Source organism: Sardina pilchardus, chromosome 9, assembly GCF_963854185.1.
Source record: "Sardina pilchardus chromosome 9, fSarPil1.1, whole genome shotgun sequence".
Classification (NCBI taxonomy): Eukaryota; Metazoa; Chordata; class Actinopteri; order Clupeiformes; family Clupeidae; genus Sardina; species Sardina pilchardus.
In genome coordinates this window covers 22300395-22370686 of record NC_085002.1, presented here as the reverse complement: position 1 = coordinate 22370686, position 70292 = coordinate 22300395, and the positions used below count along the sequence as shown (strand labels likewise).

The 70292-nt window shown below is 43.0% G+C and overlaps 6 protein-coding genes across 9 annotated transcripts in view; 4 read left to right on the top strand and 2 right to left on the bottom strand.

Annotated features, from left to right (window-relative positions):
* Positions 1–5685, top strand: part of wnt4 (wingless-type MMTV integration site family, member 4) — a 14621-nt gene extending 8936 nt beyond the window's left edge. For both annotated transcript variants that reach the window (XM_062546370.1, XM_062546371.1), the window contains exons 2-5: positions 1756–1991; positions 2460–2591; positions 2825–2967; positions 3477–5685. In XM_062546370.1, the coding sequence (XP_062402354.1) occupies positions 1756–1991; positions 2460–2591; positions 2825–2967; positions 3477–3947 (982 nt within the window). In that variant the 3' untranslated portion in view covers positions 3948–5685. The remainder of the gene's footprint in view (positions 1–1755; positions 1992–2459; positions 2592–2824; positions 2968–3476) is intronic.
* A 9172-nt stretch (positions 5686–14857) lies between these two features.
* Positions 14858–29983, bottom strand: cdc42 (cell division cycle 42). Of its 2 annotated transcripts, none has more exons than XM_062546372.1 (6): positions 29897–29983; positions 22722–22865; positions 22539–22611; positions 21322–21431; positions 20662–20859; positions 14858–16424 (listed from the first exon to the last, which is right to left on the bottom strand). In XM_062546372.1, exons 2-6 carry the CDS (start codon positions 22824–22826, stop codon positions 16335–16337), a joined length of 576 nt encoding a protein of 191 aa, XP_062402356.1. In that variant the 5' UTR covers positions 22827–22865; positions 29897–29983; the 3' UTR covers positions 14858–16334. The 2 variants fall into 2 exon arrangements, with proteins under 2 accessions (XP_062402356.1, XP_062402357.1); XM_062546373.1 differs by lacking the exon at positions 14858–16424 and adding an exon at positions 17267–18223.
* A 723-nt stretch (positions 29984–30706) lies between these two features.
* On the top strand, positions 30707–34388 carry ap5b1 (adaptor related protein complex 5 subunit beta 1). Its single transcript, XM_062546362.1, has 3 exons — positions 30707–30807; positions 30994–31136; positions 31560–34388. Exons 2-3 carry the CDS (start codon positions 30996–30998, stop codon positions 34191–34193), a joined length of 2775 nt encoding a protein of 924 aa, XP_062402346.1. The 5' UTR covers positions 30707–30807; positions 30994–30995; the 3' UTR covers positions 34194–34388.
* A 492-nt stretch (positions 34389–34880) lies between these two features.
* On the bottom strand, positions 34881–38034 carry c9h1orf50 (chromosome 9 C1orf50 homolog). The gene is made up of 5 exons (XM_062546361.1): positions 37852–38034; positions 37307–37422; positions 37135–37221; positions 36745–36876; positions 34881–35729 (listed from the first exon to the last, which is right to left on the bottom strand). Exons 1-5 carry the CDS (start codon positions 37898–37900, stop codon positions 35544–35546), a joined length of 570 nt encoding a protein of 189 aa, XP_062402345.1. The 5' UTR covers positions 37901–38034; the 3' UTR covers positions 34881–35543.
* A 1829-nt stretch (positions 38035–39863) lies between these two features.
* p3h1 (prolyl 3-hydroxylase 1) lies at positions 39864–49444 on the top strand. The gene is made up of 15 exons (XM_062546360.1): positions 39864–40398; positions 41216–41368; positions 41655–41844; positions 42470–42601; positions 42709–42848; positions 43073–43162; positions 43953–44005; positions 44269–44390; positions 44504–44667; positions 45725–45817; positions 45976–46126; positions 46983–47100; positions 47194–47269; positions 47949–48089; positions 48260–49444. Exons 1-15 carry the CDS (start codon positions 39934–39936, stop codon positions 48893–48895), a joined length of 2724 nt encoding a protein of 907 aa, XP_062402344.1. The 5' UTR covers positions 39864–39933; the 3' UTR covers positions 48896–49444.
* A 12804-nt stretch (positions 49445–62248) lies between these two features.
* cldn19 (claudin 19) overlaps positions 62249–70292 on the top strand; it is a 9210-nt gene continuing 1166 nt past the window's right edge. Inside the window, exons 1-5 of one of the 2 annotated variants that reach the window (XM_062546359.1) lie at positions 62249–63045; positions 66529–66693; positions 67165–67249; positions 67362–67508; positions 69866–70292. The exon at positions 69866–70292 is cut by the window's right edge and continues 1166 nt beyond it. In XM_062546359.1, coding sequence (XP_062402343.1) covers positions 62823–63045; positions 66529–66693; positions 67165–67249; positions 67362–67508; positions 69866–69902 — 657 coding nt within the window. In that variant the 5' untranslated portion in view covers positions 62249–62822 and the 3' untranslated portion in view covers positions 69903–70292. The remainder of the gene's footprint in view (positions 63046–66528; positions 66694–67164; positions 67250–67361; positions 67509–69865) is intronic. The other variant, XM_062546358.1, reaches the window with a different exon arrangement.

Sequence of the window (70292 nt, the reverse complement as noted above, 5' to 3'; positions counted from 1 at the left end):
AAAAACAGAGGTGCATGAACTGTTGCCTCATGATACCGCAGACTAACTGACTCGTCACTTTTGTATTGAAACTGTCATAATTAATATGTTTTGTACGGCAACAGTATAAAAATAAGTGACCCAAAACGCAAGTATTTGCTTTTGTCTCTGTTTTGTAGACTGTGTAGACATGATTTTGTAGACTTATTTTGCCATGTCTTGGCCAGTCTTGAAGATTTTTCAGGACTTTCAATTTCTCGGGAACTTGGAACAGAGTGTGTACTCGCTCCTTGTTTAGATGTTTGCCTGCAGTCCAAATAGGAGCTCTCCATTTATCTCCGAGTGGGCGTCTATGTTTACTAACTTCCTCCACAACAAATTTCCTAGAAAAGAAAGATCAATACTAATTTCATTTGATGCTCCACACTGTCTTTGAAAGCAAGGGAGGGGGACAAATAAAAACTCTGTCCAAAACCAGAACCAAGGAGTCTGTGCCAGTTTAGTAAACAACTCTCACACTGGACCTAGATGATTCATGCCGTGCTTAAAATGATGAAGACGCAGCACAAACATTAGTCCTCTGAATGATGCCCTTCTTAAAGCCGAGGCACACACAGACAGGGACAGTCAGAGGAAGTCAGAGATGTCCAGCGGCGAGCATGAGAATCCTCCAGGCTCATGGTGGGGAGGTGAGCGTGATGAGCTTGTGAAAAGCCCAATTTTAGAGAGGTGTGGCAAAGAGTGGAGGGGCAGAGGTCTGGGGTAGAGTAGTAGTGGTATATATGTGTGTGTGTGTGTGTGTGTGTGTGTGTGTGTGTGTGTGTGTGTGTGTGTGTGTGTGGAGGGGGAGCGGGTGTGAGGGGGGTGTTTGTGCCCTCTCTGCCCTGGAGGTGAGTGAGCAGATAACTCTGTCCTGCGATCCTCTCGACGAGTGGAACCTACCCAAAGCCCCATGGGAAGATGACGGCAGGTCCTCCCTTGGTCTGTCCTCTGTGAGCTTAATCCGGTCAGAGCCTATCTCTGACACTCACAAGAGGGTGATAAATGTGCTCTCGAGGGAATATCTTACTTAATGCCGTGCCTTTTGATTAGAGCTTGGCATCATATTGGCTGTTTAGCTCTGTTTGTTTTATGGTGTTGGCGCCACACGGAGCAATTGAACAACAACAGCCATAAAGCAAAGAACTGTTGTTTATGTGTGCTGTTAAGAGGGGTTGCCTGCTTTAGTGTTGCATTGCATTGGTGATGTGTGCTTTTTACAGCACGAGTGCATCAATGTAGTTTAACTGTTTATAGGTGTTGTGTTTGTATGTGTGTGTGCCTGTGTATGTCTGTCTGTTTTATATATGCTTTTTTTTTCTTTCACTGCTCGAGGCATTCATTAAGGTGTGTGCCAATACATACACTACTCACACAAAGTTGCGGATATCTGGCTTTCGGGTGAAATTAAGCGTTTCTGTACAGAAAGTACTGAAACAACTGTTGGACATGCACATTCAAAAGTTTCTATAAGGTCAACCTGTAAAGGTTATTGTGGATTTTACGTTAATCCTGAAATTTCACCCGGAAGCCACCAGACTTTTTGTGAGTGGTGTACTACATTACATGGGTCAGTATTGCAGATACAAGGCAAAGTCTGTCTACATGAGTGTGTCATGATGAGTCTGTTTCTGCACTGCCACATACTGTATATATGTGAATGTGAGTGTAAGACTGTAAGGTCTGTGTGTGAGTGTATGATTCTGACTGACCTCACCTGTGCCCTCCGTGCCACAGTTACCTGGCCAAGCTGTCGTCGGTGGGCAGCATCTCGGACGAGAAGACGTGCGAGAAGCTGCGCGGGCTCATCCAGCGGCAGGTGCAGATCTGCAAGCGCAACCTGGAGGTGATGGACGCCGTGCGGCGCGGCGCGCAGATCGCCATCGACGAGTGCCAGTTCCAGTTCCGCAACCGCCGCTGGAACTGCTCCACGCTGGAGACGGTGCCCGTGTTCGGCAAGGTTGTCACCCAGGGTGAGTGGCGCTCGTGGTTCCCCTTGCAGCCACCTCTTCACAAACCCCTCGAGTCAACCCTTATCAAAGTCCTGTAGGATTTCAATCAGTTTTTGGAACCAAAATCATATTGGATTCCTAATAGGATTGTCCACAAAAAAAATCCCAAAACTAATTGGAATCCTATAGGATTGTCAATCCTACAGTATATGATCCCAATCCTATAGGATCCTATTGGTTCCAATTGAAACCTGATTGGAAGCCTATAGCAATTTTTGATAAGGGAAGCCCCTCTCTTTCATGACTTTTGTCTCCACTGCACCACAGCAACCTTTTGGAATGTCATTGTTGTCACTCTGAATTGCCTGAAATGTATTCTGAAATGCCTGAAGTTAGCCACATTTATTAAAACAAGTGAAATTTCGACCTGTGCAATCAAAAGATCACTTGTTGAAATATGTTCTTGTTGGTGGTGATGTTTTGCGACAGGCACGAGAGAGGCTGCGTTCGTGTACGCCATCTCGGCAGCAAGCGTAGCGTTTGCGGTGACGCGGGCCTGCAGCAGCGGGGAGCTGGATAAGTGTGGCTGTGACCGTAATGTTCATGGCTTCAGTCCCGAGGGTGAGTTGTGTTCTCTCTCCAAAGCACCATCCTCGCCACATACACACACATCTGGAATGCAAATCTCTCTGGCTACATTGCCATAAAGCTGTTGTTGTCAAATTTGGCATATCACTTCTGATATGATGGTGAGATGTGCGCACACAGGCCTGCGGTTTCAGATGTTACCAAAGGACTCCCTATTGAGGTACATCTCCTCTTATGGTGTCTTTTTTTGTTTTCGGTTTGTTTAGGGTTCCAGTGGTCTGGCTGCTCTGATAACATAGCCTATGGCGTGGCCTTCTCCCAGTCGTTTGTGGACGTCAGGGAGAGAGGGAAGGGCCAATCATCCAACCGGGCACTCATGAACCTTCACAACAATGAAGCGGGCAGGAAGGTATAGCTCTCCATTCTATTTTACTCTCACTGCCTGGTCTACTATAGCCTATGAATGCCGTTAGCCTAGCATGTTTCCCTCCGCCTCCATCTGCTACCCTTATAAACCTTGCCCATTTGAAAACACCTTGGTGCAATAAACACTTTCAAAACAGAGTGTGAAACTCCCCCCCGAAACAATTCCCCCGTTGTTGGTAAACACATTATGGTCCTTGAAGTATAAACTTTTTCCCAAAAACATTCTTTTAGTGTGTGCTCCATTTGATTGATTAATTTTATTACACCTTGCTGTGCCAGAGCTGTTAGCCCCCTGGCCTCTTGGCGCTCCCCTACACTATAAATGGATAATTTCAAACAGAGACCGAAAAGCGAGTCCAAGGGTATGATGGAGTTGAAATAGTGCTGTGCAGCAGTGCGAGTGTTTGGCTCCATTACAAAGGCAGTCTGTTAAGGGAGCAGCGGGGTACCGTTAAGTGCAGTAACTCAGGCCGTGCCGTCTTGTGTTCTCAGGCCATCCTGAACAACATGCGCGTGGAGTGCAAGTGCCACGGGGTGTCGGGCTCCTGCGAGCTCAAGACCTGCTGGAAGGCCATGCCGCCCTTCCGGAAGGTGGGCAACGTCATCAAGGAGAAGTTCGACGGCGCGACGGAGGTGGAGCAACGCAAGATCGGCACCACCAAAGTGCTGGTGCCGCGCAACTCGCAGTTCAAGCCGCACACGGACGAGGACCTGGTCTACCTGGACCCCAGCCCGGACTTCTGCGACCACGACCCGCGCACGCCGGGCATGCTGGGAACGGCCGGCCGCCACTGCAACAAGACGTCCAAGGCCATCGACGGCTGCGAGCTGATGTGCTGCGGCCGGGGCTTCCACACGGAGGAGGTGGAGGTGGTGGACCGCTGCAGCTGTAAATTCCACTGGTGCTGCTACGTCAAGTGCAAACAGTGCCGCAAAATGGTGGAGATGCACACCTGCCGGTGATTCCGCCCCCCCCCCCCCGGGCACCCTGGCAGATCCTTTTTTTTTCTCCGGAGGGGACGCTCCCTAATCCCCCCCACAACTACCCAACCCACCCCCCACACCCGACGTCCCATCTTACTCGTCCAAGGAGACACAGACAGACAAGAGGGGACAAAAATCCCCCTGGGGAAAGTGGGATGCTCTTCCTAACATTTTAACATGTGCTAGAGGAACTTGGCGTTCAATACACGGGACACATTACAAGCAAGATTTTTGGAATTGCTTAAGTCCCAGTGAGAGTTCTATTTTTGTCTATCTCTCTCCTTTCACACTTTAAAAAAAAAAAATGTGGTCGCTCTCTTATTTTTGTATTTTTTTTAACTTATTTAAGTGTATTAGAGAGTAAAACCTGATGTGACATTATTCCCAGGGCTGTGGCTTTGGGGCTGGGGTGCCATTGGATGGACATTGACAAACATTTTGGGGGATGGGGGGTTGTTCAGAGGGCACATAGCCAATGTATGTGTGTGTGTGTGTGTGTATGTGTGAGTGAGTGAGTGAGTGTATGTGTGTGTGTGTGTGTGTGTGTGTGTGTGTGTGTGTGTGTGTGTGTGTGTGCGTATGCGTGTGTGTATGCGTGTGTATGTGTGTGTGTGTGTTTGTTTATGTGTGTGTGTGTGTGTGTGTGTGTGTGTGTGTGTGTGTGTGTGTATGTGTATGTGTGTGTGTGTGTGTGTGTATCTGTGTGTGGTTGTCTATCGGAGGGGTTTGGAGTAACCATATGGGAGGGAGGTTTGGTGGGGTTTTATTGTTGATGCTGCTTTAGGAACTCATCTGGAGAGATGGAAACCAAGGGAATACCCAAGCGGACTCAATAAGGGATAGCACACACAAAATGAAAGCAAACAAAAAGAAGAAACCTATACTTCGAGACGCAGTCCAAGTGTACATTAATCTTCCGCTCATTAAGGCATCAGTAGCGTGTTTAGATGCATGTGGCCAATAGCTCACACAGTGGACACCACATTGCTGCTATGCATTTGGAAATCAAATGTAGATAAACCACAGTAGTGGCTTGCCATTCTCTGAGAGTGCTATGGAGTTAACCTGTTCTCTGCCACAGACACTAGGGTTAACTGTAAGCGTGACAGGATGGGCAAAGGCATTTGTTTTTGTTGCAAAGTGTCAGAGTGGAAAAACCCAGTGGCCCATGAGTGGTATCACAAATGCCTTCAGAAGAGAAGTGTTAGTCTGTTGGCAGAGGACAGCGAGCATTTTATTTCCACATTTAGAGAATGCCAATTAAACTGTATCGAGCAAGCAGCACCTGCCTTTTCAAGCGTCAGTCATGCAAGCAGAAGCTTTTCACTGGTAGGTTGGTTGATTAAGGGTGGTTGGACTATGGGCCATAACTTTAGCACTTTCCCTCTCCGGACGCACATACCACAGAATAAAACAAATCCCAAGCATTCCCTATTCCCAGTGCGGGGTGGATTGACTGACTGAATTATTCATGGCAAATATGTACAACTACCATAATTCCAGCTTTTCTATAGTAACAATGTTATACAGTATGCTTTTTAAAGAAACATAGATCTGTTTAAGACTTATACACTGAAGAAGACTATATTGCATATGAATGTATGTAAAATTGAAATATATGCTGTGTCAAAGAAAATAGTTTTTTTGTGATATTTCTTCCTAATCTGGATGTAATAATGTTATCACTGTTAAAGTGGAAAATCAGGAAGAATGGAAAATTGGAAGTGAAGTGTATGTGTGTGTGTGTGTGTGTGTGTGTGTGTGTGTGTATGTTCTTAGTCCTTTATGTCTACTCAGATGTCTGCAGTTTTAGTTGTAATGTCGGTGCAAGTGATGTCTTCTGATATTGTAAAGAATGTCTTAGACACAACAAAAAAAGGGTCACCTCCCTTTAGCTGTCCGAAGAATTTGTAAGATAAAAGGCTGTTTGGGATGAACCAACAAAACAAAAACAAAACAAAGAACATTAATGAGAAACTGCTGCCACTAAACAAAAGGTCTCACATTAATGATGATAATCTCCAGAGGGTCAGTTGCTTGTGGCTGACATGACCTCAGACTCACTTTGATCTCACTTCTGTCTCCTGAAGTTAATGTCTGAAAGTGTTGGAGTTCAGCTGTTCAAAACACTTTTTCCAGGGAGTTCATTTGTTAATTTTGCTGAGTAGGATACTAGTTAATAATACCTCCAGGGATCCAGGATGACACATTCAGATGCGGAGGAGGGACAACCAGCCAATGCCTCCCTTTCACACACACACACACACGCAAACAAACATGTGTGCGCGCACACACACGCACACACGCACAGGCACACGCATGCACGCACACACGCACACACACACACACACACACACACACACACACACAAACAGACACACGCGCACACAGAGTTCCCGAGTGCAGCTGCCTGGTGACAGTCTAGACTGCGCCTGGAGAGCCATGCCATCAGGCCAAGAACAATAAATATTTATAGAAAGTATGTGTGGAATAATGGCAGGAATGAGAGATGCTGGCCACACGTACATGTGGTTTGGTGCTGCAACTCAGCAGCTCCTGAATGCCCCTGGATCATGTGCCCTTTCACAGCGGCTCACTCTCCCTTACTCAACCACTCTTATTCCCCTCACCCGGACTGTGTGTGGGTGAGAGAGAGAGAGGGAGAGAGGGGGAGAGAGAGAGAGGGAGAGGGGGAGAGAGATAAAGACAGACAGAAAGGTAGAGAGAGAGAGAGACAGAGAGAGAGAGAGAGAGATGGAGAGTATTCCCCACAGCCATTAGCAGCTACGTTTATGCTTAAAAACGTATTTAATCGTGACCTCAAAATTACATGAAATAGATCCCCGGTGAACCAAAGGCACACTGAAATTGCAAATATGCATCGCTAAAGAGTTCATCCCTGCTGCTGACAAGCTAAGTAGAGGTTTTTGTTAACAAGGTATCATTTCCCTCATATTTCAAGACTCGAGCTCTTTTTATAGCTCTTAATAGGACCCTAGAGGGAATATCTGTCTTTACTGAAAACATAAAGTTCACATTTTCACTGATAAGGGATCTTTTGCGAAGGCCCCTGTAACACAGTGAGCATCTCGGCCTGGCTTTAGGATACCGTATCTATTGCAGGATAATGGCACCTGGTCTCCCTGGTTCCCACCATCTCGGCCTTGTTGAATAAACTAATCGCCGAGCAGTCTCAGGAGGAACAGGTACATTACACCTTCGGGCTTCTCTCCAGCCAAGCCGCCAGTTTTTTCCGCATAATTTATGTGCTATGTATACCCTCCTACTGTATATCCTCTAGTAAAGAAGCTTGTGTTACGTGGTATTCAATTCTGTCAAAATCATATCTTGAAAACACACCCATGGTGGTGGATGCATGCGTTGGATTATAATCAAATGAGGACCATATGTCCTGCGTTGTTTTGTTTCTTTTCTTCTCTTCCTCCTTTTTGAGTCTTCCCGATGTTTGGTTATGCGCAAGTCTGTCTCCAATAAGCCCAGTAGATGCGTGAGATTACAGTGGGGGAGGGGTGGTCTGAGAGGAAGGCAGAAGCCCGTTATTGCACACTGCGAAATTAAAACGGGGGGCATTTTTGAGCGTCCGGGCAGGAGAAACCATGGTGAAATCCTTATAATACCAGCACTTCCTGTGTTTGTGGTAGCGGAGAGACACTGTGGCCTACAAGACCATGTCTGCGCTCACTGGCTATCATTGTGAGTGGGAAATCAAACAAGTTATTCAGAGAAAAAGTTATAATTTTTCACTATCTAAAATTTTAAATCATATATTGCTTGTCTGGAAATAAATAGTAAAACTCTTATCAATGAGCACATTAATACTAAAATAAATAAGGGGATGAGGTAGAATTTCCGGACAAAAAAAAAACAATCCTGACAATAATAATCTTCTCACTAAAAAAAAAAATGGTGTGTGTGTCAATGGTCTCAAGAAATTGCCCTGAGGGAAAATCTCCCCATAAGAAATGCAATACTGTCAAGAGAATGGCCTTTTCACCGCCTCTTTGATGGAAATACCTCAAAGTAATTTAATATTTAGAGAGACCTTTCCTGGGACATAATATAATTATCAACCTACGATTCAATAAGGGGGCTCAAAGATCAGATGGATTTCACCTTTCAGCTACTTTTAATATGACTTTAGTCTGTGCCGAGAAACATTTGTTTGATTAAGTCTGTAAAAGGGGGCGGGGGGGCTTGTGATAAGGGAGATTCTCATAACTGTCCCAGGCCTGGCTAAACAAGGCAGAAGCAAATGACTCATTGAGTTAACAGGAGGAAAACACTTCAAACTTAGCCAAGCTAATAAATGCCTCCTATCTGTAATTTACTCGATAGGGGGGCTTAGGTTCAAAGGAATAAAGTCGATCTTTGTGTGATATATTTGGACTGATTTGTGATGAAACACTCCGATGGAGGAATCTGTGTAGTCAGATGGTAACCTGCCTGAATGGCTGCACCGGTTTTTATATTGAGGATCGGCACAGGAAGGGCAGATGAGTGAGACAAGCTGCTGGTGTTTGGGGCGGCCGGGACTCATGGGCTTACGCACCTGGGCAGGCAAAGACATGGAGGAAGGGTGCTGGGGAAGGGTTAACCCCTGTGCAGGTCTGGTAGATAATTCCACGACTGAAACCCAAAAGCAAAAAGGATAAGCAGTCCCAAAGTGCTCCGCGCACTCCCCTCCCAAGCCTGCTTCAAAACTCACAGATCTCCACCAACATACTTCTTATATTAAAAGAAAACAAGTTACACAAATGAGACAGATGTTTCTTGTTTGTGATGACAGTTTCAATACTTTTTTCCCCCTCCATCCCCTTGCCCTCCCTTCTTTTTTCTTCTCCCTTCTCGAAGCGCCAAGTTGTGCAATACACACGAGAGCCCCTGACAGACACTGCCCAAAACCCCAAAGGCCCAAAGAACCCAGGGTGAATAATGAAATAACAATGCATGGCAACAGCATGCGCGCTACTGCTGTGGACACTGCCGCAGAAGGTTTCTAGAGATCCTGCTCACGGCAAGCAAGACGACCGAGTGCAGTTCCCACAAAGAGCCTGCAGCTGCACGGGATCTGTGTTTGCCAAAGGGGTGGGAGGTACAGTAGGAGGGGACATCCATAGGTGTCCAATGCTGACATGATTACTGACTAGGATACCACCTCAATCTCAGAGATGTCCAAGGAGACTAACTGGGGTTGCAATGACAAATTATGAAGTGTTGATGTTCATACTTAGCACCTCCAAAGATCAAGTGCTGACCTACTACCACAGTTTCAGTGGGTGATCAAGTGTATGCCTAAAGTCGCTCAGAATTTTGCTATGGCTCAGGTTCATGGCACTGGTAAGTTCAGACAACACACAACATGACTTATTGAAGTTGGAAACAGTCCATGGATGTCTCAGCTAACTTGAATCAGTTGACTCAACTGACATGGATGTCTCAACAGGTAGCTTAAGAAATGTCTCAATGTTTGGGTTCAGTGTGGCCTTGGTAAAACTGTAGCCATACAGTCTTCGGTGGAAACTGCCAGTCTGTACTGTAAAATGCCGATGTTGTGATGTCAGAGAGGCTTGGTGTATGATTATAATTTCCAGGCAGGGCGAGCCCCCAGATATTGTCAGGGCAGTGCCGCAGTGTTAAGTATTGTCTCGGCAGAGTCTGTCGGAAAGTCAATGCATTGACTCACCAACAGTGTGAAAGCAAATGCCTTCACACAAGACGCACGTCTGCTTACTGTTAATACTAACATACATTGTGCTATTGGCAGTTTGCCTAACGGTTTCTTAGATCAGCCATTTCCTGGGAGAGGACACTTTGTGAAGATCAATCTGAGAAACTCCACCTCTCAGGACCCTGCTAAGGAAAGCCAATAAGCAACATGGACATGCAGGTGCTGTTGCTGTCAGCCCAGTGATCTGTTTTCTTTTGGTTGAGATGATATTAGCGATGGGAAAGGCAGGCTAACTCCCACCTGTGCCCTGCACTGATGCGTGTGTTTGTTTGGACACAACTAATTCCCCTAGTCTGGGTGATAGTACCTGCTGCGAAAGCAGAACCATGAGACAAGGGGGGCTAAGGGCTGTATCGGCCCACCTGCCAATTGCTTTCGGGCAGAGCCGGCTGCACCTGCGCTCCAGACAGCAGGCTACATGTTTCCATTAGCAGCGACGGAGTTAGCATATCATAACAGACACCACGCTGACAGTAAACCCAGCTATTTGTTAGCGGTTGAGGGGTTAGCATATCACAACATGGGGCACATTGGGGTGCAGCTGCCAGCCCAGCAACCATGGCTACTCGGTGCTGCTATTGTGGAGAGAAGGGCTCGTCTGCGGAATCCTCTCCTCTGCTCCTCTGTTCCGTCTCCTCTCAGGGCCTCAAGGCCGCGGGGCCTGGCTCAGAGCCACTGATGGAGAGAGTGGAGTGGCATACGCATCAAGGGCAGGCCTGTCCGTGTCTGTCGAGGTTTTATGACTGCGCTGCCTGGGAGGATGACTTATGATGTGAGGCCCTGCCTCACTTTAACCGTGCATGAGAGTGCAATGGTAAATCACCGCAACTCAGACAGTGCCGAGACACGCTGGCATGCCGGGCTCTGCTCGAAACGCTGCTCCTGCCGCCCCTATATGGCCTCAGAGATGTACATTAGGATGAGTTGGAAGTCAGCGTCTGAAAAATCTGTAGGTTAATATTTGTTTTCACTTGATGCATTCGGGGTATGGCCTGCAATATAAACTCCCTTAGACCGCACGGGATAGTCTGAATCCTCTCACATGATGATTTGTTAATTTTGTATCCATTAGCAGTCGTCAAGACCTTAATAATATGACCTCAGATTTGGCCCTAGTAATGGAAACTTTATGCCCTTTCAAATTCCTATCATCATTCCACAACAAACATAGAGGCCCTCCAACATATTCATTTTAAACTTGTCAACAAGAGCAACAAAAATGTGTCAGATATTAACAATTGAGTGCATGACAGGCTTAGAGTACACCACTGCTAATATCAATCAGAAGTTTTGCTCACAATTACTGTTTGAATTAAGTATTGAGGCGAGTCCAAGTATGCGTTTTAGGCTCGTAGGTTCGTGAGAAAGTGCTGTATATACTGTACGCTGGTGAACCGCATATTCCTGCGGTAGAGCCAAGGCACACATGAGAGATGGTGTTTAAGCTCAACCCTAGTTGTCATGGTGCAGATGTCAATGGGGACGATGTCAGATAGAAGAGCTGGAGCAGAGGATGAGGGGCTTTTGATAAATGAGGCCCCAATATTTCATCACACTCAGTTTCAGTCCACAGGTTGGCCTTTCAACACATCATTGAGCATGTTTATAGTTTTGACTGGCATATTGGTATCTTAAGTAATCTCCTTCTCATCCTCAACCACTCCCTTTGTTCCTCTCTCAAGCGATGAATCACTGACATTTGTCTGGTGGATTATTGGCCCATTAACACCGTAACATTTTCCTTTGTTGATTTTAGCATTTTGGACGAGTGCGCCACAGCTCCGCATTTAGCCTTTGGTCAGATTTGGGAACCCCCTTTAAAGGGCTGGCCCAAGCGGACGGGGGTCCGTCCGCACACAGATGGGATATGGAATGCCATCCTAAGGGAGGCTTGTCTTTTCCGCCGTGATTAGTGGGGGTTGAGCGCGGAGGTGGACACGAGCTGTAGTGTTTGTTTTGGATAAGAGTCGCCCTCCAATTAGTGTTAGAGAGACGAGGGGAGTAGACACAGTAGACCTTTGCCATTCATCAATTCCAACCCCTGACAACCGAACATTATTTCATAGGACGTCTGAGACACGGAGAGCATGAGCACGTATGAATGCAGAAATGCAACTTCATAGTTCACTCTGCTAAAAAGCTGCCAAAAGAAGTTTACTAGAGGTGTTTGGTTTCAAAGTAGCTAAACTAACAAGCCAGACAAGTGGACATCACTTGTGAGCTCATCTTAAGGACACTTTTGGAATGAACAGTAAGTGAAAGGTCAGTTCAACTTTACCTTGAACTGACTTTGCAATAGCCTGTTCAAGCCAACAAAAGGGTGACACCATTTCCCAAATTCTGTGTGGACAGGTATGTTACCCTTCATATGTGCAGTGGATGATGTTATCAGGGTAGTGAGTGGATGTTGGCAGGCTGAGGTAAGCAGACCCTGTCAGGCCGTGAGGGTCCGTATCGCAGTGGCCCTGACTTTTCCAAGGCAACGCTCGCAGGTGGGCACCCTCAACACTCCGACGCAGGAATGTCAGCCATCCCACACGTGTGATGATGAACTGCTTGGGTTGCCTCTTTAGTGTAAGTGCTCGTTGACGGCGAGCACTCCAGAGACGCATGGAATGCTTTTTTTTCTCTCTCTCTCTCTCTCTCTGTCTCTCTCTTTTTAAAATGATGAAACTGAGAAACTTGCCACAGGGGCAATCTGCAGAAGTACTCTCTTAAGTAGAACACTTTCCACGCTTACTGGGTTCTGTACACAACTCTCAATGTTGAAACCTCACAAGAGATATTGAGGATATTTTGGCCTAATTCTTCAATTTGTTAAAGGAACATCCTGAAGAACATGAAGTATTTGTAAAGGAATGTTTAACATACTAGTTAATGATTGTTGAGGAACACATGAAGTTTTTTTAAAAAAATTCTTGGAGGAAAAGTATAAACCCATCTATCAACATGTGCCATCCATCAATAGCCTTGTAGATGACAATATATTAAGAGAAGGGACATCCAAGTGTCCACTTTCATTAGCAACTGGCCTGGAGTCAAGCAAGAACATCTTGGATGTCTCCTCGTTTTTTGCTGTGCCATTTCACAGTGTAAGCTGTCTAAAGTATTTTTTTTTTTTACTTACCAGCAATCTCAACTAACTAAAAAGTTGATGACTTACCGCTAGGACTATTTTTAGAACAACGTGATTTGATCTGCCCCCTCAGGTAGCATTTCCCCAAAATGTCTTGGTCACTTGTAACTATACAGCACCCCCTACTGGTCATCATCAGTTGGGGCAACTTATTAATCAGGATGTAGTGTTAAAACTGTGCTTCAACCATCCAAAAAATCCCTCATTTTTTGATATAGCTATATACAGGTACAAAGAAAATGATCAATTCCCCTGGCAAATATTTATTGTTGAATTTATCTTACTGACTGAATAAAGACGGTAGAAAAATAATGTGGTAGAAACATTTTCATGAAAAATGGCATGTCCAAAATGATTCATACCTTTTATAAATAATCAGTAGAAACATCTTTATTTGTATTCACAGCTTCCAAAATGGTTGTTATACCTACAGAGCCTCTCCAGAGATTCTAGACAGCATCTTTTTAGCAGCAATCCAGGTTTTGAGGCAGGAATATTTATTTGCAATCACTCTGGATAGAGGTCTAGACTCTGGGCCACTCTAAGATGTTGATATTGTTCTGTCAATTATTTCTTGCCTTATTTAGCTCTGTTTTGGATCATTGTGTCATTTAATAGTCCTGCCTCAATAGGCAGCATTGAACCATTAAATCACACAATGATCCAAAACATGGTGAATGTGAATGTGAATAAAGAGGTTTCCACTGCTTATTTAAAAATGGCATGAATAATTCTGTACCTGCCATTTTGCATAATAAAATGTGAATAAATGTTTCTGATTCCATGTTTCTCCTAGTCTGGCTATCACCATACTCAGCTCAATCTTTTAAGACTGAACATTAGTATGGGGAGTCTGTGCTTTGTTTCTACTGCACAAGAGGCGTGATCAATGAGCATCGCTCAAATGACTCCGTACGCTTGGATAGTAGTACTTCAACCAATCAGACCAATGATCCGGTGTCTTTTGGATAAGCTGTTTCTGATTGGAGCCAAAGGTTCTGGCAGGGAACAGAGGCGATAGATTACAGATTTCCAGCCTGAGCTGCCGGGCGAAATCCAAATTCGCCCGAGGTTCAGGCAGGGTTCACCCAGCCTAAGTTTCTCCCACATTGTCTTACAACCTTTCGGCATGTAGCAGTGGCATCTTCTAGCCTGGATGCCAGACCGAAGTTTAGCCCCGCCCTCTGACAAGAATTGAGTATGACGTCGTCAGGCTAGGCATCTTCAACCAGAATAAACATGTGTAACAAACATTTTTAACCATAAAAGTTGTGCAACTTATACTATTCTATAATGGTGTATTACCAGAAGAGTCCATTCTAATGAGTCCAAGCACGCATTCTTTGCCCATAATATGAATCACCCTTTTCAAGAGTGCTGTACCAATTCATCCAGTATTGGTAATATAAATCCTTCAGCCTCTTTTGGTTGAGGTTTACTTGAAAAAAATAGGTCCATGGAGACGTGAAAGTAATGAAAAAATGAAATCAGTCATCAAACAGTTGGCAAAAGATCCCAACAAGCACCCTTGATCCCACAGAGGGCAAGGTAAAGTTCAACACGAGTTGCTCAGAAGCCCTGGTCCCGACACACTGTTAACTAGCACGACTGACTAGCAGCCCACTGAACTGTTCACTACAGGCAAAGATCCTTCAGTACTCTCCGCTCCACTTTAACCCTCTCTGCCAAAGAGAAGAAAGTGAGTGAGGAAGAACTTCTGGAGACAAACGCACACAAGAAATAATGGTAGTGTAGGCCTTGAAAATCCACAGTTGTCAAGGCTAAGCTAAATAAATCCAGTATTCTGTTCTAAAAGTGGTTTACTACTACTATTACTACTACTACTACTAACTACTATTGAAACGGTCGATAGAAATTTCATTTTTTTGGTTTTTATTTATTCATATTTTCAACTTGTAGTATCTTGTATAGAATTACAGCCAAAACTCAGACAGAGACACCGTATCTCGAGCATCTCAGAGAATACCTGGGAAATCTGGTAAAGGCAATTAAGGTATAAGTTTAATATCTTTGAAAAGAATGCATATACAAGACAGACTTCATACATAGAATTTGGTTTTCCACCAAAACAAAACAGAACAGAACAAAAACAAAACAAAACAAAAAAAAGTTTGCATGACATAGACTGCTAGAGTCCCACAGACTCTGATCCACCTGCGGAGCAACATTTGGCTCTGGAGGGAGGACTTCGCTTTTAGTATTCTTCATTCTTGTAATTATTTGAAATGAGTAATGACAGACAGGTGGATCAGAGTTTGGTAGGAGTCCGGCTCCTAACAAATTGAAAAGAAATAAATTCATAAGATTATAAACAGCACAAAGACGGAAAAAACAAAATACGAACAAAAAAAAAGAAGACAAAAAGAAAGAAAACAAAATAATAATAAAAAAAAAAGTGGAACCTATGACTTGTCAGCTTACATTATTATTTGTTAATGTTAATCTACAGCACAGGAACATCACTCATGGCTCACTGTTTTATCGCCTCCATGGTCCCTGGCAATGCAATAGATCACACCTCCTGTACTAACACTGTTAGAAAGTTCTTCCTGCTTGAGAAGACATTTTTTTCTCTGACACTTAACACCAATTCCCAAATAAAGCGTTTCATTTGTTTAGTCACTCAGCTGACTACTCAAGACATCTTTCCTCCTTCAAACAGAGGTGTTGGCAAATTAAAAAAAAAAAATTGTAATAATAATAATACAGGAACAAAGCTTTGCAAGCACTTCAGGTGAGGCTCTAGCTGAAACCCAGGGTGTGTGTAGATTGAGGTGGGGGGTGGGGGGGCCATAGAGACTAGGGTTCACACTGTAAGTCAGACCTACCAGCTGCATTTCATAGGGGCAGATAGGGGTGGGACGACTGTACTTTGACCGAGGAGTTGACAGTCTAACGCCCGGATGAAATGAGTGGCTTCAGAACCCTCTGCTAATGGCTCTGGAAGAATCTGCTGAGCTCTCGACCGACACTGGCCCGACACTGGCCCAGTCCCCTGACCGTAAGACTCAAGGCAAGGACTCAAAAAGGTTCACCATGAAGCGCAGAGCTAAGATAAAATCTCAGTCATTATTAAACGTTTTTTTTTTGTGTGGATTAAAAATAAACAAAAAAAGGTAATTTAAAAAAAAACAACAAACAAAAAAACAGAAAGTGTCTATTTTGTCCACTATGGCATACACAGGGCCATCGTTTGAAACTTCATTGCAAAGCAAAACACAACCATAAACACTTGTAACTAGGAATAAATTGCTTTAGGGTGGCAAAGCTGATGGGCAGCCTTAGCAGAGAAAGGGAAGGAGGGAGGGTTGGGGGGTGAGGGGAAACAAAGTGTTAGGGTGTGTGTGAATATACATGTACGTATGGGTCTGACTGTAAGTGTGTGTGTGTGTGTGTATGTGTACATATGTGTATGTGTGTGTGGATGCAAGTGTGTGTGTGTGTGTGTGTGAGTGGGTTCTCATAGCAAAACACATTTGCGCTTCTTCTTGGGCTCAGGGGGCTCCAGGGCTGCCAAAATCGCCTCGTCAAAAACATTCTTTAGTCCTTTCTGTGAACACAAAGCAAGGGGAGAGACATGGAGGCTCAATGAGGGAGGAAATCATAATTACAGACACAGAGAGAGAGAGAGAGAGAGAGACTGACAGAGTGTGTGTGTGTGTGTGTGTGCACACATGTGTGTATGTGTGTGGGTGTGTGTGTGAGTGAGAGAGAGAGAGAAAGCAAGAGACAGACTGACAGAGTGTGTGTAAGTGTATGAGAGAGAGAGAGAGAGAGAGAGAGAGAGAGAGAGAGAGAGAGAGAGAGAGAGAGAGAGAGAGAGAGAGAGAGAGAGAACGGAGTGTTCTGGTGAACAGTGACAGGGCACCCTTTGACTTGGGGTACTGGGCGGATGGGAGGAACAGGGTGGTAACCAGACCACCGTGTTAACACAAGACAATGAACACTTGATGAAACAGACACACACAGAAAACAAGACAACAACTTCCAATGGGTGGACTGTCTGTTGGCAAAGGAATAAAATCACTACAAAAGGATTTGAAAGAGAAAGGGAGAATGTGATGGTGTGCAGATTTGAATCGCAGAGTTCTAAGTCCGATTTGTTTTGAGATGTGCAGAAACCAAGCAGCCGTTTGGGGGTAGACCAAAATCAACAAAACAAGAAAGTGGACATCCAAGAGAGCACAGGCTCAGACACACACAAAAATATATCCCACAACACCCACATACAAAAGGAAATACTTGGATAGGAATTTGAGGAACACCAGGTTTCAATGGATAGGGTATAGCGTATATAGTGCCTAATGAGGAATTTCTCATCACAAACGCGACTTCAAAATCACTGTCGTGAACGTGCACATATTGCAAGAAAGAGATAAACACCAGTTCATGTTAATGTTTATGTTGACCTTTATTAATGTCACAAATCATTTCACAAGATTTTTTTTCTTTTTTAAATATTACTGAGCTTTAATACTTTTATTTCCCCCACACGATCTCTGGATGGGAACCAAATCCTGATAGCAAAGTCTAGCCATACATAATTCTGATATCATAGTCTATGATACATGGCCGTAGTAGTAAATAATACATCGACGTAAAGGAATGAGTTTTTAAAAACTGGCTTTAAGAGCGGAAAAGTGGCGGCGCTGTAGCCTGCCATTGTGTTAACACTGGAGTGCTCCCCTTTAATTCTGGTGCGCTCTCTCCAAATCATACTCAAACCCGAGAAACACAAGGCAAAACAGGTTGTTAACGGAAATGTACATCCTCATTGGTTCCTCCGGACAGTTCATACACACAAACACACACACACACACACTCACACTCACTCTCTTAACCCTAGGCACCGCAGATGGGTCATTCCCACTGGGCGTACAGGCTCTCGGCCCTGGCGTTCAGAGGAGGCGGTGGGGTGGAGAGCCCTGAAATGCTTTCAGACAGGAAGAGGAGCAAGAAAACCAAACGCAGAAAAAAAGACAAGGCAAGGCCAAAACCACAGCAAGAAAACACAACACCCCCCCCACCCCAAAAAAAAAAAAAGTTTTTGAATAAATATAAAAAAAAAAGTTTTGGTAATGAACGTGGTTCACATTTCAGCACAGTTTTGTTATGGGGGCAGGGGGGTGGGGAGTGTGTCAGGGAGACTCAGGAGCTGAACTCATTCTGAACAGGAGGTAAACCAAAGGAAGCAGCAGACATTTGGGAGGAGGGAGGAGGGAAGAGGATGGGGTGGAGAAGGGGATTTAGAAAGCGGGCTTAGAATATACAGCACTTCCTTTTTCTCTGTGTTTCTGGTGGCTCAAGGGCAGCTAGGATAGCTTCATCAAATACATTCTTCAGACCTCTCTACAAAGACAGAGGGGAGAGGAAAAAGAAGAAAGCACCAAGGTTAGCACTACAGCCTACAGAACAGGTTAGAAGCAGACAGAGAGAACGGTAATAGTGGAGTTCCAGATTGTACATCTGTGTTTCCCACAAGTCTTAAAATGCAAATCGAGTGGCGTAGAATTGCAGTCTGAGAAAATAATGCTTCCAGGAATGCGTTTGGTTGCAGTTAATACACCATGGTGTCCCACCAAAGCAAAGGTTATGTGTGGGACACAATGAGCAGAGAGAGAGAGAGAGAGAGAGAGAGAGAGAGAGAGAGAGAGAGAGAGAGAGAGAGAGAGAGAGAGAGAGAGAGAGAGAGCTAAATGAAGCTGCTTAACAGTGTACACCTCATTAGACAGAGGTAGAGGGGGGGAGGCAGAGAGAGAAGCTACAAAGCATTTTAGGTACATTCAGTTGAGGCAAAAAATCACTACAGGCAGAAATCAGGTTTGTGCTAAAGATCACCCTCAAGATGCTGACAGAGGAGGCACACTAGGGATCTAGTCGGTGACTGAAGCAGTGGATGTTTGTGTGAAGGAGAGAAGTGAGAAAATATACCGAGCCAACAAGACACCCAACAGTCAGATTTGTCTGCCCCCAACCCCCTAGAAATGCTCTTAATCCTCTTCAAAGAGGGATGTGTCAGTTAAGCATGTGCAAGACCCTTCCTCTGTTGAGGTTCCAGTGATGGAGCTTGCTGTTGCTCATCCAGCTATATCTGCTTTGTAATATGACTTCAGTTCCTTCAGCGTGCATCAAAACAGTAACATGCAAGCATGCATGTCCAGTTGTAGTGTGCATAAGCCCCTTTCAAACAGACGTGTATTTACGCAATGTTCACAGACATTCTACGGTAGTTTTTTTTTCGTTGTGCTGTCTGAATGCATATGTCCGCTATCGGAACCTTTCATGCTGCCGACCTAGTCATGTTTCCGTTACGTTGCCGCCACAGCTGCTATTTGAACAACAATCGCGGAAAAAATCTGCACTTGTCAATGATGATCAAGGGAAGTATTATGTGTATTTAAAGTGCCCGATATCACTTAACAGTTAGCCTACATCTCTCTAAACACGCTGCAGATCAGTTTCGACCTCACTCTGACCGTCACTACAGTCTAAAAAGAGATGGTCATCCCTCGGTCTCACAGATCCATAGTTACCTTCGTAACCTACAGTAATGCAGCAAGGCTACTCCCCGTGTGAAAACTACACTCGCATGCACAGCTGTCAGTGCGGCCGCATTTATTAGGCGTCATTATCTGCCCAGCGAACTAAAGCCCAATTGACGGAAATTCTACATTAGATGTGAACAACAGGTGGCCGTATACTGTACATTGCGCATATATGCTTAATGTCTGAATGTCCGCTACCGTCAGATATGCGGTAAGCAATTATCGCAAAATGTGCGCAAAACCTGTCTGAAAAGGGCTAGTATGTGAGACTGCATACATCAACCTCTTCAAGGGATAGTAATTACAGCTAATTTGAAGATGAGCACTCAAAATCTGACAGCTTGGACCATTAGATTAACCTAGTTTGATACTGATCATAATTCATTCAAATAAAATCACGGATTTTCCATGTTATGCTGATCACTGTTCATTCAACCACAACCCTATGCATTTAAAAAATGGTCCAAGAATTCCTGATTTTGTGCTCTCTTCTTTTCTAGAAGGATATACAGTATTCGGCTCAGGAGGAGCGCAATGAAACTGCTCAGTGAATACCTACGTCATCATCAACCATGAAACAGACTGCTTCTTCTGCCTCGAGCTGGGTCATCTAACTGTGCCAAGGAAATCACGCTGGGCTCAGTCGGCAATCATTCTGCGACAAAGTCCAGGCAAGCGGAAATGCCAGTATAAAGGCTCACTCACCGTGCTCAGAGAAAAAATTGGCTGAACAGTGGAAAGGCACCTCCAGACAATATTCCCAAGCATTACACCCCAAACACCAGTGTCTGAGCATTACATCAACATGCTTTCTTGTCTCCACTTTCTTGTTTTTTTATTGTTGTTGTGGTTCGGACCGTGTCTCTTTCAAGAGTGAGAAAGAAATGAAGTGAAGTGATAGAAGAAAAAAGACTTACCTGTATTTCTTTTGTACTAATAAGATGGAACAGGCTGATGCACACTTACACTATGGCATGTGTGCAATGCAGATAGTGTAGAAGTTGCTAGCAAAAGACGCGTCCCGCTACGGGGTTTAGTCTTTTTGCTAGCACACCCACCTCCCAATCCGTGCAGTCTACACAACTGAGGTTACACTACTACTACCTAGTTTGGATTAGTGCTGGCTGTGACTGGTGCTGAAACCAGTGACCAGAGACAATATCTCAGCAACACTCTGTCTGTTGCCTCATTCCGTGTGTGTGTGTGTGTGTGTGTGTGTGTGTGTGTTGGGGACAAACGCACCTGTGTGAGGGCGGAGCACTCCACGTATTTGACTGCTTTGAGGTCTCGGGCCAGCTTCTCGGCCGTCTCCGGGGTGATGGGCTTCTGCTTGTTCTTGGCCAGCTTCTCGATGGTGGAGGGGTCGTCCCGCAGATCAATTTGCGTGCCCACCAGCAAGAAAGGGGTCTTTGGACAGTGGTGAGTGATCTCTGGGACCCACTGAAGACAGGGACAGCAAAACACAACTCATGAGCTAAAGAATCCTGTGGTCTTAAGAACAACTTTTTAATCAAGATTTTAATACATCTGGACCTGTGCCTGTAAAAAACAGCAACTTTGTATTTCTTGAACACTATCTCTTGACCAGTTCCACATATGGCATAGTGTAAGCACTGTCACTTGAACCGCTTTGATGGAACGCCTCTTTCAGGTTTTATAAACCCATACACTTATGAAGGGAAAATGTGAAGTAAGAAATACTGGCAGAATAAATGCAAGCATGTCCAGAGAGAACAGATTAAGACAACATTTTAACAAGTCAAAGTGACATATAATGGTGAACAGTGCAATCTGCTGGGTGTATCCAGACTGTAAGGCCTTTCTGACCGTCGTCAGCAACACTAAAATGGACCAACAGTTTGAGCTTATGCTGTTCTCACGGCGTACTGCAGACACACAAACCTTTTCTTTGACGTTTTCAAATGAGGAGGGCGAGACGACGGAAAAGCAGACTAAGAACACATCCGTCTGAGGATAACTCAGGGGTCGTAACCTATCGTAATCCTCCTGACCTGTGGAGAGATGAGAAAAGAGGCGTCAGGACAAAGATAATACTGCAATACTACCGTGTGATATCCCCCTGAACCTCCTCCAATACTACTGAACCTCCTCCAATACTACTGAACCTCCTCTAATACTGCAATACTACCGTGTGATCTCCCCCTGAACCTCCTCTAATACTACTGAACCTCCTCCAATACTACTGAACCTCCTCTAATACTGCAATACTACCGTGTGATCTCCCCCTGAACCTCCTCTAATACTGCAATACTACCGTGTGATATCCCCCTGAACCTCCTCTAATACTACTGAACCTCCCCATATACTACAGTACTACCGTGTGATATCCCCCTGAACCTTCTCTGGTCTTCATTACCAACAAATTACCTATTCACACACATGGTCAATCCAAATCTACTTGGGAGAGGCAATTCTAAACATGGTAACAAACCAGTGGGGAATAAATAAGTAGTCTAGTACAGTTAACTCTGCCAAAAAAAAAAAAAAAACGCTGTGTGTGCCATGCATTGTTTATCTGTCCACAGTTGAACTTCTGGCATCTCAATTTCAATTTAATTTCACTTAGAGAGCGCCAAAACATTACACATGTCTCATGGCACTTTACAGAGTGTTAAACATTCAAAGAGAGCCCATGAGTAACAGGGGCAAGGAAAAACTCCTAGAATTGGAGATACATATAGGAAAAAACCTCGGACAGATCCACGACTCATCTGTGTCCAATGAGTGATTAACTATGTACCTGAGGATTCTATTGAGCTATGCTGCTCAGGCTATTGGTTTCTCAAGGTTGCCTACCGTCCTAGTCAAGATGAGTAAATTTCTGACCTAAACTTGGAAGATGGCCATTACTGGAGATTTGGCTTTGACAATTACAGTCTAACAATAAGGGGTAATGTACTGTCCGTTAGGCATTATTGGAAAATGAGTCCCAACAGAGCAAACAGGACTCCAATGCAAAGCAGAGGTTGTATAATAATCAAATATCAATTGATCACCCAGTTCAGCCTGGTCCAGTTAGCTGAGAGGGCATTATGTGCACGAAGGCGCACTGCAAAACGTCCATGTGAGGCATATAGGATAAATGCATAGATGTATACCTGCAGTGTCAAAAAGCCCTAGAGTGTAGGGCTCCCCGCCGATCATAACCGTTACTGCATAGTTGTCAAACACCTGAGGACAAAAGTAACACACAAAGGGACACAGTGGTTAGATAAGGGTAAAGAACAATGGTTCACAAGAACAACAAGACAAGCTGCAGAGGTCTGGGGCCACAAGCTTACCGTTGGGACATACTCCGAGGGGAACTTGTTGGTGGTGTAGGAGATGAGCAGGCAGGTTTTACCCACGGCACCATCACCGACCACAACGCACTTAATCGTCTGCATAGCTGTGCTCTTTCAGGGTCGACTGCTCTCATTCAAGATCTGCCCAGGGGAAAGAGGAGGACAGAAGAGGGAGCTTTAACAACAATTCAAACACCACAATATCCCTTCTGACTGAATATGACTGTGGTATTCTGTAGCCAGTACATGAGACACACATAACACACATAACTCTTAGGTAACGGATATAGCCTACTTCTGCAATACTGCCTAATGATGACACAACCATTTGGCTGAATTTCACAGTCAATGAGTGGTGAGCGATCCTATGTTGACATGCAATATTACACAAAGGCTTCCTCTTCCCTTATCAACTTCACACTTAGCGGCACATAGTGAGTGGTGCCTAAATAGAAGGGCAGACGGATGTTTAAGCTGCAGGATTCTTTCGGCTCTGCTGCTCCTCTGCTGCAAGGGATTTGCAAAAGCCTCGCGACAAAGTGAACCGCATTCCCACTTGTCAACCGGATAGTTTTTTGCGCAGTAAATGGGAATCTTTTCATGGCACCATATCAATATGTGAAGAGTGTATAAATATGTAATTAGTGTATGCCGAATTGGTCAATATTTAATAACATGTTACAGTATTTTCGGCAACATTCAGGCCATCGAATTTCCATGAACCAGAGCAGGGAGTGTTTGTTTGAGTGAGCGGTTTCTCCACCTATGTGATATGGGAACTTAAATAGCAATAGATTGTATTATCCTGGCAGCTTCCAAATAGGTCAGAATTTTCTACAATGACAGATATCACGTTATATAGATGTTGGGCACATTCATATTAAATTGCATTGATTTCTCCCGCCTCTGCCATAAACAACTGACGCACAAGGAGAAGGATTTCACTTCAAAGCTTCCTGTTTATGACTACAAAAGAGCACAACTCTCTGACAAAGGAGTACGCACAGACTAAAGAGGATGCCGGAAGCACAAATGGGAGCAGTGCCATCTATTACAGGCCTAACGCGTGGACATGCACATATGCTGAAGCAAATGGGGGCTTCACGGCCTGTGCGTGCAACTGTGCATCAGCAATGCATTAACAGTGTGCAAACGTGTGCTCTGTATACGTGTGTATGAGCACAAATGTCATCTGTCCTACCATGTGGACAGGGTGTGTGTGTGTGTGTGTGTGTATGCATGTTTAAATCTGTCATACTCAAGGGAATTTGTATGCGTACGATGCAGGCATAGCAAGGTGACAATTATGCCAGTTATGGCAAGAGGAAAATGCAGAGAGAGCAACCGACCCCTTTGCAATAGTCCTGAGGCAGAGGAGCTGGGACGCACCTGGCTCGCTCCATGCCTGATCTGTTTTCTTTTGTTTTGTTTCTTATATCGCAGACCGATACAACAGCAAAACTCAGGTCTGTGATGGCATCCATCATTCAAAACCACAGAATGCAGTGATCAAGAGAGAGGAGAAACCACCGCTGTTCCCCACTGGGGAAAATCCAGAGGAAACAACTGACCTCTGGAGCACCACCAGCACCACCACCACCACCACTCCCCTCAGTCTGGCCCTTCTTCGGGCTGGATAGTAGGTCACTGCCAAACAGGAGCTGACGCAGACTGACGGCAAGCACGCAAACACGGGCTGCCACAAGCACACTGCCGACAGAGGGTGCAGTCAAGACTCTGGCCTGCACAGCAGCACAGCAGCACAATAAACAAAACTCAGCCTCGGGACAGAGGATGAGTCTGTGAAACTAGGCTCTGGACACGAACCACCATCGCCTGGTAGGCTAAGGCTCTGACGGCCATTACGGGGCTGATGTTGGTGGGAGAGAGACACGGACAATGGCGCATCCACAGAGGACAACAACAATGCTGTGTTGGTGGCCTGAGACGTGCACCTCCCATTCTGTTCACCGTGTGAGCGTGTTCAACTCCTTTAAGTAGCATTTGCTTTCAGAGCATGCATGCAACATCGCAAATTGACCAATCGTTAAGCTCAGGTTCAAGATAAGCACATAATCACAGTAGTTTCTTTCTTGCAGCATTTGCACAGGTTTTCATTTTAAAAATGCATCAAAAAAAGAACACATCCATGTTAGTTTGTTTATGCACTAGCACATTAGCTTCAGCTTGAAGCAAAGTACAGTATGTATTAATCAGGGCAACAGATGCAAGATGATGAGTGACAGAGAGGGATTTATAACATGTGCAGGGCTCAATGCACTTACAAATTACTAAGAAGCCACTGCTGTGTGACTACATTCATACATCCACCCCGACAACAACAAAACACAAAAAAAACTGCACATCACACAGATGGGAAGAGATACCAACAATACCAACAAATGCTTAAGTTAATTAACCGTCAAAAGGCTGTGTCTGCCTTTAAAACAAGGAGGATGGGAACCTTTTTTGGGTCAAAATACTTTCACTGGCCCCGGCAGTGGCGCAACTGGCTGGGGCACCTGCACCGTACGCCGGCGACCCGGGTTCGATTCCCGCCCCGTGGTCCTTTCCGGATCCCACCCCGACTCTCTCTCCCACTCACTTCCTGTCATTCTCTCTACTGTCCTGTCCAATTAAAGGCATAAAAAGCCCAAAAAAATAATCTTTAAAAAAAACAAAATACTTTCACTATGGTTGGAGATTTGTTTTTCCCTACCAGGTAAATACCCTGCAGGTATTTGTTGGCCAGTAGGTACTTTGCATCCATCCTTAGACACAGAGGCTGCCTCTCATGTGGTCTTTTATACACCCTCCCTTCCTTCCTCGATCCTCGTCCTCACTGATCTAGATAAAGAATGATGGGGCGGCAACTAGGGTTGCAAAATTCCGGGAATTTTCAAAGTTGGAAACTTTCCATGGGAATTAACGGGAATATACGGGAATTAACGGGAATAAATGGGAATTAATGGGAATAAACTGGAAATGTTGTATCTGGCAAGACAAAGACCTTAATGTACTTGGAAAAAACCCATCTTTCAGCATAATGTTAGTTACAACAACCTGATGTAGTGCAAATTCAGTTGAATTTCTACCCTGCACACAGGTCGATTACATGCACACAACAATCAACATAGGCTACTAGACATATAGGAAACCTAATTTTCCCGGTGAAAATGTCATTGCAAACATTATCTCATGTGGGAATAACTGGTGGGAAACTGGGGGAAGTTTGCGAAAAGAGTCGCCCAGTTCTTGGCGTGTCATCACTGTTGTCCTCATGCAAATGGAAGAACGTAATTTTGCATCTCTAATGGGATGGTTAATAATCATATGGTCATAGGCTACTGGTCTGATTTAGCTTGGCACTTTTAAAATAATCACAATCTGTGAGGTTTGGGGTCATACATGAATGTAATGTCGGTATTTTTTGGACAACCGAGGATTAAAATAAATTCATTAAACATTTTTGTAACAAGTTGAGTTCAGCCAGTGTTCACGGCAGTCTTGGCTAGCTAATGTAAGCTGCTAGTAAAAAACAAAATTCCCGTAAATTCCCATTAATTCCCTAATTTCCTGTAATTCCATTAAAGTTTCCCATTTTGAATATTTCCAAAATTCCCCAGCTTAACTTCCCATGGGAAATTTCCAGAAATTTTCCGGAAATTTACCGGAAATTTTCCGCCCCTTTGCAACCCTAGCGGCAACAATGGAATAGTCTATCCAGTGTTAGTTATATAGATCAGTGGGAACGCCCCTCGAGGACAGAGCATCGAGGATCGAGGAGAGTGTTTGAGAGCCACCCAGAGAGGGTTTGGCACGGTAGCCACTGGAGAGGAGGAGAGCAGGCAGATGGATCAGGCAAGACCAGGGGGGAGTAGAGCAAGCCTGGACTACTTCCACCACGTCCCTGGAGCCCCACCCACATTCACAGAGCATGCATACGCCATGTCCTAAGACCTCCACTAAGGGTGCCTCTCAACATCTCTCCTCGATGCTCAATCTTCGAGGGGCGTTCCCACTGATCTATAACTAACTCTGGATAGACTATCCCATTGTTGCCGCCACATCATTCTTTATCTAGATCAGTGAGGACGAGGATCGAGGAAGGAAGGGAGGGTGCATAAAACCCCATATGAGAGACACCCCATGTCCTAAGACCTCCACTTAGCCCTCTAGCCAAGCCCATCAACAACAGCAGCACACCACCATAATCTGACTAATAACCAGACAGTGACACTGACGTGTAGCATCCTTGTGTGCGTTTGTAAATGCTTGCGTCTTCTACGTGTGTTTTTACACGTGAAGGTTTAGGCTACTTGCTGTGATGTGAAGGATTACTCAAACCCTTTTTGAAATACCGAGGCTGGCCTGGCCTGCGGTGGCCAACTGGAATTTCATTATTAAAACTGAAAAGTAGCTCAGCTCAGAGTTCCGTTTCCCTGACCATAGTGGAGCGGTAGGGAGCTGAGGCACAGTGGCAGGAAATCTGACCACTGCAGAGTGTGAGCATGCTCACTACAACAATGGCCACAGCTTGATGGTCCATTCATCAGCCTTCCTGCTATTGCCTGCCACTTCGCAAGCAAATCCCCCCCCATTCCCCCCACCACCACCACCACCACCACCACTACTCTACACACACACACACACACACACACACACACAGACACACACAGACACACACACAGAGACACACACAGAGACACACACAGAGACACACACACACACACACACAGCAGTGCTAGAGTTGGCTTCAACAACACAATAATGTCAGGTAGGGCTGTGCTTCACTCTGGGGTCATGAACATGGGGGCTCACGGACATGCCCCCTAAGTGTAGTGTTATAACTGCCTCAATGTTTTCAAGTATTTTTTTCCTCTATAATTTATATACTCGATAATGTGTTGGCGCCGGTGGTAGTGTCATGGATAAAGAGCTGGGCTAACACGCAATAGCCTGACAGTTCAATTCCTGGCTTTCACCGTTGTGCCCTTGAACAAGGCAATTAACCCCAAATTGCTCCGGGGAGAATATAATCCCTTGTATTATAGTTGCCATATGTAAGTCACTTTGAACAACGGTGTCTCCAAAATGAATAAATGTAAACAATGGCCATTTACATATTGTTGAAACAACAATTACGATAATATCTTAGATGAAATACATCACACATCCCTAATGTTAGGTCACAAAAAAAATCACTTAAGCCAAGACACCACTTAAACCTAATATATATTATAATATATATATATATATATATATATATATATATATATATATATTTATTTATTTATTTACCTTTCCTCCCCGCAACTCTAGATAACCACAGTTCATACAGCAAAAGTCTCAGTCTATTGCTTCAGAATACCCACAACCAAAGATCCTTAAATTACAACCGTCTCTGCCACAACTCATCGTCACTTCTATTCTGTCCTCAGGGCCTTTCCTGTGATGGCACAGAACACAGGCCTAACAGGAAGTTGTATTTCCTAACTGATTTTACATACACAGGAGGTCCTACACATTTAACATCTCTGGGCAAGCAGTTTACAGTGAATGCTATTGAGGTGTTTTGACACAGACCTATGGACTAATGGAACACCCTGCTATATTCTGGCAAATCTAGATCATACAATGTGGTCAGCACTGACAGTAATTCTAATAGTTTATCAATACTGCTAGTAACAGCTTCAGCTAAGTTAACTGTGTTTTAAAACTCCATAACTTGTTATCCCAAGGAGCCATCATTATGCAATATTACGTCGAGAAAGTCAACAATGATTCCAAAGATAACAAACCATAAAGATACCCAAAACTGAAACCTGCGCAACAAGCCAAAAACAATAAGATAGGGCACATTCAAAATCCGACCTAAGGAGCACAGCCTGCAAATAATCAAACCAGCTATGTCTTTCTTCATAGAATATCAATATTTTCATGCGTCAAATTCAACTATGAATCGAGGGCATAATCAAAGCCTTTAGTCGTAACGTCGGATTTATAACTGGAATACTACACTTTCTGAAGTATTATTCCCAAAGCGACGGGTAAATTGAAGTTAGATTGATAAGCAAGTTGACATGATAAAACGTACTAAATTACACTAAGCTCAGACAAGTAGCTTTCTATTAAAAATCCACATTCAGACAGTAGATCAGTAATGATACACAGTTGCACCACTGTGATAATATTAACGTTAATTGTTTCATCACAGTTGGGAGCGGATAGGCCAAAGAACTAGCTACTCCTCTTTAGCCCCTCTTTACCGAACTAGCTGGCTCGATAGGCCTGTGTTTCTTCCGGTGTGGCTAATGCCCAGTCGATACATTGACCAAAATCTGTCTGTTGCTATCATAGCGTTTCTTGGTATTTTCGTGCGTTTCGGTTTGGACATCGTCATCGTTTTTTTAAAACACGTATTAAAATAAACAAGTTGACCAAATAACCATGTTCCTCTGAAAACCATACCGATAGCGTTACCAAGTCACCGAAAAAAACAGTCGCCTTGATTAGGATGCATTAACCCTGGGTTAACGTTGACGTTAGTTAATGTTACTCCCCAGATACCTTTCTAGTTCATCTGGTTAAGACTGACTAACTTTGCGAACGTCATTTACTAGACAGTACATACTCGTCCCTGGTTTAAATGCAATGTTGGCTACAATCCGAGAGCGGCCTCGAACATTTTTGGCTTAGTTGATGTTAGCTATTTAACGTTAAGTAGCTCGATCAAATGCCGCATTCGCTGTCGACTTAACGTTAGCGGGGATGCATCAATTCATGTATTTTGGGACCTAGGGAATGACGTTAAGTTAAATGACTCTGAATATATTTGGTTAACACTATGTATCGTCAAACCACAGCGATTGGGGTTAAAACTGACGAGTTTTCAGAGACGGCTTCATAGCATCTCCCTGGTCAAACTATCGGGCTTCCTTTGCCGTCTGTTAGCAAGCTAGCGATAATATTAACGCTGGTTTGTTAGCATATTGGCTAGCTAGCAAGCTAACATTAGCGGCTGTCATTTGGCATAAATAATATAGAGCTAAAACCATCTTATACATTGACATTTTGTAACTGATGACGCACTAAGATATACTCAGACCACGTCGTCTATTTTCGCTGATAAATACTGACAATATATTCCAATATAACATTTTTCATCTTACCGTATCCTTTCTGTTTGTTTCTCTGTGCCGGGCGTTGGCAGGTCCGCACTAGGGGTTTCCCTGACCACTGTACAGGGGCACGTCGCGTTTTGCGCAACGTCAAGTATTCTTTAATTAGCATAACCAGATCGGTGTGAGACAATATTCAAGATCTGAGATAGGTCTGATGTGCAAATGTAGATGGTTTAGCCAGTATGATATTCAGTGTATATTTATCTAATTCGGTATATAGTATTACATTATACTGCATAGTGCATTTATATGTAGGCTATCACACACACACACACACACACACACACACACACGCACACACGCACACACGGTAGCCTACACGGTAGTATACCATTTCTTCTAACACAGTGAATTATGTTTTGCAGATGGTGGAGGACAGTTCATGTCTACAAGATTGCACCTTTTAACCAATAAAGCTTAGGGTGCTAAAGAATGTCGGTCATATTGCAGTCGTATTTTACAATCCCAGAACCTCATTTTAATCCCGAGAGATTTTTTGACCCAGTTCTTTCTGCAGACTGCAATACGACAGACTGCCACACGATGACCGCATTGAGTTGCAGTTGCATTGGTTAGAAACAAGGTCAGCCCAGTCTTTCAAAATAAATGGACATACCACCTTGAGCTGTTCCAATTTCAAGTAGTTTCCGTCCAGAAATAAATAATATAGGCTATATATATACATATGTAATGCACAATGGCCTATTTCAGGTCTTGGATTGGGAAAGTTGTCCGATTGTATTTTTAAATGAAATAAGTGGGGACCTTTACATGACCACACTCACAGTATCACATGACATTCGTCACATGATTCTCAGGCAGAATTGGTAGCCTAAACGCTAACGCTGTGCACTTGGATATGGATTTTTAAGCAATTATCCGCTATTTAAAGGTTATTAGTAAGTATGTTTTTGTTTGTTTTAGACAAAATTCATATGTCAGTGATTGTAACTATTGGTCCAGTAGGCTTAAACTAAAAAAAGTATGACACTTGCAGAAACTACGAAACTCAAATAATAGGCAGGCTACCTGTTTAATAACTAGCATTCTAAAAACTACTCACTAATTGTAATTTATTTATCCAGCAATGTCGTCCCTGAGCTGGAGTCAGAGAATATCTGCATTTTCACTGAGTCCTTCTCAGTTCCTCTCCTGCATAACATCAGATAGCTTCCTGGCGGAACTCCTGCGCGAACTGAGAGATGACAAAGCCAGTGACAACACAAAGGTACACAACTGATTGATTGATTAATTAAACCTCGTTCTAATGTGATACCAAAGTGGAGTGGTGCAGTGAAATTGGGGGGGGGGGGGGAGAACCCTGTAAAGCTGACATTTACATTAACAGTGAAGTGCCTACAGTTGAGCAGGTTATCAGCATTCAGATAAAAGGTGTAACTGGTAATATCAGGCCTGCTAGTTGATCTTGTATTCATATGAATATATGCTGCAAAGCTGACATTTACATTAACAGTGAAGTGCCTACAGTTGAGCAGGTTATCAGCATTCAGATAAAAGGTGTAACTGGTAATATCAGGCCTACTAGTTGATCTTGTATTCATATGAATATATGCTACAGTGACACAGGAAAGCAAGCTAAACCAGCATCTATATGGTTGTGATAAGTATCCCTCTCTATCTATTTCTGGAGGTCCTCCTGCTGTCTCCATTCCTGGAGCATCCCACAATCCTCTGCCCCACGGTCTCAGTTGGAGAGGAGACAGCACTGGAATTGATGTCCGTTCTGGCCCAGACACCACCAAAAGCTGTCAGTCTCAAATGCAACCTGATGGTAGCCATATCTACGGTCCTCATTTGCACAACCTGCATGGAGACACAGCCCAAGGTGGCAGAGGATTACCTGGACCAGCTGTTTCAGACCATTGAGGACACCAATGACCACAGGGGAGGCCTGTCCCTCCAGCCCATCCGAGCCACATCCTGCGAATGCCTGCGGGAAATGGAAATAAGTTTCCCAGGACTGTTGTCACAGAGACTAGAAACCCTTTATCAGTTAAAGCAACTGGAGACCACTGTGCTTCATCAAGCCTATAGTGCTCTTTACTCCCTGACACTCAAGAATGCTGTCTTTCTTCTCTGTCAAAAGGTAGAAGTCGCTAATGCCGATTTAAAGACATTGCTATGTGCAAATGACGGATTTGGATGGAAAGCTATCCATAAACCTCTGCCACCTGCAATTGTTTGTCAAATGGAAGAGATCCCACAGCTCAGGACAGGTGTGGACTGTAAAGAATTGAAATCAATTGTGTCTTCATTATTGGAAGAGTCCTACCTTTTAACCCCCGTTTCCCAGGCCGCTTTGCTCAGAGAGCTCATTGATATTGTTTCCATGGTACCAGCCTTGTCGCCTGCTTTGTTCAAGTCCCAGCTGTTGCGGCTGTTTGGGACAGCCGAGGTGGAGCTGGTGCACGCCACGCTAATGATGAAAGGTGCATTCACTGATAGTCTTTTTAGTCCTGACGATGAGAACTTCTTCCTGAAACGTCTCGTGTGCATGGCTCAGCATCCACTGCTCAACGTCCCAGAGAAACTCTTCTACATAGACTGTATACGTCACTTCCCTGAGAACAGACCCATCTCCAGCCAGGATGATGAAAGCCTACCTGTGCTGGTCACACCTCGCCTTACAGTATCTCTCCTGCCGACTGTATTCAATGATAGTGGCACCATGCTTTGCCGTCTGAAATTCATGTGCATGGTGTACCTGGAGGCTGACGAGGGAGAGGACAGCAAGGGGGTGGCCTATTTATTTGATCATTTGATGGCACTCCTCAAAATAGTTGATAACCATGGTCGCAGGGAAATGGTGGTGACAGCCTTTAGAGCTGTTTTTATTTTTCTTACCTACTTTTCTCAAATGGAAAACCTGACAGAAGTGCTTATTCAGAAGTTATCAGATCTGTATTCGAGGCACTGTCGTCTTGCCCCAAATTTAATCAACTTGTGTGATAGAATTCAGGGCAGCATGGAGGATTCTGTGTGGCCTGAGAAATTGCTGAAAACCTTGCAGAGACTGGTCGTGGACATGCCCCCATCTCAGCTGACTCTGCAGAACTTCAGCTGGCATCTCAAAATCCTGAAAAGAGCAGCAGCGGAGAAACAGATACCTCAGGGAAGCTGCCTTTACTTCCTACTCAATGTCCTGTACCACTCTAGCCTCTGTGAGAGGGGAGGTTGGAGAGTAGGTAATGCCATTCTTGCGGTGTGTCGCAATCTGCTCCTCCATCCCTGTGTGAATCAGGCTTCTGTGTCAGTTGAGTTGGCTGATTTGCTTCACCACATGGGTGGTCACTATGATGACACAGACATCCGAGATCATGCCAGGTTTTACTACACCTTGCTAACAAATTTGTCATTGGAGAAGCTGTCAGGAGTGTTGGTACAGAGTCAGGAAGGAGGTCAGACTAAAGTGAGGTCTTTGTCTGCCATCATGGCTGAAACAGAAGGGCTCTCCAGTCACCTTACCATACACCCAACATCGAGGCCAGTATTGCAGTTTGTTAGGCTACGGCATGTCGGTTCTCCTCCAGCGACATGCTCCACAGAGGACACCACTGCAGTGGAAAACGTGCTGAACCATTATAGGAGTCAGTTTAGTGATGCAGACTTTGCCTCAGAAGTTACCCTAAAGTACACACTTGCATACATAGGTGAGACAGAACCTTTGTTTGACAAACTTTTCTCAATCTGTTTGAGCTTTGATCTGAAAGACTCAAATTATGAAGACATGTGTGACATCCACGTCCCATGCCTGTTCAGAGACAGGAAGCCCCCTGAGGTAATGCTCAAGCTAAAGCCTAAGCAGCCCTACCCGACATGCTTTAAAGCTAGTGCTGTGTTCAGCACTGAAGACGAGCTCACTTGGCAAACTCAGCTTCCTGATGTCAAAGTGTCCTTCCCAGATATCTTTTTGCCAATGCCTGTACCTGTAGGTTCATCCTCCTCCTACAAGGAAGATGTTTTTGACCGCCTTTGGGAAGACATCTGTGCCACAGAGGCCAATAGGTCAGCAATAAGCTTATTCTGTTTTGAAGGTAAGGACAGTTCTCTTCAAGAAATTAAGAAAAAGAATTTCCAAAACTTCCTGATCTCCGAGCCATCTGACATAGGCGAATGCAAGGTCCTGTTTTTCCTTCCACCTCGGTTTCATATACTGTTTAGGATAAATCTGACTGAAGATGCTGTCAAAATTGACATAGGAACTGACAACTGGGAACTGTTACCTCATATCAACTCTTACTTATTGAAGATAACAAAGAGATGAAAATGTGCCTCATTGATTAGATGCCAGTGTGGTATGTGACCGTAATATTTTCTTTGTAAATATTTTTTTAATCCTCTTTGTAGTTATTAATATGTAACTTTATTTGAGTGGTTTCAGTGGCACAGAAGTCACTGAAATCTTCATTTCTGTGTTGATTATGTCTGTAAAGTAATAAATGTCAACTTATATACTGTCTTTTAACTGTTGTATTTTAATTTGGGAGAAACCTTAGAAGTCTGCAGAGTGAAGGTGGAAATGTTCTGAAACGCATTCCAACAAAAGGGCTTAAATATGCTGACCTCGGTTTTGATGAAAAGTTAAATCCAGTAGACATCCTACCGTACTCCTGAGGCAATGTTGGGAGTACCAGCAATCATTATTTTTGAGCCACCATATGAAATTTTCAAGAGTGCACAGTAGTTGGACAGCTAGATCAACATAGAAAGAATTTAGCTGAATTGTGAAAAGTGTGTTGGATTTTCTAGCTTTAGCATATCAGCCTGGCCCAGCTCCCATTCAAACAGACTTTGTTGAAAATTGTGTGGTCAATCACAACAGTCTATGGGGCGAGCTGTATACAGTGACAAACAAAAAAACGCTACTGAAGCATTAGTGTCATCAACCAATCGCTGCCAGTAGTTGCATCAGTATTGAATGACCTGGACAGTATATTTTTTTTAAAAGAACAGAATGCACGTAAAGCCTTCATTGACAAGAAAGAGGTTTTACTTCAGACAGAATTCAGTAAGAGTTTAATGATCCAATTTACTGAGAGCCCCATGGAAATAAATAAAAAATAATTTGGTCTGTGGTTAACCAGGCTACATGGTCTACCTTTCATGTAGTAAAAAACCATATGCATGACAAACACTTTGGGCACAGAGAAGAGTAAATTTCTCTAGTTATGTGTATATAAACATTTGTTTACTCATTCATGGTTCAGGCAAGATGAGATAGAATTATAGAATGCCTAGGAACATAGATTACACTTTTGTATGTGCCTTAAAATAATAAAACAGCATTAAAACAGTATCAACAAGAAACACTGTGTCTATAAAATACAAGTTGATAAGATTGTTATGGTACTTTTTGCATTAAGTAATGCTTTACTTTTAACCTCTGTAATATGCATTTTGTCTGAAACTGAAAGTGATTGTACTGTTCAAGTGAAATGTGTTCTTGCTGAAAGCGTCAAGTCAAGCGAAATCTGTCAGGTTTCATGGTGAGAATGCAAAATCCCATTTCTGCAAGCCACAAGTTAAAGCAGAGGTTATGTCTGTTATTCAACATACAACCATCACTTTTAGGTCCATTGTTTTAAGACTATTGGGGGCATAAAGTCTTCAAAACTCATTTGGAAATGCCTTCAAAGTTGGGCTCTGTGCAGGGAGGTAGTGCAGCCTGTTGGTTCAGTAGTTTATCAAAGATGGCCGTCTCTGCATCCTTCTTTTCCACATCATCTATTGGAGTCCAGGACATATCATACCCTAGTTTGTAGGCGCCAAGGAACTTATGTGGACAACTGGATCCCCACTCCTGAAGAATTATAAAAATGAGCACAGCTTAACATCATGGTACAATAAACTGTGTGTGGTGTTAGCTCATATTTATACTCTCATGTCAAAACAATTGATTATAAAGCTAAAGCCTACAGAGTGTAGACCATATGCTTGTTAGTCCCATCCATTTGAAACTGATTCTCAATTACTTAGCCAGAAAAGTGTGACATCTCTTCAAAATGAGTGTAATGGCTTGAAGCAGATGTTTCTTTAAACACTCTGTGACGACAGTGTATGATAGCATCACTGGTTGATACCACTTTAAACCGGCTTTGTTATTTTCCCAAAGGCACGTGTAGACTTCGAACTAGAGAACATGCTGCCTTAACATACGACCATATTGCATAACAACACTTGCCCAAATTATATCACCAGTGTTATTTGGTTTGTTTATGTATACAGTGCAAAGTGGACAATGTTGTCAGATATGCATTAAGTTCTGTAATCACAATAATCAATGTGTGTCAAAGTGACACTGCACAAAAACAGCCACATTTGAGGTATATCTTGTAGGGAAATCGTTTTCATATAGTCTTCAAATTATTTTTGAATGTGTATGGGTCATGTAACAAATACACTTGTGCTACTACCAGTTATCAGTTGTGGAATATCAAACAAAGGGATAGGGGGCAAGCTTCATTCAGGCTCTCTTCAGTTACGGTACTTAGAGTTCTGGAACAAACTCGTAACTAAAGCCTATACCTTACACTGACTGACTCTGACAAGATTTGGGAAAGATTCTTGAAAGATTGTTTGTATTACTTTAACTAAAGCCCCTCATTAAAGCTTTACTCAAAAGACTACAATCTTTCAAGAATATTTCCCAAATGTTGTCATAGTCTGTCAGTGTAAGGTAAAATGTCACACTTGCATAAGTTAATGTTTTGTTTTGTCCTATTGTGTTCACTGTATTTAGTAAAACGAACTGATGTGTGTACCCCCCCCCCCCCACACACACACACATGGAATATTAAAACACTTTTGATGACTACCTGAGGAGATACTATGGAGAAGTAACGCTGTCCAGATTCACGCAGGTAAAGGTAGTACATGCTCCCAGGTTTCTTCACCACATTACAGGCAGCATGGTGGAGATCAGCATGTTTCTTGGCATCCTCTAAAACCTGCTCAAAAAAGAGGTGTCTATAACAACTGCACAGTGTCATGTACAGTAGTCTAAAGGATATAGCCTATGTTAATTTTTTTGATGGCTTATTAGATCTAATGTAGGCAATATCACGCAGATGGCATAACAGGCTTGATCTGATGACTGTTCTCTCTACTATCTTTACAGAAAGTAAAGCGTCCACTCATTAATTAAACTGTTAGACAAAACCATATATGATCAATGAATAGTTGGCTTGACATGTGACTTGGTTTACCTTACGAGCTTGCTCCTGTAGGTACCGGATTTGGTCTGCAATGACGGTCAACTTGTTACAGGCATTGGCTCGTACGAATTCGTCTGACTAGAAACCCAAATAACCGGAGAGTTAATTAAAGGTTTAATACAATAACAGACCAACAATAGAAAAGTCACTAGTTTAGGCCTACCTTTTGTACTTGCATTGCCAGGGACACTAAATCCATGGGATCACCGATCCTGTTCGTCTGGTAGGAGCTGACCAGTTCCAGCCCACTCGGTTTGCTACTTGACTCCACCAGCGTTACTGAGAAAAGAAAGTAGGCTAGTGAGTAACTTTTGACATAGTCGTTTTCTGATTTGGGCCATCTACTACGCAGTCATAGACTACTTTTTTGAGGTTTTGTATGAGAGAAGGCTACTTATGGGTTTAACTTCCAGCAATTAGACATGGATAGCCTGCAACCTGCTGGCTTCTGATAAACGTCTCATGCACCATTTTAACTAGTGTAACTTACACCAGAGACACTTAAACCTGCTATGACCGGTTGTCACGTTTCAAGTCAAATAGGCCTAATCGACGAGTTATCTTAAACTTGGGAGTCAAGCATTAGTCAAGTTAAGTAGTGGCTTGGGCCTACAATGAGCTGACAACACGTGCATTTGTACAAATAAATCTTCAATACCCTATGGTAATAACATAACATGTGTTCTAAACGTAGGCTATCTATCTTACCCACTGTCCTCTTGTCCGGTTGACCTGGAAGGCTGACTGTTCTATCCATGTTAATTCAATTAAACTCTTGCCCGTGCCGAATGAGTGAATTTGTTGACCACTCCCGACTGACAATATTGCTGATATCTGCTACAAGTGGAGAAGACGCAACTTTGTCGCTCCCGGTTGATCCTAGGATTTTGTAACACTGCAAGTAACCAGTCACATTGTGGGCGTTTCGGGGTCCTGACGACTCTCTTTAATTGGTATGCCACATTATTGCCTGCACAAAATGTTTCCATGAATGAGCATATATTTTTTTAACGACTAGAATGCTTGATATTTTACAAATATATAATTGATTATTGCGCTTAGATAATAATCTTTCTAAAAAAAATGATGAATACATTTGCCTAGTGCCAACATACAGTTAACCATTACAACAGGCTTTCACATGGTACCTCTAAATAGCTTGCATAAGGAATTTGAGTATAAATACTCATAACATGTTATGAAATTGTTGAACGTTGTGAAATGCTATTTTTTTTCACATGTTATAGTCTGTAGCATATGTGGGCTAAACATAAGGAACGCCATGGACTTTTCAGACTGAGGAAAGTATTTAGAAAATATAGGCTTTGAGGAAGGTAGTGGAGCTATGCAGGCCTAGGCCTGACCAAAGAGTAATAAAACAAAGTTGTTTTGATACCTCTGCAGATACCACTTCTTTTCAACATTCAGGAGGTGAAACCCAGACAATTCATCAGAGAAACACAATTGTAGAGCCTATATACACTATCCTTGTGTACGCCTGTGTGTGTGTGTGTGTGTGTGTGTGTGTGTGTGTGTCATAGGTTACATCATACTTTACAAGGCCTCAGGCATACTGTACAGATATTTCACTGAACGGGGCAGTTCCCCTACAAACATGCACAACTTCATATGTCATTATGTCAAAAATGCATCTTGCAGAGTATCAAAACCTCAGTTTAGGAGGAATTATTTGCCGTTCATAGGGAATTCACTTAAAGGACAAGAAACTGCATTGCAGAGAGGATTGCATGTTTCATCTCTTTCCACAGATGTTAGGATTATTAATAGTATAATAATACTGTATATTATATAATAGGCTCATAGGCCACTGAATAGTCCACTGTTTGTTCCTCAACCATTATCGGGTGGTTTAAGCTGTGTGTTTTGGATCATTATCCTGTTGGAGGACCCTTGGCTAACTGAAACTGAGCTTTGTTACACTTTACACTGTAAACCTTACACAGACTGGGGCTGTATGTTTAGCCACTTTAGGGTGTCTTTTTGTATAGGATTTATTGTGCCCTGCACATATTCAAGCCACCATGGGCCAGACACAGCAATGTAGCTCCAAAACACAACACAGCCTCCACACATTTCAAAATATACCGTTATTTTCTTGAGCACATTTTCCTCTCTTTTCCATCTTTAAACACTTGCCAAAAAGCTTAAGTTTTGTCTCACCAGTCCATAAGAATGTGTGACTTGACCAAATGTATTTGAGCAAAAAACTAGCCTCTTTTACTCTGGTCTTCGTATCCAGTCCTCACTCTGGGAGACATAACTCAGACCAAACCCTGAACCAGCCAGTCAACACACATTGGGTCAGAAGAACTGTAAGGAAAGGATATCATTTGATTGGCTGTTGAGCAAACATTAACAACTCAGCCTAACTGGGGAGCTCCAATCACTGGAAGGTCAATGAAGATTACCGTTGTTCACACACATACATAATGTCAAAACCCAACATATTATAATGCAAAGAAAGTATAAAAATGAATCTTCTTTTTTTAACAATATAACCTACTGTAGGTTTTACAGCCTACAATATGGCTTAGCCTAGGCTCTTTCACAGGATTGGAATGTAATGCAAATAAGAAACAATAGTCATTATTATCTATTTTAACAGTGTCTACTTCCATTTTCATAGGCCAAGGAGTCAAGACTTGGGACCACTTTGCGGTCCTTTCCTAGCTCCACCCTCACCAAAGCTGTGTGAAAAGTTCCTCTACGCTCCGACTCCCTCTCGTGTTGGACGTCAGCTCTGGCGCTGCAGAGGCCCAGTGATTCAAGATGTCTTTCAGGATTGTATCTGTGCTCCTCACAATATTATCTCTAAACAATAGTTTGTCAGATGCACAAACCAATGGCAGCACCATCCCGGAGCCCTACGACCTTCTGTTTGATACCGCAGTGGAAGCGTACTACAAAGGGGACTGGATGACAGTCATCCTGAACATGGAGCGAGCTTTGAAGAATAAGGCTATAGTCAGGAAAATCAAGGCTCAGTGCAGACTTGCATGCGCTAACCGGACAGCCTTTCTGGAAGGTATTCCAGGCATAGGGCCTGCCATACCTGGAGCTGGGTCCATTGAAGACCTTGGCTTCTTTCAGTCAATATTAAAAAGGGCCGACTGCATAAGTTCCTGTGAAAATGAGAAGTTGGGACCGTACACTCTTCACGATGTTAGCGCTGAAACGGAGCTTGAATTTCGGAAGAGGACCCCTTACAATTACCTACAAGTCGCTTATTTCAAGGTAAAGAAACGAAATGATTTAGAGCTAAATGAGACGAGTTGACATGGTGTTTCCTGGATTGAATAATGTGGGTCAAATGCATATTTTATGACATGGATGTGTTTTAGGCTACTTTGAGCCCCAGAACTGGCATTCGTGTGTTGTGAGTTTAGTGTAGGCCTATCATTTAATCTGACTAAGTTTTGTTAACTGATTTTTGTCCATGCTTTTGCTCAAACCTGTACAAATGTTCTGCCCAGAGGCTATACAAATCTTATTCAGTAGGCTAAATTGCCCCAAGGCTCATCCATTTGTTGTTAGTTCCCAACCCCCAGAAGCTGTTCCAGTGCCACGTCTTTAAGGTGGAGTCTGCTTAAGCGCAGGCATAGAGCGCGCAGGCATAGAGCGCGTAGCCTACCGATTTTTCGAGAGTTTAGGCTACTGTGGAGAGAATGAATGGATTGGCTCCTCCATTGTGAAAAGCATTCTATTGAGAAGACTCGTCTTTGGTTGTCATATGTTTTTCCAGGATATTATGGCTTATTGAATGAGCTTTCTCCACAGCACTGTTATTAGAAGAGACATGGTTTTAGCCATTTTATCTTCAAAAAAGCACACCAATCTGTCAATCACCTCAGGAGGCGTAGCTCATTTATTATACAAATTATTTTTGTTATTCTAAATTAATATCCCTGATGAGGCCCAATCTGTTCCTTTTGTAGCTCATGGAAATATAGCCTACCTAGGAATGTTGAAAACATATCGGGGGAAAAGTAACAACAGAAGTTCTCAACCTTGGAACAGCAGTTATGTTCATCAATGAATTGTTACTCTGCAGATCAAAAAGCTTGACCGAGCAGTGTCAGCAGCCCACACATTCTTTCTGGCCAACCCTGACCATATGGAGATGAAGCAGAACCTGGATTACTACAAGTTGATGGCAGGAGTTCAGCAGAGTGACTTCAAAGATCTGGAGGCTCCACCACACATGGTTAGTTAGTGAAAGTGTCTGTTTGATAAAAAAAAAAAAATGAAATGTTACCTTCCCTTAAGTGTGACTATATGATTAAATGTAACTTATAACATCATAACTTGTGCAATGTGATTGTTTCATCAGTTTAGCAACTATAAATGATATAAAGGATGCTCACACAAAGGAGATAATTACAATTAATGATAAATTACTCGATTGAAATGGACCTGTGCATTCAACATTCAAAATTCATCAGTGTCTACATTATAAACATTGTCACGCTTGGTTGCTTGTTTACCATTAGGCTGCCTTCCTCGAAGGGAAGAGGCTGTACAGTTCAGACAACTTTGAGGGAGCCGTTTCACACTTGGAAAAGGCTGTGGAGGAGTTCTTCCCTGCCTATGAGGAGTGTCGTGCTCTCTGTGAGGGATCGTATGACTATGATGGCTACAACTATATGGAGTACAAAGCAGACCTTTTCCAAGCGATGACAGGCAAGTTCATGGAATTCCTTCTGATGGGATCCCCATCCTTTATTATAGCATCCACTTTTTGTTAATGTTATAAGGATGGACATATACCTCAATCCAGCATCCTATTAAAAGGACTAATTAAAAATGGCAAATTTTCTCCTTCAAGTACATTTAAAGCGTTTCCAGATGGTAAATTACTAAGCACTTGCTCTGTTTGACCTAAGCTAATTCCTACTGGCTACATTTGCCAGTACGTTTGGTTTTGGGTGTTTGTTTACTACATAAATATGAACTATTTGTGTTGTTAATTTCATAGTTTACTCTTGCACCGGTAATCACTTTGCACTGTTTACATTTTGCACTACCTCCATGGACACATACTATTACCATATTACCATAACATCTCATTGCATTTCCTACACTTGTGCATCAGAGTTTCAGTCCCCTGCTTGGAATTTGAATCTGGTTGATAGACACAAGTGTGTTGTCATCCTCATAGTGTTGTGAGTGAATTTGTTGTTCTGTTTGCGTCATATGAGCTATATGCCTTAATTTCCCCTGGGATAAAAAGTATCTATCTATTAATTTATCCATCCATCCATCCATCCAGTTTTACTAATGGACTGTTTTATCTGTCCATCTTCAGATCACTTCCTGCAAGTTCTGAACTGCAAACAGAACTGTGTACTGGAGCAGGCTACCATTTCTGGAAAAGACAAGCCGTTTGATGACTTCCTGCCATCACTCTTTAACTACCTTCAGTTCACCTACTTCAACAGTATGTCTGAGTTTGTTATGGATTCTTCTCCGTTTTTTTCACAGTATTACCAAACCTCTGAACAAATATGACATAGTGGTTCACTGCCTCTGTTGACTGTATTCCAGGTGAAAAATATGAGAAGGCTGTTGAGTGTGCTAAAACCTACCTCCTATTTCATCCTGAGGATGATGTTATGAAGCAGAATCTGGCATATTATACTGTGATTGTCGGAGAGGAAAATGCTACGGTTATACATGAACGAGAGGTACTACTTCTGCACTGTTGGACAGTTCCACTAACTGCTCTGTGCTGGATTTGTATGATGATTTGACAACATATTTGCATATTGTTTCACAATCAAGTGCTTTTGTTTTACCACGAGAGAATTCATACCTTCAGTTCAAGAGTTGTGTTCATATTAGGACTAAAACATTGAAACAAACTGGCAGAACATTTCACGGGGCTAACTTCATGTCATTAATCTTTCAGGTGATCAAACAGTACATCAAGAAGACTTTGCTGGAAAAGGAGCTGCTGTACTTTGGCTATGAAATATTTGGAGTGACTTTTGTGGACCCAGTGAGTGAAGCAAACTAGATGTGTCTGAGCAGTTAATTGTGTGATTCTTGTGGTGGTGTGACGTTCCACTTGCTTTGGATTGTTTAACCCAGAGCCATATAGATACATCTGGCTCTGGTTTAACCAGAGAGGGTTAAAGCGGAGCGAGAGGCGCAAACGTTCGATCATTTCCGCGTTCTGTCTTCGCAAAGGGGAGGGGGGCTAAATCCCCCTTTAAGCAGACCTGTTAACATTCGAACTGAACTGCTTGCCAATCTGACAGAGATCGATATCCCACTATGACGTCTTTGCGACACGCCTCTTTAAGCAGACCGGAACTGTTCGAATTTTGCTTCCATAGAGATGCATTACGTTGCTCTATCTTGTCAATAATTAACCCTTAAGAGTGTACCGTCACACCGGTGTGTTTGGAATGTTGGAAAATTAACATTCTAAAGAATACCTGGGTTCATTGAATTCTACATAGAATTTTAGAACGTTGAATTGTTGCGGAATAGAATCTTGTGTTAGAATGCTCAAAACCCACCCTTTTAAAGGTTAAGGATCTTTGGTTTAACCAAGGGTGGGTTTTGAACATTCTAACACAAGATTCCATTCCGCAACAATTCAAGGTTCTAAAATTCTATGTAGAATTCAATGAACCCAGATATTCTTTAGAATGTTAATTTTCCAACATTCCTGTCACACCGGTGTGACGGTACACTCCCTGTTTTTAAAACAGGGTTTTAAAAACAGGTGTGATGTTCCATTTACCTTGACCTTCGCTTAACAGTGACACTTTATGTTTCAGGACCCCTGGACACCAGCTGATATCATGCCATTGAAATTGAGGGAGAAGCAGAAGTATGAACCTAAACTATCACAACCTTCATTTACACAATTCATCCTGAGTTCTTATTATACACTTATGCTCCTGGATGAGAACTATAAGCAGTCATCATAACAGACATATAACTATAAACATAATACTCATGTTTAATGTTTAAGTGTTGTTTTAGTTGTAGTTTGCTGCATGACAGCTTCTTTCCAAAAGGCTAATATTTGAAGACACATGCACAGTTTAAAGTATACAACAGTCAGTGTGTCTCCTTGCTTGCACGTGCCAGGGCTGACCGTGAGACAGCTGCCCGTATCACAGAGGAGATCGGAAACCTAATGAAGGAGATTGAGACCCTTGTAGTGGAGAAGAACAAGGACTCACCAGACCTACCCATGATCATGACCGATGGTGAGAATTTCCTCTGTAACCCAGAAAGAACTAAATGTCTTCACCTTTACAGTGTGAATTTAGCTGATTTCTGCAATGCATTGACTTTTTTTGGGTTGTGTTACTTCAAATAGTTCCTCAAGCAGACAGTCAGCCTGTGGCACCTCCTGCGGAGTCTGTGCTTTTTGACTCGGTCAAGGTGACCATGACGCCGACCATGATGAATGGCACCGATCGAGTGCTGTTGGATGGCGTCACCACCGACGATGAGTGCCGTGAGCTGCACCGCCTGTCCAACGTGAGTCAGCACGGCAACACGACAGACACTGGGGGTGCCTCTCAACATCTCTCCTCGATGCTCGAGGGGCGTTCCCACTGATCTATAACTAACACTGAATAGAGAGTAGACTATCCCATTGTTGCTGCCCCATCATTCTTTATCTAGATCAGTGAGGACGAGGATCAAGGAAGGAAGGGAGGGAGTATAAAAGCCCAAATGAGAGGCACCCAGACTCCTCCTGACACACTCAGAACTGCCAAGGCTTGGAGAGTCTCTGGCCCTTTCCAAAACTAGTTAGTACGCCCTCTCCCTTGGCACCTGCACTGTGTTTGCGCCTTCAGTTGGAGGGTCCACAATATTTAGGGCCATCCGAAACCAATTACTGTTAAAGGGGCCCTTGGCAACTACAGTATTTCAACTTAATATACCCGTTTAGAAATCATTTGGATGATTAAATGATCTGTTCTGGTCAAAAGGGTGACTTTCCTCGCCCCCAAATCCATGGTTCAGTCAGAGCCTGGAGTGCGGTATTGTACCTACGCACCAATCAAGAGAACTCAATTTAGCTGTGAGGGTGATTTCCACCCCGACTGCACTCCGTAATCGAGGTGAATGTGGAGGGTCAGGTTACGGAAAAGGTCACTAAGTACCTGTCTCTTACGTGATGACAGAATCTGCCTAAGAACACTACATTACACTAACAGGTTACACACATTCGTATTACTTGGAACTTGTTTTGTAAAACTGCATGCTCATCACTTTATTATCTGTTTACCTATATAGGCATTTGTTTACGTGCATCTACAAGTTCCAACAATCTCTTGCAATGCACAGCATTCGCAGCCTAAAATGCTAACAAACCACATAAAAACAAAACAGCTCAAGTGTTAACAGTTAATGTGACACACATAACAAATCTGTTGGCAAGACAAGTGGTTTAGTTGCATGCATAGGGTTAAGTGTGTAAAATTAAAAACCTGTCTCTTGACAGAGAACTCTGATTAGAAATAAACGTCCCTCTTTGTTTTCACACAAAAATCCCTGCAGACTCTAACATCAATCACATATTTGACAGGCTGCAGCTAAGGTCGGGGACGGCTATGGCAAAACCTCACCACACTCCCCCAGTGAGATGTTCCAAGGAGTTACTGTGCTCAAGGCACTCCAGGTAACTGCTTTACAACTAACCTCAAAGATTGAACAACAGTCTGCACCACAAGCTTTCAGAGGGAATGCCTCTTTTTGAAGCATTTCAAAAACATTATAAAAACAGGACCGAACATTCTCAAAGCTAATGGGCTTGAAAAACAAATCTTCATATTTCAGCTTGGCCAGGACGGCACGGTTCCTCTGAAGAGCGCTCGTCTCTTTTTTGACCTCAGCGAAAAAGTCCGCAAGATCTTGGAGTCTTACTTCCACCTGCCGACCGCACTGTACTTCTCCTACTCCCACCTGGTGTGCCGCACTGCTATTGAGGGTGAGTGTGATCGCCCTCTACTGGCAGACTGTGGAACTGACGACTGAAATCAATATCACCTCTTGTCATCTTGGTAGACCTCAGAGATTAGCGGTTTGTCTTCAAACCATAATGATTAAATATTATTACATGGTATGAATTATTACATGTTATCATATTATAGTCTGCGGTAACACTTTGTTTTAATGTGTCGCTGTTACAGTGTACCTACTTAATTAGGTACAGTGGTACAACCTGTGTAACAACATGTAGGCTACTAGCACGTACTAGCATTATGTATTTGTGGGTACCTAGTTGTTACATTGTAATACTGAGTGCTTTTACAAAACTTTTACAGAACCTGAGACTTCCTGGATGGGGTAAATCTGGTCATGATCGATTTAATATGCAAGTAATTAACTGGTCCTCTTAACAGGTTTATACCACTGTATCAAAGAGTAACAAAGGTGTAGCAGTGCAGCTGTTACATGTACACTGAGGACAGTGAGGCCTTGACTGGAGCTAAGAATGGTTTGTATATTAAATCTATCATGACCAGAATTACCCCATCCAGGAGGTCTCAGGTCAGCCCTTTGCATCTAACGAAAGATTTAAGCAAATTGGCAAAGTTTTGTAAAAGCACTCTGTATTATTATGTAACTATATGTAGGTATCCACAAATACATAATGCAAGTACAATGCTATGTTGCTACACAGATTGTACCACTGTACCTAAATAAAGTGTTACCTAGTCTGCTTATTACATATTTGTGGAGTTGATCTCATTAACAGTATATGTGGATGGTGGATGCTGATGGAGATTTTGTTTCATAGCCTCAGTGGATGTCTTAATTCCCTGTGTTTTACCCTGAAACAGAGAAACAGGAGGACCGCAATGACTTGAGCCACGCCGTGCATGCAGACAACTGCCTTCTGATCTCAGAGTTGAACGAGTGTGTCAAAGAGCCTCCAGCCTACACACACAGAGACTACAGGTACCACAGGACTACACCTCTTTCAGAGTCAGTCTGCACCACTCACTCTCTCCTCACTGTTTGGTATTCATGTGCAGTAATACTGTCTTTCAGCGCTATCCTCTATCTGAACGATGACTTTGAGGGAGGCGATTTTATCTTCACGGAGATAGATGGAAAAACTGTCACTGTAAGTAACTTCCAGACTCCCAGGCAGTTAACAGGAAGCTAAAGAAGCACAGTAATCTTTCTTGTACTTGGGAGTTGTGGTGGTATGAATGTCACAAGAGGTAAAGAGCTAAACAGGAGTTCCTCTCACAAGGTGTTGTCTCTTAAATTTAAACATTTTAGTGATTAAGGTGCTGTGTCCACCAAACGCGTTTTTTGCGCCGACGGCGACAACTTTCAATGTAAAGTCTATGTAGCTCAGCGCTCACAGTGCTGAGCGCCCTCGGCGGAAAAAAACTGTCGGCGCCGACCTTTTTTTTTTTTTTGAAATCTGTTCAACTTTTAGAACAGCGCCGGGCTCGTCAATGGCACTTCTCGTCATAAACCGTCTCTGGTTTTGGTAACTTAGCAACAATAAACACTTATCGAAGCGCCGAGAGGAGGAGGTTGTGGGCGCTCTGGCTGTAAAAAACGCGTTTGGTGGACACAGCACCTAATGCAACATCGACACTATTCCATTTCCCTTTGATTCCGGAACACTTTTGTTACATTTGCGCCTCTCATCTACACTATTCCAGTGTTTTTGAGCTCCTGAGGCGAAAAGATATGAAAGTGTCAAAAATCTACTTGAGGTTAAAGTTTGCTGTCCTGCTTCTGATGTGTTTGTGATCTCCAACTTGGGGACTTCCTTCTGTTTGCAGGCCACTGTGAGACCCGCGTGTGGTCGCGTTGTGGGCTTTGGGGCAGGAAAGGAGAATCCACATGGGGTGAACGCTGTCACCAAAGGCCAGAGATGTGCGGTTGCTCTATGGTTCACTCTGGACCCTCGCCATGAAGAAAAGGTAACTCCATTCATTAAATTGGGTTTATTGACTAACCCATGCCATGATGAACTGTGGTATTTTACATGATTAGTTACGCTGTTTCATCCTCCTTAGTTATTCCTTATACCATTAGCTTTTCTCCTTTTTTTATATATTTCATTGTGGTCGATGATGGATTGCCTCCCTAGGAGCGGATCCAAGCGCAGGAGCTTCTGAACATGCTCTCCTCTCCTGTGAATGCCGAGTTCCAAGGCACAGCGGAGGACAAGAGCGCAGACACACCGACACAAGCTGCTGACTCCAGACCTGCAGCACAGCCTGATGGCTCAGAGGTGGCCCAGGTGTCAAAGGAAGAGGAGCCAATCGCTGCTCAAGTGGCGCAGCAGACTGAAAAACAGACAGACAAGCCAGAGCCGTCAGTTTCTGCTCAAAATGATGCCGTTCCTGAGATTAAAAGCACAGGTGAGACAGCAAAAGCCAGCACAGATTCCAAAACCGATGAAAAGCCCAAGCCAAAGGCAGCTGTGAAAACAAAACCAAAGCAGACAGACAAGACACAAACGAAACAAGCAGACAAAACGAAACCGAAGCAGGCGGACAAATCAAAGCCCAAACAAGCAGACAAATCAAAGCCCAAACAAGCGGACAAATCAAAGCCCAAACAGGTGAACAAAACAAAACCTAAACAAGCAGACAAAACAAAACCCAAACAGGTGGACAAAAAAGAGAGTACACCCACGAAGAAGGCAGCGAAAAAAGCACCTGATTCAAAGAAAGCCCAGGAGAAGACCACAGATTCCCAAGCACATAAGGTAGAGTTGTGATTTTGAATCACTTTTTTTTTGTACGTTTTGTTTTTTGTATTTTGTTCATTTCATTTATGTAAATGTGATGGGTGCAGTATGATTAGGTCAATATTTTCTGAAATGTCTGAATATTTGAAAGATGCAATAAAGAAGCATCCACCACTGGAGAAATGTTTGCAGCACTGAGCAAAAATTGTCCCCTAAATGTGTATTGCGTCATGAAACATGTCCGAACTCCTGAATATTTGCTTGCCTTAATTTATTTGGCAGAAATATGTATGGTTCCATCTTTATTTATCACTGTGAAAGGTCTTTTTTAACACAAAGTAGGGTACGCAGTCTACACAGCCCATATTATTGTAAAGATAAAATGTTTTCAATCATCCTTTGCCTTTGCCTGCCCACAATATGTCCTTTAGCTGCTGTGCTTCTTGGACTGTTTTGCCTCAGGAAAATGCCCCCAAGTATTGATCTGTACAGAGATTCCTGTGTGCCTTATGTAGATGTATGTGATCTACCTGATGTTCTTACTTTTGTTTGTACAAAACATAAATGATTTTTAAAGAAGTTTTTATGTATTTTTTTTCATTCTTCACATTATGCACATTGCAGTGCACTACTACTACAAAAGCTGTGCAGATTCAGTTGTCTACAAGCACTCAGGAAAACAGTTCTGTCTCAGTGTCTCACTCTCAATGTACACTAGGGGGCAAAGTGGAGTGATGACGACTAGGGAAGTACTTTTCTGGATACACCCAAATCATTACTGACCAACAGCTGGTTGCACTCCCTGCCTTGCCTTGACAACTTTCCTGTCATGTAATTTAAACATTTCCTGTTTGCTAACAAAACCCAGGCCCACCCTAAACAAGGACTTAGGAAAAACATGCAAATGGTTATTGTTCCAACCTATTTAGCCACCATTTCCATTTTGTATTTTGATTATACACTTTAAATGACCATTTTTCACCTTTTTATAGGTCTTAAAATGTTATAGAGAGCAGCTGGAATTTGACAAGCTTGTAACAAAACATATTCCAATCATCCTGTAGGAGGTAACTGCCATTATAAGACTGTGTGGGATGTTTGCATGTTAATGGACATGCCTACACTGATGTCTATGGAGAGCCAGTGTGCACAAAAGGCTTATCTGAATAATGATAATAAAAATCTCACCCATCTTTCTACACCACATGTACATAAATACCTGTTTTGAGAAAGTATTTTTTGAAATGTGTAAAATTTATTTGTAAACAGAGCAAAGACACCATTCCCATTGTTGAAAAGGGAAAATGGTATCAGCCAGCCATTTTAGCACTGGACTCTTCTGCTATGGAGCCATGTTGAAATATGACCTGAATGCAGTTTGACTTTGAAATATTCAAGGTGTCCTCTGAAAAGTCGTTGTCTGGATGGCATATGGCATGTTGCTCACAACCTGTATATAATTCAGCAGTAGTTGTGCTTTTCCAGCTCCCCATGCCATAGGCACTAATGCACTCCCACACAGAATGCGGAGTCCATGATTTCCAAAAAGAAATTCTTGTTTTAATTGCTCTAACCCCAGAACATTCTGCTACTTTGAATCCATCCAAACTCTTAAATGAGTGGTTTAAGAGCTACACAACGGCATTCCTTATATCGATAGTTTCTTCTTCGCATGGTCGGAATTTAGCTAGCATTTTGGAGTATGGTGAAGCATCAGTCTGTGCTCATGGACAATGATTATTGGATGTTTTCTGATCATTGATTTTCCTTTGGGGCTGTTTTTAATGCAGTGCCAGATCTTGGACCCTGAAGATCACAGCCATCCAATATTTTGTCAGCCCTGTCGCTTGTATACATTGATTTCTTTGAACATTTTCATGATATGATCTAGTTGATGAATTTTTGGCAACTTCACATTGAAGTGCATTAAAACTAAATATGTGTTTACCAGATTCAGCAGATTTTCGTTTAGTTCAGAATTCTTTAAACCTTGGTGCTATCTAGTGAACCAGCCCACATCTCCACAAGTTTTGAACGGAAGGGTATACAGAGGGTGTTTTGGGCATGAACTGTAGAATGACATGCCCACTTCCACCAACTTCTGAGGTTCGGAACTGATTTCATGTTGTCTAAATGTTTCGAATACTTCAACATCTGGAGAATAAATCAGAAAGGATCCAATGCTCTGTTGGTGAAAAAAGCCCATCTGTGTCTTAGTCTTCCATTTCAGACCACCAGATGGTAGTAGTCTGTGAGCAAAGCTGTGGTGTTCATTACTTGTCTCACATAAAACCTCAGTGGGTTTCAGAAGATTCTGTCTTCATTGGATGTATAAACTGTCAGATTTTATTAAATACCAATTTCCAATTGTTGTTTGGTCTGTTTTATCAGTGGAAGACAGATGTTTCTACTCAAGCACTCAGATCTAAACACTGTAGACTAAGATATAGATAAAATACACAAAAAGGTGCAAATGGTCACCCACCATGATGCTCTGTCCCGTGACAGCTCTAAATTAGCATCTGATTGTTAAGATGCTATACCTGTCACTTTACCAACATTACTTTATAGGCCAATCTATGAAGCATTGGCTAACTTGGAAACATTCATAAACACCATCAGTGTTTGCTCAAGACTATTTCATACAGCAGCCAATCATCATGCAGTCCTTCTTTTTCACTTATTTGTCATGACTGTAGTGAGGAGTCTTGATAAATCTACTGTTCATCTCAGCTAACCACTGCCATCTATTGGTGGTGTGAGCAACAAAGAAAAGTTAGTGATTAAAATAAAAACGCAGTGGTTCCTTTAATAGCCTAGCACACCAATGAAGTTATACTGCACAGCCTGCAAGCCATTACGGTATTGTAATTACTCTTCAGTAAATTATACAGGATTTACAGGTGACAGAAGTTCAGCTGATGTAAAGCTAGATGTCCATCATTTGTGAATTTAGTGAATTTAGCACATTGATGAAAATTTTATATAATCTGGGTAATTGGATTCCTCAAAGTCAGCATTTAATTAAGACCAATAAATTTACAGCCAAGCATATTTGGGCAAGCTCTACATTGCCCAGAGGTTCAAATATGTGGTACTGTATAGATTGTATTTTAAGAGGCCGTTGGGATCCAAGTGCCTTGAATGTCTGTCATGGAAATCATCCAGTTATGTGTTATACAATAACCACCACATTGCCAAACTTTACCGGTCTCTGCTCAGTAAAAGCCCTTGAAAATGGGTTGGCACACCTAGAGATCCAAAAATATACAGGTCTGTGGTCACAGGACAAGCCTCCCGGCCTGGCCCCGCCTGCCTGTATCTCAGCTCATTCTTTTTCCCACACGAAGTTAAATGAGGTGAATGGGTCTGGTGATACCAGAATACTGAATTACATAATCATACAGAACTGAAAACAGATATAATGCTCACACTAACAACCTGGAACACATTAAATCTTGGCTTAAAGAAAGGAAGGAAAAGCAAACTGCCTGAACAGGTAATGAATAACTGGGGAACGTGGGCATACACCTCCAGTGCCACATAAAGAGAACCAAGGGTCTAAATGTACGCATCTAAAAGTTACTCTGAGGGAGCAATGAACATGTTCAGAGTCTAGAACACAGGCTTGAAACAATGCTTTAGATTGTAAAGAAATCTGTTTGACATGATGGTTAATTAATTACATTACAGTAATTTTCCTGCATATAAGCCGCATTGTGTATAAGCCACAGGACAGTGTTTTATGCAAGTTAAAAGAAACAAAGCCATATTAACACCATATTAACTGCCCCCCTGTATTAACCTCATAGCTGAAGAAATTTAGCAAAACCAATGTACTGTATAAGCCGCGGCTAAAAGTCAGGAAATTACGGTATATCTACATTCTAACATAACATTGCATTTACGCATCTACAAATGTTGATGTCAACATCTGCATTTACTAATGTACATGAAACATTTTTTTTATAATTTTTTTTTTTTTAAAAAAAAGAATTATATTTGGATTACAAATATAAGATTACAAAGTTTTTTTTGTAAAACTTTTCATTTGTTCTTGTGATTTCACAACATTTGAATATTCAATAGTTTAACAGAAGCAAGGATAAGAATCAACTTATATTGCATTAACATTTTTGAGACATTTTGCATAAATAACTATGACATCAGTGTTGAGAAATAATGCAAATGCCATGGAAAACCATTGTCAAATACACGAGCGTTCACGTGTCCATAATGCAGATGAAGTATTGCTGAATTGCTGAGCTATATTTGCATGGGGAAGTAGAGCATCTGCATTGGGTATGAAGCTGAATCCCTCCATCTCTGACGGCACTGAAAACAGTCCCGTCTCTGTGCCTGTGTCCCACTTCTCCACATGTGGGTGGACACAGCCACGAGCAGAATGTCAGGGACGGCCTGGGACAGTGCTATACCGCTCGGATTAGCAACCATCACAGCCACATAATTATATAGTCATATGCCGTAAAATGACTCAAAGCATCATTCTATCTTCTATTCAGATTCTAAGACAGATAAGGAAGATAATCCATGTTGTTAATACCACTGAAAAGGGCCAGATCTGTCAACCAGATTTTGATCTTCAAAATAGATCTACCATGAAAACGTTCCATGCGTGAATGTCTGTATCAGTATTCACACTGAACATACTATACACATAATGTGGAGTTTTCTATATGAAGAGAATAGTAAGAAATCCATACTGTGTCTCTATAGAACAGCTAGATGAGCTACTTGCTAAAACACCAAGGATATGAATATCCAGGGAGTAAACATATAGATGAAAATGTACACTTGAATGATAGTAGCTGGAAAATATCTCAACAGTTGTTATTGTTGACAGTACTATCGTAAAATACAAAGATTCCATCTTGTAATATTCAGTGATTTTTGATAATAGTCGCTAGCAAACACATGTACATCATGCACAACGCCACACAGTTTTGCAAAAGACTACTGGATTGAATTGGTAGTTTTACTTTATTGATGTGTTAAAGGGGGAAAAAATCATCCTTGATGTAAGGTCAAAGTAGTTTGTACTGAATCGAGGGACTGTCCTGACATCACTTTGAAGGCACAATTCTGTTGGGTGCGGCATAGCACTGTTGCAATGACATGAGCGTGACCAAGGGCCAAACAAAGCATGTTTTATGGTCAAGCTCTTTTGTCTCACATGTATACCAAGTCAAACCATAATAAAAACATTGGGTATGCAGAAATTACAGAAGTTATTTTTGTCTTTTTGCAAGCCCTCAAGTGAAAAGTGACTTTTTGTTACATTTAGGTTAGAACTTCCTTGGTGTGCAGGCTTTGCGTCACGGGTCTTTGGTTGAATTGAATCGTGGCAAAGAGGGGGAACACAGAAAACATTGTCCCTTCAGAGAGTATGCTGTATGTGTCTGTGTATTGTTCTCCGAGAGGGAGAAAAAGTGAAAAAAAAAAAAAAAAGTTTGTGTACTGAGCCATGCATTCAGTTCAGTACAGTGCAGTGCGGAGCAATGCCTCTCCACACAGTTGCAATACAAAAGCCTTGACAAGTTTATCTTGTATCCACATGTCCTGTGTATTTTGTAAAAAATAATTTCAAAGAAAAAAAATAAATGAATAGATGGGACATTATTGTCAGTATTGAAAATGACAACTTTAATTGGCCGAGGTATAACAGCATGGGCTCATTGAAGACATGCGACATGCTAGTGAAGTGACTCATTTGGACTCATACAACAATCGTGGTGTCATGCTTGGCATCAAAAGAGCCAAATAGAAAACAGACAGGTGTGACAAGTAGTGGTCAGTACAATGACCTTTACCTGTATAATATCAAGGGATGATGGTATAGTCATATGACAAATGACGTGGCTGAAAGAGAGGGAACTGAAGAGCTGCGTAGAAACTCAAGAAGTAAATTCCCCTGCGCCTTGCCATTTAGATGGTATTAGTTCGGGATAACTGGAAGACGTTTGCTTACTGTGCAAGTTCAACTCTAACACACAAGAGCACCTGTTGAGTCATCAAACAAGGGAAAAGAAAAACGTCTCAAATCTTTTGTTGGATTTTTTTTGTGTCACAGGGGCAAAATAAAGGAGCATTCTTCCTGGTTTTTTTTTAAAAAAAGGTTATAGATGAAAGTGTAGAGGTTGTAGTAGCCATTAGTGGTTACCGAGGAGACAGACTCAGCATGTCTCTCCTGGGGTAGGATTAGTCTGGACACAGCAGGACGCGGCCTGACGAAATGAATTCCAACTCTTTGACTTGAAAAGGTGGCCAGGAAAATAAAACAGCAGGCTAACTAGACCTGACATCGACTTTGCTGAAGTTTCCATGATGCCAGAGTCAGTCTCTTAGGCTGAGAACAATGTTCACACCGTTCTAACCGTTATTATAACAGACTCAAAGAGTATAGAAACACAGTTACGCCCAGGAATTATCTGGAGTCATATTGCTGCATTTATTGCTGCCACCATCCAATACTTCTAAAAGTTAGTTTTCTCCCCCAAGAAAACATTGAAACATTTCTTGTGGGGGTGATGAGCAATGTCTGTGCTATCAGCCGATTTTAAGCCATGCGAAGAGAGCATCATAGGTCTGGTGAGCAGTGGCAATGTATAACCTCAAGTCTAAAACAAATCTTGTGTCAATGGACACAATGGACGGCATTGTGAGGGTTTTTTGATGGATGCCTGGACGATGACTTCAGCGGGTACGGCAATGAACTGTCTCCTTATTCCCCCTTAAGACTGGGATCACTCTCGTGCCGGGCCGGGGAAGGCTCCGAGCCAGAGCGGGGGGCTGGAAGGACAGTGCTGGAGGCTGGACGATAGAGGGGCAGGAAGAGGCCTGGTCAGGGGCATCACTCCCCCCCCCACCCCCCCCAACATCTGGGGAAAGGTCCCCTGGGAGTGTGAGAAAAGGGGCACTGGTTTTGATGAGCTTAGTTGACCTTTGGTTATGTCATGTCATGCCACTGTATTGGTGCCTCCTTGAATTGATGGTCAACTGAATGGTCATGATGGATTTTCCTGTATATTCATTTTTTTTTTTCATTTTTTCCAAATTAAGTGTGATAGATGAACATGGTCGATTTTAGTTGGCTGATCACATTGTCAAATAGCTGACAAATTTGTCGCTGTTTTTCAACAACAATAACTGTATTCTGAGAAATATTACAACTTATAACTAACTTGGTTATAAACAATATATGTTGCACAATTGCACATTAAACTGTCACTTTTAGAGCTTCTTGTCACTTAAGTTATTTTATGTAATGCGTTATGGCTCAGTGTTTGTTTATTTATCCGTTTGATGCCAACAGTATGCGCCTGCTCCATAATGAAGTCAGCGGTAACTGCTGCTATGCTGCTTGATTTACACCGCATTCAGGGCTTTCTATGGGACTGACCCCATTTGCATCTCCAGGCAGATTCCCATTTAATGTGAAAAATCTGAGTGCTAAGTGGGCCCTGGAGAAAACATTTCCGCGAAAAACCTCATTGTCGGAGGGGTCTGTCAAATAAAGATGTCATTAAGCGTTACCATGGCGATGACAGGGCAGCAAACTGGACCGTTGCCACTGAGCTGAGCAACAGATGGGAAAAAAAAGGGCCCGAGCAGAGCCAGTGCGAGACATCCACACTTCTCACTGGATTCACCCGCCATTATTATCATGCTCATGCTATCGTTCACAACTGTTACACACAACACATTAACACTTCCCATCTTTTATCGGAACGTGGATGAGTAACAACCTCCACACACATGGAAAGATAGGAGAGTACTCTGCTCCTCATTCTTCCACCTCCCAAGCTAAAGGGTGCTTGTGAACGCACCAGACCTTTCTCTAAAACTGGCATTGTGACCCCGAGGCTCAGTAAAGGAAATGTGCCCCTGCAAAAAGCATTGTGATTATCATTCGAAACTCATACGAAATCTTGTCCAGTAGATGCTGAATGGGATGCTTGAGAGAGCAAGCAGCATACAAAGGCATGATTTTTGGACTTGAAAGGCCGCCGTGGTGTACACTGAAATTAGGATGGCACATTAAACCTCCGGCCCTGATCGGTGTTTGCTTTCGGGAGCCAGAGGAATGGCCTTGCACTCCCTTTGGTGCACCGACTGGACAAGGGCCACAGCATAACGGTGGATTAACCGGACACATTCCCCTCCTAATCTTCTCGGTGTCCAGCTCAGCTGTGCTGCCTCAGGGCAAGGCCTTCTCCAGCTGGGGTTATCTCTCTCAAATGCCCCAGCACCCCTTATTTTTCCACTGCCAGGTGGGAGCTCTTTACCAGGGAGCACTATTAAAAGTCCAGCGTTTGCGCTTAGGGGGAGAAAGGGGCTCTGAGGGGCGCCCCATCCGGCCTGTGACAAGTGCACTGTACTACACAAAACAAGGAGGGCCCCCCCCATTCACCTCTTAGTCTCATTAGCGGCCGCTACCGTTGAGTGCTCTCTGTCATTCAATAAAATGGATGCAAGGTACACACTCCAGGCAAAAGTAGTACAGGGTGGAAAAAAGTTAAAAAAAAGATTCCACTGTCCCACTACGAAGAATTGGCCAGTACGCCCTCTGTCACTACAATGGCGATGGAGGGAGGGATTGTCTGTGGGAGTGGGAGAGTAGGGTGGATAAGCAATTAGAGAAACCTTTTTAATGGGCACACACAGGACTCTGGGAACAAAAGTCGGTCCTTTCCCATGTCCGGACACGTACATCGGACTCGGTCCTCTGGGAGGTCCGCACCATGCATTGGGAACACTCCAGTCTTGTTAGATAGGATATGACTTTGTTTCTTTGATCAAGTCAGCTGATTGTTAAGCTCAGCTTAGCTCTGGAAAGAGTTGGGGGAAAGAGTGCAAAAGCTGGTGGAACCCAGCCCTCCATCTTCCAAAAAGTGGCACACTGACTTACTCAAAGCTCATCAGTGGGGAATAGAGAGTAAAGAACATGGACAACAACGCACAAGATGAAGGCAGCCAATCAATCACATTTTAGGTTCAGGGGTCATTGGGTCGCATGCAATGAACCTATGATAGATGGAAGAGGGCAGATTCTTATGTGATGATCATCCCGTCAAGTGTGATGATTGGAAAAGTGACCATTGGAACGATCATCTGGGTTTCTTGTAGGAAATTAATTTTACTCTAAGTGCAACATTGGATGAGACGTGTAAACAGTAAGGCAATAAAAGGTAACAAAATCAAATACACAAAATGACTCAATTAGTATCCCACCTCTTTGAGAAGCCCTTTTGTCAACAGAGGACAAGGCTTCTCAATCTAAAAACCCAAGATTTGTACACAATCCCCAAAGTTCATGGCTTTATAATCAAATATTCTATTTAAATCCAAAAAGGCGAATTGCAAGCAGTGTAATAACTTAATAGAACATAAACACCATTTTGGAAAAAGCTTTTCTCACATCAAGACAGCATAACACATGAGATAAACAATCTGAAAACCTTGTGTAAAGTTAGATTACAGCCATCAGAACATGAACAGACTGTAAGTGAACAGGTCATCGTTTAATAGAAAATGTGTGAAAAAAACTTTTGGTAATTTGTCCATTTGTCTCAAAAGATGTGAGCCATTTATTTTTTTCACAGTTTCAGAGCCAAAACCAGAGCCAGTGCATCACACGCTCAAACACTACAGTTACATAACAGCCAGTAGCACATCAGTGTTCAGACATCATTACCGTACAGCAGACTTACAGACAACCCGTGACAATCTGATCATGCCATGATTTGCTTACTTCATCACCTCATTTACTAGTTTCCTGTTTAGTGGGTTTGGGCATGATTGGGATCTCATGATCTCCCTCTGTACTCATGTGAAATGGCTAGTGTGAAATGGCCTTCCCTAATAAGGTAATGATCTTTAGGCTAACATTTGTGTCAAGCACATCAAAACAAACTCCTGTTGCGTAGTCGTTGTTAACCCTCATGTTATCCTTGTTTAACCTCATAAAATATATGGTTCTTGCTTAATGTTTCATGACTTTTTGAAGGGTAAAACAGAGTAAGCATGACATTTGCACAATAATGTTTTCAATGTCCTGTACAAATATGTTGTACATTGGTGTTCCTTGGGGTCAGTTAGACACCCAGCTGTATGAAACATAAGGTAAATTAATATTTGACACATTATATATATTATATTATTATTATTGTAATAGTATGACAACATACTGATATTATCATTATTACAAATACAAGTATATTTGTATATGTAATCATGATAATAACAGTTATTTTGGCAGAACTAAGTCAAAAGGTGATGCAACAGCAAGCCTTTGGGCCGCTGACACAGGATGGGCAATATTGCCAGCCAGGGTTCCACAGTTCATAAAGGGGTGTGGGGGGTGGGATTGTTTTGTAGGGCTTTTGATAGTGGTTATTACACTCTTGTTAAAAGTAACTGCCACAAAAAAGAAAACTGGGTTACAATATGATTTATAATCATCTGAGGGTTTATTTAGCTGGGGTCAAATTGACCCCAAGGATAAAGAATGTCGGTATAAGATTTGAGGGTAACATTAAGGTGATTTAAGTCTCACATAATGCAACCACAGTGATCATAGTTAAATACAATAGAATAAGTGTTTTATTTTTCACCTGGAGGAAAAGTCCAAATTCACACATTAGTGGCCTTAAGTAAATGCAGTCACCTCAGCCATCGTCCGCAGTCCTCCCTTTCATCTTTGCTATATGTTATTTTCTCCCACTCGCATGAAGTCTCCTGTGTTCAAAAGGAGGGGGGAAAAGCCCTGGATGTCTGAGGACTAATTAGCCGGTGTTGAACTTGCCCAGATGGCCCCTGCTGCCCGCTTACAATGCTCAGCTGCACAGAGCAAACTCCTGAACCTCTGAATCCCTGTGAGGGGAGGGGCTGGCTCCATCCCCATTGACCTGTCCTGTGTGTTACTGCTGTTGCGTTTCACACCCACAAACGATGGTAGACTTTGGTCATGGTAGGAATAGGGATTACACAGGAAATGAGTGGTGATGTAGAGGACAGACAACGTGTTCTATGGTTGTCAGAGCTCTCATCTCAGATGTTTGCTGATTATCATAATGATGATGCTCCATGCTTGCTTTTAGAGGGTTCAGACGTTGGGCTCTTGATTACAGTTCCCTGGGATGTCAACTATCACTGGCACTATAAAAATGACTAAAATGCAACTTAATTCAATTGAATGGCTTTACAAATAATATGGCAAGATGCAGGCATGAGGAAAGGTGACAACAAATGTGTCGGTTGAAGATGGTGCAGGGGCAAAGCTAGACTGATTTAAAGTTGACTGGTAGTCAGCAGATGCTTTTATCCTAAAGCAACACGGACTCTCAATGGCGAGCTCGGAAGTTGAACCTGGGCCAACTGATTGTCAGGCCTACCACACGTCATGTTACCACAGCTCTGCCATTTGCTAGAAGAGCTTCAACAAGGTGGGACGCAATGACGAAGGGAAATTGAGGAGAGGTGGATGAAGAGGTATAAAGAGAGGTGAAAGGCGGGACCACAGGATGGGATTTAGAGAGAACTGAAAGCTAGTAGATTGCTAGGATTCGGTTTCTAAATGCAATATCTCAATTTAAAAGAACATTCATACAGTAAACAATCTTCAGGTTACAATTCTTTCAGGTTATATCTATACAATTGCAGTTGTGTTGTTTGGATTCAGTATTCAATAAATCAAATAATAATAATCCAGCAACAGCTTCTCAGATATTACCTGAAAAACTAAATCAAAATACAAGATTTATGAAAATTCATTCAAATGGAGGACGTGGCATGTTGGAATGAAACTCTTCAGATGAAGAGTTGGACGCTTCGAAGGGATCGACGCCTCATGGCATATAGATACAATAAAAATGGAACTGAGGACCGAGAGAGCCGAGGAAGAGGGAGTCCAGGAGGGGAGGAGAGAGCTGGGCCACCCCCATGTGCCTTGGCTGGGTCTGCCTGAGCACAGAAGGCTTTGTGAGGTACACACTCAGGCATGGCCGCGTGGTATTTTAATCCATGGCAGGGAGATGGGGGGCAGAGGGGTGTTTGCAAAAGGGCCCAGTCCAAGCAGCACAGTTCACTGGGCTCCACTCAGATGTAAACAGCCTGACCAAAGGAGAGCAGCGCTGACTGAGAAGAGTGGGTGGAGGCGGTTGGGTGGAGGCCTTGTGCATTTCTGTGAAAATAATTACGAAAAAGAGACAGTTATCTAGATAATGAATCCCTAACCCTTAAGAACACGGGCCGCAGGTGCGTGACCTGTTGCCATGGCGCACGCGTGGCTTACGGGGTCTAATCCATAACGCGCCAGAGGAACCTCTTTGAAAACATGGGCCTCTTCTCCCGAGATGAAACCCCCTTAATCACTTGTTTTGGAGAAGTTTTGCCCTAAGCTATGATTACAGGTCTCTCCAAGACATCACACAGTCTGAATGTTAAATTTAAAAGCCTGAGAGTGGTGAACCCTGTTTTTGATTTTGAAGATCAACAGCGTATAAATTGAAAACACTAGTCTCGACCAGACATTAAAGATAGCAAGCCTACCCAAAAACAAAACCAAAAAAAGACTAGCCAAAGTGGTGCAATCTCCAAACCAGCCATCCAAATTTGTATTGGTGAAAACGTTTTATAGATGTGTACTTTGTGTACCGCTGAAGAGACTGCGAGAGACTTCTTCATGCCCGTGACTTACTCCAAGAGCAACACCTTTCTGTGGTGAGTGACTTTCTTTCTCTCTCCCCTATTGCCATCCCCACAAGCTGTCTCAAGGATTCCATTGTGCAGGTTCCCATGGTGATCTCTAGACCTTTGATAGGCCAGCCCCTAAATTTCCAGTAGGAGCAGGAGTTTTTGTGTGGCTGCGACACCTCTTTTCAGCCAACTGCAGTTTACTAGGTGATTTATGTCTGTTTGTGAAGATTCTGGGGACAAGCCTTCCCCTCAGATTGGGTCAACCTAGAAGCATCTGCCTACCAAGCGGAGGAGAAATAGAAGAATCCGAACAATGGACATTTTCATGTTTACCCCCCCAAAAAGCTCAACACAGGTATAACACACAACTTCTTCTCCTTATACTTTGTTTTATCAAAAAATTACAGAATGTACATTTTGTGTATCAGAATATCTAATGTTAGAGGGCTTGAGCAGCACACTTTAATTTGTCCCTCCAAAGCCCCTCTGACTCCTTTCATGGGGCGTAGCTTTGCAGCTGGAAGAACCAATCGTAAAACTTCCCCCTCCTTCCCTTGTTTTGTGCATGAAGCTTGTCAAGGCTTTTTTGTCTGAGAAGTTTTTTTTCCCCTCCTTTACCCCCCCACCTCTCTCTCTCTCTCTGTCATTGTACAGCCCCCCGAGCTCAGCCCAGACCTACTGGAGTGTGAGGAGGAGAGCTATGCAGACTGGAGCTCAGCCCAGAGCCAGTGCCTGACGGCAATCGAGGCCACCCACAACCACTTCTCCTCAGCAACCTCTGGGCAACAGGGAAACCTGCGCTAACGGCCACCCCCGTCTCAACCCATCCTCTCTAAACTCTAGAGGTCAAGGTGGTCCTCCTGCTGGTGACAGGTCCTGGGGATGATTGCGGACACCTCCAAATGACAGGGACTGTCGTGGCGACGAGCAACACTGAGAGGAACTGGCGTCTTGGAAAGAGTGAAAGCTTGAGGGAACCAGCCACTGTTCGCTTGTTGACCTTGGGAGCAGAGACAGGCTCAGTGTGTCACCTGGACGTCTGTTGCCTTTAGTGCAACTAGACAAAACAAAAGAGTTCTTGACAGAGTAATTGACTGAACCTGAGAAGAGCTTTGGTGGGCAATATCAGGTGTCTTTGGAAGAAAGAAAAGAGAAATATTTGAAGGGTGAGTAAAAGGTATCTTCAGCCTGACAGAGTGAGAAAGAAGGCTATAAGTGCAAGGTAGGACAGACAGCTAGGATGGCAAACTCTGGATTTCAGCTCCTGGGCTACTTCTTGGCCCTGGGAGGGTGGATTGGCATCATCTCGACCACGGCGCTGCCCCAATGGAAACAGTCGTCCTACGCGGGAGACGCCATCATCATGGCAGTGGGTCTGTACGAGGGCCTCTGGATGTCCTGTGCATCTCAGAGCACAGGGCAGGTGCAGTGCAAGATCTTCGACTCCCTTCTATCTCTGGATGGTGAGTTAGAGTGAGACTTGTAGTCGGAGTCTTCACCAATGGCCCAAACGCAGCTACTGCTCCTTCTGATAATGTTCTTCTTCTGTTTTTCTGTGACTATCTAAGTATGATTTTAATAATTACAGACATCTTTGTGAGACTTTATTGGAAATGTTTATCTGATGTGCTTATGTCTTGTTACTTTTATAGAATTGAGTAAGTGAAACTAATCATCTTGCAAGAAGGAGGCTTATGTGTTTTTGCTTGGTAGCCTATAATTTGTCCTCATATATTTGCATAGCAGTATGAAAGTAGAGAAAGTAAACACAGTTTCAGATGGGTTTCATTAGGTGACGTAAACACGAGCCGTAAAAAATTCTTGAGCTGACAGGAATTAATTACATTCCTCCTCCTTTCCCTCCACAAGTGGTAGCAAGATTAATTGAGGCAGCCTGTCAAAGATGGGGGAAACGACTCTTGTGAGTCACTTATGAAATATGAAGCACCACAGTCAACTGTCATAGTTGCGGTGATATAGATTCAATTAGCTCCTGCTGTCTGTTCTTGTTTATCTGGCATTGTTTATTGAGATTGCCCTTGTGAGTCTGATGCCTCCAGTCTTTAGAAATTGAATGGAGTCTGATTTAATTGAACAAACTGGGCCATGAAAATTGTTTTTGTCTGTGGTCAACTAGATGACACTTACGCCAATGGATCTGTGGTCAGTGACAAAAGATCCCCTGCAATTGATTAGCAGTTTGACGCTCACATTTGCAAAAATTAGTGTCGTCACATTTTAAAGATGATTCTTTTCCCCCATTGTGTTCATCACTATAACAGACACAGCATATTGTTATCGTTCAGTGAATGCCACTTGTTGAAGAAAGAAAAGCCCACTGTTTGGGCAACGACATTTTCAGTATGCTAAATGCATCTGCCCCCCACACAGTATAATCCCTCTTTGTCTGTCTTTGTCACTCTTTGTTGACAGCATGCGAAGTACTTTGAACTGTCCTCATTTTAATTTTACTTCCATAACTTCTGCTTTAGGTCCCGCAGGTTGGAATGAAATGAATTGCGTCATGCTTTAAAAGTCAATGACACTCCAAGTTTTCATTAACAAAATGTTGCTACACAGAAAAAAGTAGGTTGGGTGTCAGCTGGTAGTCATATCAAGTATATCTTTCGCCAAAAACACTGAGGAAATGATGGTAGTCCAATGCAGTAGGCCGTTTCATGGAGGCTGGGGATGTATGAGTGCTGTTTTTTTTGGGACGTGCATAGCTGTGGTGCTGAAGGAACAGTTCTGCCTCCCGTCTCTGCTTGGAGGAGCGCTCAAAATGGAACAGCAGCGGCAGTTCCATCGAAATATCTCAGCTAAATGTGTAACACAACTGGGGTCTGAGTTACTGAAAAAAACAGAGAGAAAGAGAGAGTGAGACAAATACAGAGTGAAAGAGAGAGGGAGAGAGAGGGTGAGACAAATAGAAAGAGAGAGAGGGAGAGGAGAGGAGGGAGGGAGAGAGAGAGAGAGAGAGAGAGAGAGAGAGAGAGAGACTGGAGTACCACTCACGGTGGAATCTAACCCTGGGCCCACAAAGGCTGATTTGACTGATTCACTCTCGCCCCTCTCCCCACCTCCCCCCCAGCCCCCGCGCCATCGTTGCAGAGACTGAGGTCATCCGCTGTGATAGTGACAGCAATGTTCTGTGCTTATGTATATACAGGGAGCCCTCCTACAAGCCTGCATTGTTTCCCTGGCTGCTTGCGAGCTCTGATGTCTCTCTCTTGAATAATTGTTATTATGCGTGGTGCCACTGAGGCTTTGTGCTGCTGGGGCAAAGGGGATGGTCGCTCAGTAAGGCCACTGTGTCTGATAGCACCAGCTGTGCTGAGGCCTGCCCATACAGTATGGCCTGAGCTCTCTATAAAGAGAGCCCAGGCCCGAGTGTGTCGTAATATACAAATACCCTTCACTCCTCTGCAGAAATCCAGTTAAAAGTGGTGTTAGTTTCAATCAACGTCAAAGTGCATCTTGATGAATGCTTTCAATTATATTGTTTGGGCAATAGCCCAGCGATTTAACCCATAAATTGATCTAATGTATAAAAAAACTGTTTCTGTTGGAATAACTCAGCTATTTAAATGTTGGCAGTGAATTCTGTGACCTTAAAAGATACTATTCACAGAGAGCATGTACAGAGCTAGAGAGAGAGAGAGAGAGAGGCAATATGATGTGAGAGGTTGCTCTCTAGTCATCTCACAATAAACAACACATGTCAAAACCAGAGCCATAAGCATACCCTTCAGATATGTTGCCATCCTGTCCTACAGTACCAGCTCTTTGATGGATTTGTGCCAGGCGCTGGCAACCTTGGCATATGTCAGAGGCCCGTGGGTGGCAGGTTGCCCGTAAGTGGCACTCCCCTTTAGCTGGGTCCACAACGGTCAAAGCACCCAGGGTGCGAGGTGGGCCTCACAAAGAGCACCTCATAGAGCTAGACAAGAAAGTTAAGGGCTGAAAGTTGAAAGTTGAAGCACTTTCTTCATCATAAAACTCCCTTTCTTATAAAACGGCTAACAACTCATGATCAAAAGATGCCGTCTCTACTCATAAATCAACTTTCTTCAGATCTCCCCACTTTTCTTTGAGTTCTCTCAAGTTTCAAGATTGATTGCCTTGACTCCATGAGGGGGCTGAGAGCCATGACCTCGTCTTTAATCTTTGAATGGTCACAAAGTAACAATTGAGATTATTCCACTTAATTTTCCGAAGGCCCCTTTGGTTTGGTCTTAGTTTGGAACTCATATTCACAAAAGTGGTGAGATTTGTTAGTGATATTTGAGTTTTTTGGACAAAACGCAAAATTATTAACAACCATGCTGCGAGAACTCTAACATACGTGGGACTTTTTAATGAAAGAGGCGACAGATAAGCAAAAACAATCCTGCTTTGTGAGAGATATCACACTAATCTCTTGTGTGAAACATGTAAAAATGTCACTCCTACGGAATTATGCTGCTCTGACGTGCATGTGGGTTATTCATGGAATTCAGAGTAGAGGGTCTCTCTCTCGTTCTCTCTCTCTCTCTCATAGAAGAAAAAAAAAAAATCATGGCAGACACTGGTCCTTGCTGGCGTCCTCTCATTTAGAGCTATTATACAATCACACAATTTACAATACCCCCTTTTCACCATGATGGCTCTAACCACTTCATTTTTGCTTCCGAGGACGAAAACTATAACGGATATCCTGACAGATTTACGGTCCACACAACACTCAGAGTTCAACAAACAAAATAATCACATGCAGATGTTTGAGAATCACAGGGAGCTTCATCAGAAATCGGGCTACTGGATCTATCTGGCTTGCCAGCCACTTCCACTGACTGTATCCACCTCAAGCCTCCACCTCAACTGACTGGATGCGTGCTTTTCTCTTTCTCCCTCCACCATCTCATCTGATAACAACCCCACCCCCCACCTCCCCTTCCCCCTTTCAGTGCACATCCAGACGTGCCGTGCCTTGATGGTCATCTCAGTGTTGATGGGCTTTATCGGTATCATTGTCAGCGTCGTAGGCATGAAGTGCACCAAAGTTGGCGATAACAACCCGCAGACCAAGAGCCGCATCGCTGTCGCTGGAGGAGTTCTCTTCCTGCTGGCCGGTAAGACTCTCTTTTTGAAGCCTTCACTCGTGTCTGTTTCGTTTGGCTGAATAGCACAACAGGAATCAATGGACTTCCAATTAGGGATTGTCCAAAAAACGCCACTCAAAACACACCTTCCACTCTTTTATAGACTAAGCATTTTGAGAAATATACAGGTGCATGGTGACACTGAATTACACATGCACTCTGCATGCCTGCTAAAAATGACAAGTAAACAAACTAAACAAGGGCAAGAAAACAAACAAGTGTACGAATAAGCCCTGAGAGAACCTTGGAATGAGGAACAGGGTGTCGTGACATGACATGAGCTTCCACTGCGGTTGCAGCTAAAATCAAACCAATGTGCTGTTTTTTTTATTATCTTAGTTACATATCACTCCTTAACTATTAGTTGTCTGCGACAAAAAACAGTTTTAAGATTTCAAAGTCAGAATGACCCATACATTCGTGTCACTTATTGTTCCATAGGATTGTGTACACTTGTATCTGTGTCCTGGTATGCTACGCAAGTCTCCTACCACTTCTTTGACCCCAGCACCCCTGTGAATGCCAGGTAAGGGCACATCAGTATTGTGACATTTTGACAGTTTGATTTCACGTATGCAGTAGCTTCAGCTCAACTGAGCTCTGTATACCCAGACTAACATTCAAACACTGGTTTGCAGGTATGAGTTTGGCTCTGCACTTTTTGTGGGCTGGGCCGCAGCCAGCCTGACCATCTTGGGTGGATCCTTCCTCTGCTGTTCCTGTACCAATGAAGACAGGAGGGGGCAGCAGTACTACCGGCAATCGCAGCCTTCCACAGCCAGGGAGTACGTGTAAAAAAAAAAAAAAAAAAAAACTTCATCAACCAACCAAACAAACAAACAAACAAAAATAAACAGCAAACAAACACAGAGACCAGAGGGCATTTGTGACAGAGCTCCTTCCCCTCTAACCATGATTACATCCCTGTTCCCACTGTCTGACTCTTTACAAGCATCCTCCATCATTCATGGAGGCTCTGCATCCTCGCCTTACCCAGGTTTGCACAAACAGTGTATCTGTAGTACTTAGAGTAAACAGGTCCACAGGGGCCCAAACATACACACACACACACACTGTGTGCTATTTTTTGTAATAGAGCTTTTTTATATATATATTATGTATCACAAACAAATGGAAGGGAAAATATTTTGAGAAACTGGTCTGGAGGTTATCTTGGCTAAAAAATGTTTTTGCTACATTCTGCATTCAAGGGATAGATATGCCGAATACCTTTAAATCCATGTAACATATCTGAAGTGCTTATTATTAGTGGATGCATTTTATGAAATAGGTGAACATGAATCCATTCAATTATACTATTGGTTTATATAACTACAAAAAAAAAAAAAAAGCTTAGACATAGTAGCACAACGAAACATTATTAGGTCCAACATAAACGAGCAGTCATTTATGTGACAGATGCGTTTATAAATGAGTCAAGGAAGAGACGGTAGATAAAAAGCAGTAGTCAAGAGATCCAGTCTCTGCAGCAGCATGTAGGCCTGGGTCATGTACAGTGTGTGTGTTTGTTCCTCTCCAGCCATGGCCAAACAGGACATGGCCTTAGGCTGGAGGCTTTTCTCTGTCCACAAATTGCAACTGGAATTGGGCGGAGGCCATTCCCCTTTAAGGACCAAATAAATTACAACGATGTTGATTTGTGAAATGGGGTTTCACATCTCAAGTGTGGGAATAAAGGTTTGGCTGACACCAGGAGAATTCCAGAGGAGCCGTTAAAAACAGCATATTTGGTCCCTGGGGTAATATGGTTTGTTCGTGTTATTATGACAATACCTCTTTTTGAATGTAATTTATAAAGATGAGTTTAGGGTGGATTTCTGTGAAAATGTCACTGTACAAGAAAAGGCTAAAATGACTGAAAACTAGAAAACAAAACAAAAAAATGGGAAAACTTGTAACTCTAATTCAGTCTGAGGGAATGCCAGATGGAACCCATAGCTTCAGTTTTATCCCTCATTCAGCTCCATCAGCCGTGTCTTGACACCATGATTTAGGATAGCCAAGCACAGCAGTTTCTGACGCTGCACAGCACTAACACTGCTAAGTCTGCTAAACTTTCTCCGAACGGGTCGGGTGCACTGCTAGCTTCACGCAAGCCACACACACACACACAGCCAGGCCTGAGGAACCTCACAGGAACAGAGTTGTGAAATGTATAGAAAGTCACATGTCACAGGACTCTGCATTCTCTCTTAATTACATCCAGGCAAAATCTAGTCTGTGAACTTTCTCAGAGGGCCACATTCACACGCAGCAAATGTCAATCTTAGTGTCAGCCAATCTCCACTCCAGAGTCAATCCCAACCAGTGATGTTTGATGGACAGAGGAATGTTGTGTATCTACACAAACGTACATTGCAAGCAAAGGTAGATGAAAATGAAAATCCAAAGCTGATAGAAGGGCACAGTAAGCTAATTGTGTGCATGAATGCTGCATAGTATGCACCTATTCATCCGTATGATTGCCCAGATCCTTACCACAACCCAAGGACACTCACATGACTTGTGCACTGAAAAGTTTTTTTTTTTTTTGTAACTTTTCAATGCCGAGGTCAACTTTGCTATGTTACTGCTTGTACTCTATGTTGATATATTTCAATGCAATATTTCACTGAATACATATTTTTTAATGCATATGTCCAGCATTTAGGACATATCTGTGATAGACAAGTAAGTTGGAGTAGCAAGAGATACCTCACTGCAACAAATTCCTAACTGATAGCCATCAGTCACAGGACATGCAATGTATATCCCAGAAGGGGGAGGGGCATTCTGTCTCTCTCCATCCTGCAGTAACATCCTTGAGTGGCGTCAGTAGTACAAATCTAACTATTCAAAATGTCACAAATGTCATCTGGTGCACCTAACTGCATCCGTGTGAAGCTTCTACTCACCTGCTCCACTAACACCCTTGACTTCTCAACACAGTTCTTTATCCTTCATCTTTACACTAACATTAACTATAGGAACAACATGAAATCAAGAAGGTCTTGTGACATGTCTCTCTCTCCCTTCCCTTCCCTTTCTTTCTTTCTTTCTTTCTCTCACTCTCTTTCTCTGTCTCTCCCTCTCTTCTTTTTCTATTGCCTGTTCTTCTGTCTTCTCCTCTCCTCTAATTCAGGGCTGAATTGTTGAGTGAGACTAGTTTTCCCGACTGACCAACCCCCCCAGCCTTTTTTCGAAGACTGTTCCGAGCTCCACTGTCTGTTTCCACCCCCCTCTGCTCCTCCTTCCTTCACTCAAAACTGGGAGCCTTGTCACTCTGCTATAGAACATTTTTGCTCCCTCTCCCTCCTTGAGATGTGTTTTTCTGTTTTTATCCGCATGTGATATTTAAGTAAGGTTGGAAAATGTTATCCTGCACCTGTAATAACCTTTCCCACCGCAACCCTGCCTCTGTAAATATGATTTCTTTAGGATATATATCTGTGTAAACACCCTGTATGACGGGGCATTCTACCTGCATGTGTATACATGACTGGTGATGAAGAAAAGTGTGTGTGTTTTTTTTTTCTCTTCCTGTTTATGTAAGCCTGTATGATTCAAGT

Excerpts from the sequence above, each read along its gene's own strand:
- cdc42 (XM_062546372.1), bottom strand. The coding sequence starts at position 22,826 with ATGCAGACGATTAAGTGCGTTGTGGTCGGTGATGGTGCCGTGGGTAAA. Across the intron at positions 20,860-21,321 it reads TTGAAAACGTCAAAGAAAAG|TGGGTCCCAGAGATCACTCA; the intron begins GTTTGTGTGTCT and ends CCCTGTCTTCAG. Across the intron at positions 16,425-20,661 it reads AGTGCTCCGCCCTCACACAG|AAAGGACTAAAGAATGTTTT; the intron begins GTGCGTTTGTCC and ends TTGTGTTCACAG.
- ap5b1 (XM_062546362.1), top strand. The coding sequence starts at position 30,996 with ATGTCGTCCCTGAGCTGGAGTCAGAGAATATCTGCATTTTCACTGAGT. Across the intron at positions 31,137-31,559 it reads AAGCCAGTGACAACACAAAG|GTCCTCCTGCTGTCTCCATT; the intron begins GTACACAACTGA and ends CTATTTCTGGAG.
- c9h1orf50 (XM_062546361.1), bottom strand. The coding sequence starts at position 37,900 with ATGGATAGAACAGTCAGCCTTCCAGGTCAACCGGACAAGAGGACAGTG. Across the intron at positions 36,877-37,134 it reads TACAGGAGCAAGCTCGTAAG|GTTTTAGAGGATGCCAAGAA; the intron begins GTAAACCAAGTC and ends TTTTTTGAGCAG. Across the intron at positions 35,730-36,744 it reads TCTCCATAGTATCTCCTCAG|GAGTGGGGATCCAGTTGTCC; the intron begins GTAGTCATCAAA and ends ATAATTCTTCAG.
- p3h1 (XM_062546360.1), top strand. The coding sequence starts at position 39,934 with ATGTCTTTCAGGATTGTATCTGTGCTCCTCACAATATTATCTCTAAAC. Across the intron at positions 45,818-45,975 it reads CTGTGCTCAAGGCACTCCAG|CTTGGCCAGGACGGCACGGT; the intron begins GTAACTGCTTTA and ends TTCATATTTCAG. Across the intron at positions 46,127-46,982 it reads GTGCCGCACTGCTATTGAGG|AGAAACAGGAGGACCGCAAT; the intron begins GTGAGTGTGATC and ends ACCCTGAAACAG.